The following is a 72089-nucleotide window of genomic DNA, read 5'->3' on the forward strand; positions in this document are numbered from 1 at the left end:
AATCACCCAATAACCGTGGGTAGGCCGTCGTCGTGCCCGCTTCCCCCAACCCATTACCGATCTTTTACATTCACCCATGCCTTCTTCCCCCTTCTACCCTACCCATGCGCCAGCCCTTGGCACCCCCAACTCGCCCACCCATGCACCCTTTCCCCAACTCTTCCTTCCCTACCCCACAACTCTCCTCCCCATAAGCCCACCCCCTAATTCCCATTCCCCTCCAATCTCAACTCCTCCCCCCCTTCCTTAACGCCGACCCCATCGGCCCCACCCCCTAACTCCTTCCCCCTGCCCCCTCTCCCTCCACCCCCTTCTACCCCCACAACCTGCACCCTACCCCCCTCCCTTCTGCCCCTACCCCTACCCCCCCTACACCCTAACCCCTACCCCCCCGCTGCCCCTACCCCTACCCCCCACCTACACCCTAACCGCTACCCCCCCTACTCCACCCCACCCCATCCCCCTACCCTACCCTACCCCCCCATTTCCCCCCCCCCCCACCCCCTACCCTACCCACCCTACCCCCCCCATTCCCCCCCCCGCCCCATCCCCATTCCCCCCCGGCCCCCTCCCCACCCCGCACACCCTCCCCCGCCCTTACCCCTAACCCCCACCTACACCCTAACCGCTACCCCCCCCTACCCTACCCTATCCCACCCCACCCCATCCTACCCTACCCCTTCCCCCCTACCCCCCCATTTCCCCCCCCCCTACCCTACCCTACCCCCCCATTTGCCCCCCCTACCCTACCCTACCCCATCATTTCCCCCCACTACCCTACCCTACCCCATCCCCCTACCCTACCCTACCCTACCTCCCCATTCCCCCCCCCCCACCCCCTACCCTACCCACCCTACCCCCCCCATTCCCCCCCCCCCGCCCCATCCCCATTTCCCCCCCCTCCCCCGGCCCCCTCCCCACCCCGCACACCCTCCGCCGCCCCTACCCGGCCCACTCGGCCCACCCCTCCCCCTCCCCCTCCCCCGCCCCTACCCGGCCCACCCCGCCCCCTCCTAGGCCCCTCCCCCTCCCCCGCCCCGTCCCCGGCCCCTCCGCCCACCCCTCCCCCTCCCCCTCCCCCGCCCCTCCCAGATCCCCTCCGCCCACCCCTCCGCCGCCCCTCCCCGGCCCCCTCCGCCCACCCCTCCCCGGCCCCTCCGCCCACCCCGCCCATCCCTCCCCCGCCCCCTCCCCGACCCCTCCGCCCCCTCCCCGGCCCCCTCCGCCCCCCCTCCGCCGCCCCCTCCCCGACCCCTCCGCCCACCCCGCCCCCTCCTCGGCCCCCTCCGCCCATGCAGGGCCACCCCCAGGCCGCCCCGCCCCGTCGGTCGGGCGGGGCGGGGCGGCCCGGGGGTGGCCCTGCGCGGGCGGAGGGGGCCGGGGTGGGCAGAGGGGTCGGGGAGGGGGCGGAGGAGTGGGAGCTGTGGGCGGAGGCGGCCAAGGAGGGGCGGGGGAGGGGGAGGGGGAGGGGCGGCGGAGGGGTGGGCGGAGGGGAGGGGGAGGGGTGGGCCGGGTAGGGGCGGGGGAGGGGGAGGGTGTGCGGGGTGGGGAATGGGGATGGGTAGGGGGCGGGGGGGGGGGGGAATGGGGGGGGGTAGGGGGATGGGGTAGGGTAGGGGGCGGGGAGGGGGAATGGGGTGGGTGGGTAGGGGTAGGGCGCGGGTGGGGGGAGGGGGTGGGGGGGTAAGGGTAGGGCGCGGGTAGGGTGTAGGGGGGGGGATAAGGGTTGGGGGGGTAAGGGGTAGGGGTAGGGGCAGAAGGTGGGGGGGATGGGGGAGGGGATAGGGCGCGGGGATGGGGCGGGGGATGGGGTAGGGCGCGGGGGTAGGGGGGGCGCGCGGTGTGGGGAGTGGTGGGCGCAGTGGGGAGGGGCGGCCGCAGGGAGGTGTTGGGGGGTGTAGGGGGTTTAGGGGCGGGGGATAGGGGGGAGGGGGTTTTGGGGGGCGGGGGGCGAGGGGGGATGGGGCGCGGGAGTGTGGGGGAACGGTAGGGGGTAGGGTGAGGGAAGGGGAGGGGGGGAAGCTTAGGGGGTTGTGGGGGGCGCGTGGGTAGGGGCTCGTCCATACTTGCCTAAATGTCTACTTAGCCTCATTATCCCTCACCTGACCTCCCGCTCGCCCATCGACCCGCCTGCCCGTTAGAGGTGGCTGGGCAATTTTGATTATACAAATAAAAAATTTATGGTATATTTTTGTTATTAATTTAAGTTAATATGTTTTTTTATTTACTAATTTATGTGTTTTTTTTTATGAAAATGACATCAAGGAAAATTTCTGTGAATCTTTCTGGACCAAAGAGTCTTAAAGGTGTATCTTCAAAAAACATTGGTGAACGAACTCCACCTGAGCTCATGCGTACAAATATTTCAAGTGCTTCAAGTGATAAGAAGCTAATCTCAGATTGGAAAAGTTCAAAAGAGGTGAAATTTCCATCAAGAGTCTGGTATGTGAAAGAAAGAGAGAGCACAACTGTGAATATATATCTATACATTGATATACCCCATAATAATGAAAATTTGGAGGTGATGGGAAGAGTCATAGATATGTGTTCGGTACCAAACACTGAAGTTGTTTACGTATTTACAAAAGCTCCCAAGTCACATGAAAGGATTAAATACCGACTATCATATTCATTATATGACACGAGAGAGGTATCTACAAAGTTGTGTAAACAAATCGTAAATGAGATGACACAAAACATCATAAGTATTGTTATTTGTATTTTTATTTTGCGTTTTGAAAGTGTCTCGCTATATTTTTTTAACTTTGTTTATATTAACATATGATATTTTGTTTGGCAGAATTTTGTTGAAAGCTGTTCAATTAGGTTGGGAGGCATTCATTTCATAGAGCATGATATCATGAAAGTTGTCAGCCATTTTTACTCAGTGTCAGAAGAAGATATGGAAAACATGGAAAATGTAGTAATTGATGATGCTACAAAACTACATCCAAAGAATCAGAAAAAAAGGCCTCTGGTGGATAAATCTAGCAAGGGTAAACAAGTTACTTTTGAGGACGATGAAGTTGAAATTGACAATGAAGCATATGTTGCCATTACTGAAGATGACATTGGAACTGAAGAAGGTCGTAAAAGACCAAAAGTAACAATGCCCAAGAATAGATCTCTTGAGAATGTTATGACGAAAAAAAGTAGAGTTGAAGATCTTGAAGTAGTCATTACCAACAGTCAAGAACCTAGTGAAACTTCAAAAGAAAGCAGAGAAATCATTACACCAGGAGCTGATTTAGATGATGGCATAATCAAAACAAAACAAAATGCCATTCGACAGAATTTGACAAAGAGAAACTTAATTGATGGTGGTCGTACATTTCAGTTAAATGTCAGACAAACCTATAAGGCAAGTGAAGGACAATGCCAATATCAAATCAGAAAGCCACATCATCTGCATGTTCACAACTTGAAGACATTGATGAGGTACAATCCATATGCTCATGTGGTTAGTTATGTGCTTCTTGTTGATCCACTTCAAGTTCCCAACAAAGAAGCATTTGATAAGTCAAAATGTTTTGAATACAATTATTATGTGCTTGGGGGGAACCATTCTGTTGAAGCTCAAAGAAAATTGATGGAGGAATATCCTAATAACCCACGTTTTGAAACAATGAAATGTATCATTTATGCTGGTTTAAATGAAACAGAAGCAAAGTTAGTGGCATTGGATCATAATTCAGATAATGAATATAGGATGTCTATGACTTTGATCCAAAAGGTTAGATTTATTCATAGTGAATTCCTAGAAAAATGTGGTGGGGATAGGATAAATATTACTGCAGATTTCTGAAAGGAATGTTGTATGGAAATAGGCTATCAAATTGAAGAGAAAACCAATTCAAAAGGTGGAAAAGACAGCAGATATAGCGATTTATTAGAGGTGTTGATAACATTTTCCAATTGGCATTTAGAACTGGAGATATTTGGAATTTGATTGATGACATTTTTACCATGTGGGAAGACATTGGCATTAAAAACCAGAGGGTCAAAAAGTCTAAGCCATTGATATGTAGCAACAATAAATCAGCTCCTGAACTGAAGCAACTTCCAGACGATATGACCATCACGCCTTGGAGGGCGATGCAAGGAGTGAAAGATGAAAAAATTGTCAAAACAATATTATCTCGTGTGAGGTCAGGGGAATTATCATTGGAAGAAATGTCTGAAGAATTTCAAAAGTAAGTTTGCTGAATTATTTTTACTTATTTCCAGGATTATAATTATCTTTTAAATAAAACATGTTGTTATTGGTAGTATTTGTTATACATATCATTATATTAACTTTTTCTTACTTTATCTATGCAGTCACAAAGTTTACATGAAAATTCAGGAACAAATGGTTAAACTGTTGAATGAAGATAGTTGGGATGATGTTGTACGCAACTATCCAGATTCAAGTTCTACATCAACATTAAAAGCTTTTTATCTTGCATTTAAAAAGGTAACTTGATTTATACATTCAGTTTTAATCATCTGTGTACTATTTTTAATTTAAAACTTACACATACATTTGTTTGTTTGGTAAAAGATGAGGAAAGAAGATAATGGAGCACCAGACAGTTTCAAGACTTTTATTGAAAAAATAAAGATTGAAAGACTGAGAAAGCAACGTATTAAGAATGTTGAACTTGATCCAACTCTTAATCATTTCATTTGGAATGGGCTAGACACTATTCAATATCAAGTAATACAAGGCGACTGTGAAGACATTGCTAAACTCGTACCAAAAAGGGATTATGCCCTGGTTATTGCAGATATTCCCCATGGTTTCAATATTCCAAACATTTACTATGATAGTGACCCTTATACTTATCAAGCTTTTAATAAAGTGGTGGCGGGATTTATGGAAGTGACGTCATCACCATTATGGAGATTTGTGACATTTCATTCAGACACACAATTGGCAATGGTATTGTCAAGCTTCAAGGGGAAAACAAATTCAAGGATGCAGCTTACATGGTAAGATGTTTAAAGGTATATTTGATTAATGTTGAAAAATTCATTTATGTACAAGTTAATTGAACTTTTACTATTTTATGTTACAGGCAAAAGTGAAATCTTCTTAACAATGAAGATCAACAATTTATAAATGACTGTGAGTTCATTCATATTGATAGTTGGGCAAAAGATGATAGCCATATGTCTATGATTTTTAATCGGGTGGACAGAAAGAGTCATAGCCAAATACTGACTTATGATGCTGTTGTGAGAAAACTAACATATGAAGACAAAGAAACGAAAGGAGAGATAGTTAACATTTATCAGAAACCACAATTATTGATTAACTATCTTACAAACATATGTTCAAATGAAGGAGATTGGGTTTTGGATTTATTTTCTGGCTCAGGTAGGTTTTGCCACATGGAATTGAATTTCAATATGTTCTTTTTTTTAATTAATATGTCATTGTACTAATTTACTTCATTATTTTTTTGTGCTTGATAATTAGGTACAACACTAGCATGCTGCCTTCAAAAAAGAAGAAATTGCATTGCAATTGAGAAAGATCCATTACAATGCAATTTCATTCAGCAAAGAATTAATGCTCTTCAATTTCTTCCAGATGCAATGCAAGAAATTGGGTTGAAGAAAGGGGACTTTAGTGAATCACATGTGGCAAAAAAGGCAAAGGAACCCCAACCACCATTACATGGAATGTTTGGAAAAACATATATTGGGAGATTTGCAGACATCAAAGACCCATTAGAAGAGGAAATTGCGCAAAAGGAAGCAGAAAATATTGTGGAAGATGACAATGATGAAACTCTAGAGGACGAAGAGTTTGGATTACGTGACATTGTTGATTAAATTTAAGTTATACCTGGAAGTCAAGCTTTGCAATGTTTTGACTCTGACATTTCATGAAAAGAATAATCAATGAATTAAAGTTGTTATGTGTTCAATATTTGTAATTTGTGATTTTCGCATTGATTTTTAAGTTAATTATTATTTTTTGAAAAAAAAGTTGTTATTATTATTTTTTGACATGAAATTCATAAAAAAAACTATTATTTGACCATTTTTAGTTAATATTTTTGTATAAAAATTGTGATTTTGACATGTTAATTCTAGCAAAAAATTATCAAAACGTTTAGTTTCTTTTGTTATATTTATGTTAAAAATGGTTATTTTTATGTCCATTGTTAAAAAATGTTGTTTTTTAGAAACAATTATTTCATGTGGATTGAAAAATTAATTAAGGATGTATAAATATGTAGATTATCTAAAATTCAAACTATCGACTTTCTAATTTAAAAACGCAAAACAATAAAAACCCCACTAAAAAAAAAAAAATTAAGATAGAGAACAAGAAAATATGAATAAAATGACCACTTCAAAAACTATCAATTTTAGAAAATAATTTTTTACATTTCACACACTAGAAAATTTAAAGTCAAAAAATAGGTCTTTTAAAAAAAGGGTGTGATGCAGAATACTCACTTTTTAAAATCAGCATGAAAATCACTACCATTCTAAAACTTAATGCACATGAAAAAAATTAAAGTTCCAAAAACCATGTTCTAAAAAAAACATGTGTATTCTGCATCACCACTTTTGAAAATCAGGTCATTTTTTTGCTATCTCTACGAAACGGGTAACAGTATCAGTTCCCGTTTCAAAGTTTACATTGTTCAAATCTGTGGGTCTTCTTCCTCAACGATCTAGCAAACTGGTTTCCTGAGTTGCGTGGAGGCCAACTGAGATTCTTCAATATGAAGGATACAAGCTCCAAAATCAGTGTCGATAGCATATATGGGATGATTGGTGGGATTCTTTTCATCGCTGATTATATAAGCCAACTGCGCCTCTCTGTATAATCTCTTGCTCTCATCTTCGAAAACTGGGGCAGTAGCATAGGACAAATCATTTTGTAATGATCCACCTACTCTCTTGATCCAACCTCTAGAAAGTAACATGCTAAACTTGGGAGGTACATCTGCTACCACAATGTCCATCATCATGCTTTTCATAGGCAGCTGAGACAAAGTGATGGCTAGGTCCTTGATTAACCCTAGACATTTCACTTTTCTAGATTCAAAAGAAAACAGGTCTTGATAAGACTTAGTGATGTCGAGACCCAACTCATCCATGACAGCCTTGGGCATTAGATTATGGCTGGCTCCAGTGTCCAAAAGGCCGTTGTGAAGGATTTTATCATGAATAGTCAGAGAGACATAGAATGATGGGGAACTGTCTTCATAGTTTTCAATCATTGGGCTGAGCATAACAGCTGGCTTGTCATCTTACAGATTTACATAGTCAGTAGAGGCTTGGAAGGCTTTAGGTTCAAGGACCTCGAGGATGGATCTTTTGAAGGACTCATTCTTCACTAGTTCAATCAAAAGAATAGGTATTCTTAGCTTCTGAATTTATGATTGAACACTGAAAGGAGAAGGGGACTTGTCGAGGCCTCTTACCTCATGAGCTGGAGCTTTGAGGATGATGGGATCAATTGCCAGTTGTTTTTGCTTATTAGCTTGCGTACTATAGGGACAACAACTCTTTGAACAAGAGTTTCCTTGGCATTATTTATCTTTGACCTTAAATTATATCTTTGTTGATCTACAACTTGTAGAATAGCTTCACCATCCCATTCCTGGCTGATCTGGTCATTGCATAATGACTTTTCATATGCAGCTGAGGTCAAAAAGGAAGCATTGCCTTTGTCTTCTAGACAATGGATCTCATCATCTTCTTCGAACTGCTCTTCTTCCATGACTGCATTCTGAAAAGGAGCCTTCACCCTTTGGTCTTCATTTGCATTTTTGTTTCTTTGCAAAATCTGCAACTGCTCATTCGTTCTTCTATATGGATTTGGATTTGGATTTCTTGGGGCAAAGGTATTAGGCATTCTTCCTTTCCCCAGTTGCTGCTCAACCTTCAATTTAGAGATTTCAGAGGCTAATGACTCGATCATTTTGGTCATTTTATCTATCTTAGGATCAGAGGATGATGAAGACTCGCCCCTCTGTCTTCTTCTATCAACATTTCCCTTGAGTTTCTCTGCAGCCATGATGTTGGATTCCACTTCCAAGGCTGCATCCTGCATGTCAGCCAAAGTAGCACATCACCTCTCTCTCAACAGTAGGTAGAAGTTAGAATCAAAAGCACTGGCATAGGTGAGTTTAGCAGAGGTAGTAGTGGGTTTTACTTCAGCTGGTATCTTGTTGTACATATAGTTAAACCTCTTATTAAAATCAGACAACGACTCACCATTTTCTCTCTTTAAGTTTCCAAACTCAGTGTGGTAGTAGAGGAGATCCTTCTTATCCCCCCAATGCTTTAGGAATGCATCATCTAAAGCTTCAATGTCTGCTATAGATCTTGGGGTTAGTTCTCTGAACCATTTTCTAGCTCTCCATCTAGGATTTGGACAAAGACTCTCATCCACACATCATCTTCACTAATGTCCATATTATCATCATAGCTATAAAATGACTCAAGATGTTCTTTTGCAGTAACACCTTTAGTCCCAGTGAACTTAGGCCTATATTTCTGATATTCTCTAGTAGGCATGGCATTCAAAGGAGTGGGCAGTATTAGGGGTCCATACCTAGCAGCTATGATTCTTTCCATTTTGGTAGGTGCTTGTGGACCAACCATAGTTGTGGTGGCTAAAAGAGTACTGACAGTCTTAATGATAGAGGGTTGAGGAGTGACTAACAGGACTAAAGGAGTATGATGGATAGGAGGTGAGGTTTCCTTTGGGCTTAAAGCAAAAGGAGAACCTAAAGAACAAGGAGCTTTATGAATCTGTGAAAGTTTTTCTTCACTGCTAGTGTTAGATGTTATACTCTCAACATGTATTTGTTCTATTACAAGCCTTTCTTGATGAGATATAGGAGATTGTTTAGGTTTACCTGAACCTGATGTTGCTTTCTGCAATAACTTTCTTTCTTTGATGATCTTTTCAGGATCAGGCACTGGGTCAGCTTGTAGTTTTTGAGGATTTCTCTGAGTATGCCTCACAAACTGTGCCAAAACTATGAAGTGGAGTCACCAAGAGGTTCGACCTCTAGTAGAGTTGCTAGAAAGATGATTACAACCAAAAAAGTGCCTAGACTTTGTCTATCATCAAAGCTAGATCTATGTCGTTTCCCAGGGATGCTGAGCTTCAGTTTCCTCTTCCCGACAGCGACGCCAATTATGTTAGCACTCCAGGAAACTCTCCTAGGTTGTAGATCAGAGATGCCTGGTAACATGTAATCTTCAATATTGTTCTCTGAACTATTGGAATAAATGATGGTTTGGATCAAGTTAGATAACCATTTCAGCTCTATTCTCACTCAAGACATGCATGAACATCCTCAACAACACAAGGCTTTAGACCACAAATACTCAATAGTTTGTAGATTTAATGGATAGATGGAGAATACTGATAGTACCAACAGATTGCATACATGAACATATATGAATGGGTAGCTACAGGCAGCAAATAAACTTACTGACTATACTGGATGATGCATATATAATAACACATATAAATGGCTAGCTACAGGCAGCAAAGAAGCTTGCTAATCTAATATATCAAAGCAGAGATAAGATGACAGTTATCTGGCCTTACACACACAGAAAACCTGAACAAACTGTTCAAGTGCAAGCGTAGAACAACATAAAGGGAATGGACATTGAACATCTAATGACAAAAGAATCTTATATTTCTTAGAATGAAGATGAGAAGCTTGAATAAACAGAGGAGGAATAATCTCCAAAAGTTGAACCCTTGTTACATCTAGTTTTCTGCCTTTTATAGGCCCTTTACAATGCTCCTAAGCTCTCTAGAAGGCTCAGAGTCTTAGCCTTGTCTGATATGTCCCTTAACCATTTGATTCCCTCAATAGGTAGGCATGGCTCAGAGGTTTTTCTCTTTCTGATAGAGGAATAACCACATTCAGATATTTTAGGTGCGCTGGCAGGGAGCTCTCTCTTGACAAAGATGCCCACAATCTCTTCTGTTGATTTCGACTGTGTTGTGCTGTGCTGCTCCATGATGTATCTGATTCGGGCTATGTTGTGTTGTAGATGCCCATGATATTTCTGTTTCAGGCTAGTTGGGCATGCTTTGTTGCGCTGTACATGCCTCTCGGCCTTGGTTTCTCTCCAAACTGTTTAATAATGAGTGTTTTCTATTTTACACAGAAACCACTGTAGTGTTGTAAACTCTCGCCAATGTTTGTTCCTTTCGGACTTTAAAAGTCCTCAAAAATGATTTATTTACCTATCGATTCTACCCTTTGGGTCGCTGTCGCCTATCACAAATGGCTCGGTCCCTTTGTTCCCTTCGTATTTCACCTCTAAAACACATCAGGTCCAAACTTCATCGCTATCGGCGCTGCCAAGGTTCTTGCGTATTTCGTTACATAGCGAAATACACGGAAAATACATTAAAATGGCTTGTCGTGGATTTGAAAATATATCCATTTATCGCATATAATTACATCGGGTCCAACCCATTGGGTCGCACATATGCTCGGGACTAGGCATCGTCCCTAGGTTGTCGTCGATAGCAATATTGTGATGTGATAAATTGCAATCACGAGTCGCTCATTCCCCGGTCCTTTATACAACAGAACCTATGCTTCCCGCCGATCCGATCATCGGCGATCGCTGATCGACGGTGTCATGCGCCTGCCTTTCGACTGTCCCCTCTGTCCTGCCGATATGCGATTTTCCACTTAGATTTGGGCCGTTGATCGGCCAAATCTAACGGCTACTATGCAATGCCCAGTTTAAGCCTGCGGTAATGATTTTTCTATGGTTTTAGAGTGTTTTGAGCCTCCCGATAGTGTATTTCTGCCCTTCCAAGGGCTTTCCTCCCGCGACCATTTCGACTTTGAACGATCTTTGAGAGGATTTTGAAGAGTTTTGGGGCATACTTGGATCCTTTTTTGGACCGTTTTCCTACAAGACTAACAGGAGGGACTAGAACCCAGGATGGGAGAGATCTACACTATGGCAAATGTTTGAAATAAAATAAGATAGAGTGAGACTTTAGTTACCCCTGTAGGAAATTATGGGAGGAAACCAGAAGGTAACAAGGAATCACCTCAAGGAAGAAAAAGAACAGAGAAAAAAGAGAATCATGGAAACAAGAAACCTCTAGGGGAGGAATATAGCGCCAGCACCCTAAGGGAAGACGTAGCCAAACCAGAGAGACCCTGGGAAGTGAGGAATAGAAAACCAACCTTACCTGGGGAAGAAACCATGAGGATGCCCAGGACAGGCAGGTCACATGCCAATTGTTGCCATGAGGGAAAAATGGCAAGAGAATCAAGAAAGTAAAGACCCATAAAATTGAGAGTACTGATGACATTACGAAAGAAATTTCGAACGAAACAAATTTTGGCAATGGAAGGGATAACGAAATGGACATAGGTAAAAGAGAAATTGTTTTGTTTTACTATTATAAAACTGATAACTGTAATGACTATGTGATAGGTCTCACCTCACACTACGCCCAACATAGTGAGGAAGACAGAGAACAACGAGAAGAAGACAGTAACAGGTAGGCAGGGAGTAACATGGCGCCCAAGAGAGGCAAGCAAGATAAAAAGATGGCAGAAGGAACGAGCAGCTCGAACAAAGAACAAAGGAAAAGAGGGAGAAAGTCGGGTAGTGAACATATGAAAACCCTTATTGACACCTATATGGCAGGGAACCCACCGGACATCAGAGCCCAAATTGCTGGTTGGGAGAGAGAACTTAATGATAGTATCAAGAACCAAGACATCCCCATGGAGGAGTGGGAAAGTATGGTTCCCGATCCAGGGAATTCTCGAGGTCGCCACTCCCTCTTCAGACAAATAATACAGCAGTATTGGGTAATGAATAATGCGGTGGCACGGGCCATGACCCTTAATTGAGAATAAGCAGCGTGTGGCGAAACAGAGGCAAAGGAGAATACCAAGGAAAAGGATCCAATGAGGGCTGAACTACTCGGGGAAATAACAATAGTTCAGATACAGACCTACAAAAACAACTTGGCCTTGGGAAGAATTGAACAGACACTATAAGATTTGAAGAGGAGAGAGATGCTTGGCTCCAGTGCCAAAGCGCCAGCCCTAGTAATATCCTCGGACAAGGATTGAAGCAGCGGTCCAGTACAAATCTGATAAAATTTTGATGAAATTCTTTTACTTGTTTAATTTGTTTAATCTGAACAGTAGAATAGACAATAAAGACAATGTCGCTAGATGGATAGAAAAAAAACCTTTTCAAATTTTGGATAGGTTTTAACGCAGACAGGTGGCTATCTGGTTTCCTTCGGGCAGGTAATCCACTTGGAGCAAATGGAAGTTTCTGACTTTGGAAAATTAATATAAATAGAGGAAGCACCACCAAGTTTACAAAAGAAAAATGTTAATAGACATGCATATTTTTGAATAGGACTTCTAGAATGTTAATTTAATTATAAATAATTATATGGTGGAGAGTAAGGATTTAACCTCCAAAATAGTTATGTCATTTTTGTCATTTTAATTAAATTGATTAATAAAAAATATGTCGATGTGATTTATTTAGTAGAGTTCTACTTAAATCATGAATCACGACAATCTGAGATTTTTTATTATTATCATAAAAACAAGTGCCATGTGAAGGAAGTTATGGTTTTTGGGCATCTCGTATTGATAAGCCATAATATTGGTCCATGGTATTGTAAAAAAAAACTATTTACAAATTAAGAATATTCATGGTAAACTGGGAGTAAATCTCCATGGTTGAAAGTATTTTCCCATGTTTTTCTAAACGTATAAATATTTAACTTATATTAATTATTTTTATCATTAATAAAAACACAGTGAGCAGATGGTGAGTTAAGGCACTCCGAGGTGTAAAGGTCACTGATTTGAAACTAAGTGGGAAGGTGATTTCTATTGGTTAAATAACTTAAACTAAAAATTTTAAACAACTTTGCTGGATTTTGCATAAAAAATAGTTAGCAGATGGTGAGTTAAGGCACTCCGAGGTGTTAAGGTCACTGATTTTAAACTTAGTGGAAAAGTGATTTCTATTGGTTAAACAACTTAAACTAAAAAATTTAAAAAACTTTGCTAGATTTTGCTTAAAATTAACTAAAAAAAATCGTGAAACATGTCTTTTCGTCTATATAAGTTAGACTACGTCAATTTAAAATAATGATTTTTTTATTTTATTTTATTTTTATTTTTTTTAAATCTAAAAAAAATGGTTGTAAGGAAAAAAAATCAACATAAAAATATTATCAACATCAAATTAAATGGTTTGTAAGTGTTGAGAGAGATCAAAACAATTAGTCATTGCCATATACCATATACCTCACACTACCAAAATTATAAAAATTTACTACATTATAACTTTATTTTAAATTATTATTAATAATTATGTTAATAGACGTGAATATTTTGAATAGGAATTCCAAAATGTTAATTTAATTATCAATAATTATATGGTGGAGAGTAAGGATTTAACCTCCAAAATAGTTATGTCATTTTTGTCCTTTTAATTAAATTAATTAATAAAAAAATATATCGATGTGATTTTCCAAAAGAGTTATACTTAAATCCTGAGTCACGCAAGCGTCCAATTTTAGAAAAAAAATATCATATAAACAAGTGTCATGTAAAGGAAGTTAAGGCTTTTGGGCATCTGGTACTGATAAGCCATAATATTGGTCCATGGTATTGCAACAAAGTCTATTTACAAATTAAGAATATTCATAGTAAAGTGGGGATAAATCTCTATGGTTAAAAATATTTTCCCATGTTTTTCTAAACATAAAAATATTTAACATATGTATTGATTCTTTTTATCATTAATAAAAACACAGTGAGCAGATGGTGAGTTAAGGTACTCCATGGTGTAAAGGTCATTGATTTGAAACTCAGTGGAAAAGTGAATTCTACTAATTAAACAACTTAAACTAAAAATTTTAGACAACTCTGCCAAATTTTGCTTAAAATTAACTAGAAAAATATCGTGAAAATGTATTTTAGTCTATATAAGTTAGACTATGACAATTTAAAACAATAAATTTATTTTTTTCAATCTAAAAAATGGTTGTAAGAAAAAAATTCTCCCATCAAATTAAATGGTTTGTAAATGTTGAAAAACATCAAAACACTTAGTCTTCATCATATATCATATATCTGACACTGCCAACATTATAAAAATCTATAAATTATAACTTTATTTTAAATTATTATTATTACTATTAATTGTGTTAATATACATGTATATTTTGGAATAGGACTTCCATAATGTCAATTTAAATTATCAATAATTATATGGTGGAGAGTAAGGATTTAACCTCCAAATTAGTTATGTCATTTTTGTCCTTTTAATTAAATTGATTAATAAAAAAATATATCTATGTGATTTATCCACAAGAGTTCTACTTAAATCATGAATCACATTCTTATCAGTAATTATATGGTGAAGATTAAGGATTTAACCTCAAGAATAGTTATGTCAGTTTTGTCTTTTTAATTAAATTGATTAATAAAAAATATGCCGATGTCATTTATCTGGAAGAGTTCTACTTAAATCATGAATCACATTCTTATCAATAATTATATGGAGGAGATTAAGGATTTAACCTCGAAAATGATTATGTCATTTTTCTCTTTTTAATTAAATTGATTAATAAAAAAATATGCCAATGTGATTTATCCGAAAGAGTTCTACTTAAATCATGAATCACATAAGCGTCCAATCTGAGAAAAAAAATATGTCTTATAAATGAGTGTCATGTGAAGGAAGTTATGGTTGTCTTATAAACAAGTGTCATGTGAAGGAAGTTATGGTTACTTTTGGACCATGGCACTATAACAAAGCCTATTTACAAATTAATAATATTCATGGTAAAGTGGGAGTAAATCTCCATGCTTAAAAATATTTTCCCATGTTTTTCTAAACATATAAATATTTAACTTATTAATTATTTTTATCATTAATAAAAAACACAGTGAGTAGATGGTGAGTTAAGGCAATTTATTTTTTTTAAATCTAAAATATGGTTGTAAGAAAAAAATCCTCAACATCAAATTAAATGGTTTGTAATTGTTGAAAGACATCAAAACACTTAGTCGTCGTCATATATCATATATCTGACACAACCAAAATTATAAAAAATTACTACACTATAACTTTATTTTAAATTATTATTATTATTGGATGACATTGTGAGTATTGCCATAAGAAGGCAATGCACTCTGTTAGGGTTTCAACCTACAAATTCTAAATCACTTTCTCAAGTGTCCTTTGTCTACGGTGTAATGATTTTCCCCTCTGTGGATTTTGACGGAGGGTATGAGCACACACGTGGGGAGGGGAGAGGTCCCCTCCTACTGAAATATGGTGACAAGGGATTCAAGCTCGCAAGGTGCGACCACGACAGGAAGCGGATCAGGAGGAGGAGCCAAAGGAACCCCAATGTTGGGGCCATAATGGCAAGCAAGAATACGAGGACAATGTCTACCAAGAGCAGTAAAAAACCCAGATTTGTAATCCCCAACAACAAACTGGAGACATATCGAAAATTCATGAAAGATCATGCACTGATTTGTAAGTTCATCGATATCTAGCCATCAGAATGAGATCTGGTCAAATGGATCCAATTAAAATGGCAGCCAAAAGGGCACATAGATCTGAAGCTAGGGGCTCGAGGTTTCTTCACAATGATTTTTACCAGTCTCAAAGATAAGGAAAGGGTTTTTGAGAATGGGCCCTATTTTTACTACAATGTTGGACTCTTCATGCGCCATTGGGAGGAATGCTATAATCCAAATCAAGAGAAATTCATGGCCGCTCCGATATGGGTCTGATTATTTGGACTCCAGGTTGATTTTTGGGATCCATTATTATTGGAAGGGATAGGGAACTTTATCGAGAGTTTTTTCAAAGTCGCAGATTCAACAAGGCGAGGAAGGTATACTTCATATGTTTGAATCTATGTGTATATGAACATAAATGAGCCCCTCTCGGAATTTATAGAGCTAGAGTATCAAGACGAGGCATGGAAACAACCGTTGAACTACATCAACACATCCCATTCTACTGTAGGCGATGCCATGAATACAATCATATATACAAGGAATTCCCTCTAAATCAAACAAAAGCTACGAAGTCTCAGATTTCCAAAGATTCTACCAAAATCTCGGGAAGACATAGAGGGTTTTCAGGAAGTTCAAAAAAAGAAAAGGAATGCGGAAGCCCCCTCTGCTTCTGCACATCCACAACCAAAGAAAGGGATGAACTGCACCAACCACTTTGAAATCTTGACGACGGAAGACAAGAGCGCCAATGAATCTAGCGACCCGACTAGCGAGGAAAACCTTAAGACACAGCGAAAGGGTGGACAAAATCCTAAGTGAAAAGCTGAGGATGAACCCCAGGAAAAACAAGTACAGGTAACATAGGTGGAACAAGCCAATATATAAATCGATGGCACAAAGGAAGAACTCAACACAAAAGAACAAGTTATGAGAAGACTGTTGAATGAATGGCGACACCTGGATGAACGATTCATCCCTGAAGACCAAAAGCAACTATATCGAGAGACCTTCCAACAGTTCCAAGGTAAGCAAGGGTCGATATCGATGGATCAACCAGATCACTTGGGATTTCAACAAGGACAAGGAGTGGAATCGACTATATCCGGTAAAGGAGGTAAGAAAAGGGGTCGAAAGAATTTGGAAGAATCCATAGAGATGGTGGGATATTTGTTTTTCAACTCGGGAAGGGTGGTGTCATTGTTGGCGATTTTCCACCAATTCAATAAACCTTCCAATGATTATTACATCCTGGAATGTAAGAGGCCTAAAAAGTAGTCACAAGCAGTTGTATTTGAAACACTGGATTTGAAAAGATAAATCGAGTATTATGATTATCCATGAAACCAAAATCTCGGGAAATAGATTAAAAGAAATTGTCAGGAGTTTAAAACTTGAGTACGAGGTGATAGCCCAGGATTTCAATGGAAGTGCAGGCAGGCTAGCTATCATATGGAATCCGATAGAGATTATATTTGAAGATTGGGTCAGTCTTCCTCAGATTCTCTGAGATTAATTTCGCCACATTTGTACCCGAGATTGGCCTCTACTGACTCGAGTATATGGGTCTCACATTCCAAGAGAAAAAGGGGTTTTCCTTCAAAATACAAGAAAACTCAGAAATTTATATGTGGAGGAATTTTGGATTCTTGGCAGGGATTTCAATTTAATCTCATTGCTAGATGAGAAAAAGGGAGGCCTCCATCGTGTGGATGTAGATATGGAAGCGTTCTGAGACATAATCACAGAATTGCAACTAGTAGATATGCAAACAAACAATGGAGTATACACTTGGAATAACAGGCGTGGGGGTCCTCATCAGGTAGCATCGCGTCTTGATAGATTTATGGTTTTTGAACAAGTAATAAACTGAGATATTTTTCTAGAAGCATCCATACTCTCGCCCATGGGATCAGACCACTGGCCAATCAGGATGGATATTGATATGAAAATGGGTCCCAAAAACCGACCCTTCTGCTTTGAATCTTCTGGTTAAGGGACTCATTGTTTATGCAGAAAGTTGAAAGTTAGTGGAAAGGGAGCACTATGCAAGGCATGAATAACATGCACACTTTCTAGCTAAAGCTAAAAGAAATTAATACCCATATTAAGCGATGGAACCAGGAAGAGTTTGGTAACATCTGGAAATATAGAAAACCAACTCCAAGACAAAATGCAAGAAGTCCAATAAAAAATCATCTTGGAGGGAGGATTTGAAAGACTGGTGGAGGCTAAAGGACGATTGGTGAACCAGCTGGAAGAAAGATGGAAATAAGAAGAAATTATGTGGAAACATAAATCTAGAATATAATGGCTTAAAGAGGACGAGAGAAACATATGGTTTTTCCACAAATCCATGATCCAACACTGGCAGCACAACCAAATTTTCTCCCTTAAGGATGGTTCGAGGAACAAATTGGTTCAACGTGAAGAGATGGAAAATATGGTTCTTAATCACTTTCAGACCCTTCTCTCTGAACCCCCCCCCCCAAGAATATATCATAAGCTATCTCGAGAATCACTTGACACATCCCACGACTTATTTCTTGTGACCAAAACATGGCCATCATGCACGTTGTGACTTTGGAGGAAATAAAGGATGTTGTCAAGGGCATGGCCAAAAACAAAGCTCCACGACTAGACATGTTCACGACATAATTTTATCAAGCTGCATGGAGATTTATTAGAAGGGACATACTTGAAGTGGTGGAGGAATCTAGGCATAACCAGAAGGTATGTTCGAGTCTCAATTCAACTTTCATTGCTTTAATTTCCAAAACTGCCAAATCTGAGGATCCTAAAGGTTTTAGACCCATTGCCTTAGGTAATTTTATTTATAAGATAATTTCTACTGTTATTGTAAAGCGTCTTAAGCCTCTCCTTCCGACCCTCATCTCTCTTGAGTAACTTGGTTTCGTTGAAGGTCACCAAATCCTTGACGGAATAATTACCTCTCAAGAAATGGTTCATTCCTTGAAGCATCTTAAAACCCCTGGCATGATGATAAAGTTGGACTTATTTGAAGATTATGATCGCCTAGGCCGTTCTTATCTAGTTAGTATTCTCAACTCCTTTGGTTTTGACCAACATTGGGTGAGTTGGATCTTCTCCCTTATCTCATCTCTTATTTGCTCTATCTTGCTTAATGGATCTCCCTCTAAAACCTTCAATCCCTCTCGAGGCTTAAGATAAGGAGATCCGATCTCCCCTTTTCTTTTCATCCTGGTTACTGAAGGATTGGATAAATATATGAAATCGATAGTTCTTTCTTATGAAATTAAGGGCCTTCGCCCATGGGGCAATGACCTATCCATTAATCACCAACAATTCGTGGATGACATCATGTTATTATGTCAAGTCTCCCTGAGAGAAGATAGAAGGATCAAAAAATTTCTGAAGGATTTTATGATGGTCTCGGACACCTTGGTTAATAATGAGAAATCTAGCATCTTATTTTTCAATACCCCTGGAAATATCCAAACCTTCCTCACCAAGCTGCTTTGGTATTGGTTCTTTACTTATGAAATATTTGGGCATGCCTTTAATGTTTAATTCTTTAAAGACTTATTGTTGGAAATGCCTTCTCCAAAAAATCCAATTGAAACTCAGTAGCTGGGCATTTAGAGCCCTTAACTTGGTGGGTAAAACTGTCCTTCTAAAAGTTGTCCTTCAGTCAATCCCTATTTATCAGCTCTCCGGTATGACTGCTCCCAAAACCTCTTGTTCAAAAATGGTAGACATATTCAAGAAATTCCTGTGGGGAGGAGCTCAACAATTAAATAAATGGGCTTTGGTATATTGGAACAATCTTACTCAACCTAAGATGGCTGTGGGAAGTCTTCGAGATCCCTTCACTTTGAATCAAGTTATGGGCGCTAAACTTTGGTGATGATAGTTAAAGGGGGAACAATATTTATAGAAGAAGATTTGGACCAGAAAATATGGTATGTCAACTCAGATAGAAGACATCCTTAGATACAGGGATCCCCACAAGGTGTCCTCAATATGGAACTTGGCTATAGGGAACCAGGACCTCATAAATTAACATTTCTTTTTAGAGAATTGAAATGGCCGAATGACTCTCTTTTGGAAATATTCTTAGCAGCAGAGAGAGAAATGTTCTGTAGACAAGACCTGAGAGACATATTCCTATTCACAATAGCAAGAATTATTATATAGTGGATCAATTCTAGAAGCCCCCCTAATCGAACTCTGGATGGAGAAAGTGGAAGGAACTACAGGGCTGGACAAACCCTCCCCCTTTCGAACAATGGAAGCAAATGGATAATGAATTACAGTCAAGGAAAATAACACTGTAGGGGGGACCCGATATTCTTCGTTGGGGATATTCTACCCAAGGTACATTCAACATTAAGGAATCATATAGGCTTAGAGCAGAAGAGACTCAAAACCAACAATGACATCTATGGAAGAAGATATGGACAAGTAGATTATGGCCAAAAATAACATATTTCTTATGGTTGGTATGCCGAGGGTAAATCCTCACTTGGGATCAGCTCCAAAAGCGTGGCTTCCAGGGTCCTTCATTTTTTTCTTATGCGGCTAGCATAATGAGAACTTGGAACATATTTTGAACTAGTGCCCATTTGCAGGCCAAAAATGGAGACAGTTAGGGGACCTATTTGGCCACCTGGACAAAGATCAATAGAGCATCAAGGAATCAATCCTCTTATGGCACAAAGGTATATTCTCAAGTTTGGTCCTAAATCGTGCATGGGAACTGGCTTTGGGCTTCCTTTTGTGGGCCATTTGGAAGGAAAGGAACACCATGATATTTAAAGACATGCATACACCTTCGGAAGTAATATGGATTAGCATAACCTAGAATATTCATGAGACCATTCTAGCAGAAAAATGGCATCCAGATGATTGGCAGGTAGGTCCTCATGAAGCAAGAATTTTAAATCTGCTAAACTTGTCCCCCAACATGATAGCTCCAAGCTCCTAGAAACTTTTAATATCCCCTACCACGTCACCACGACACTTCTCTACTCCCCGGGAAGGCTTCATTAAGTTAAGCTTTGATGGAGCATCTAAAGGTAACCCAAGGAATGTTGGTTTTGGAGGTCTCTTTTGAGATTCACAAAATAGAACTAGACTTGTATTCGCTGCAGTCTGTGGTTTTGCTAGTATTAATGAGGTATATTTCACTGCGGTCAAGCAAGGCCTCATCATTGTCATTAGAACTGGTTATGAAAAGATAATGATTGAAGGGGATTCAAAACTGGTGATTGCCATTGTCAAGAAGATAAGCTAAGGAACAAGATGGGAAAAGCATAGCCACAGTTGGTGGATTGCACACCTGGTGCAAGAAGTGGGAGAGCTCCTCCCTACTTTTGACTATATCCTTACTTCACATGATTAGAGAGAAGGCAACAAAGTTGTTGATTTCCTATCAAATTGGAGTTGTTCCCATTTGGGCATATCAATGGAGATGGCTTGACCATCCCAATCCTTGAGGGAGGAATTGATTACCTTAAAAGGTATCCTAGAATAAGATAATATAGATAGGCAACAACATGATGAGGATAGAAATCAACATCCCCAGTTATGGTGTGAGCTAGATCCCATGGGTGCGCCCTTGTCCATCGTTTAACATGCAAATCCCAAGACAATATTGTGCCACCCTCCACATGCACGAAGTACACGGAGAGATGGCGGTGTGCATGCAGGGTTTTAATGCTGACTCAGAAGGTGGCAGAGCCATTAACAAGGTGGAAACTTTTAGTTTATCCCTTGTCAAGTTTGGTAAGGTTTTTTATGTGCTTCGCTTGTTGTGGATCTAGTCTGAGCTGCTCATCGTCCTGGGGAAGGCATCCATCAAGAAGGTTCACTGGGTGCTGGCTCAGTCTCCTCTAGTTCAAGGTTCCTATCACAGGTATGTTTCCAATCCAAATTTTGTTATCCCTGCTTCTATGGATCGTCATCTTTGTCTGTTGGTTTATGGGGTGAATGGAAATGTGTTATTTTGGTGGGTATGGAAGGAGATATCTCCAGAATTATTCATGGTTGGGTCGTAATTGTGTGTAGAGTCTCGTGTTTACTGTGTTCTTGTGTCAATAGTCTATGGAATTTGGTTATCACGCATGGGATTGTGTGGGGTCTGGCTTATGGGTGGTTTAGGGTTTTTTTCTCTCACTGCCTCCACTGCATAGGATTTTTGCTTGAAATGAATATATGTGGGATCTACTTGGAACTTTCAAGGTTTTGGTCAGTGGAAAATTATGTTTGTAATTACAGACCCAACCATTATGGGAACAGTTTCATGGTTGGGTTAGTATTGTGTGAAGAGTCTCGTGTGTATTGTGTTTCTGTGTCAATGGTCTATGGAATTTGGTTATTGCACATGGGTTTGTGTGGGGTCTGGCCTATGCGCAACTTAGGGTTTTGTTACTCTCTCTACCTCTAATGCATAAGATGTTTGTTTGAAATGAATATATGTGGGATTGGCCTAGAACCTTCATGGTTTTCGTTAGTGGAAAATTATGTTTGTAATTACATGCCTGACCTTCATTGGCACAGTTGGAATAATGGATGGATTAGGGCCTTAGTTCTCTGCTGGCCACCTGTTGACAAAAATCACTTGAATTGGCTCTTAATTTTCTTGACCTCTTATGTAATTTCGTTGGCAGGTGCCTAGGTCTAGAGCGACCCCCGACAACCTCTTTCTTTTGAGTATAGACTTTTTTTGGGCCTACTTCTAGACATACATATAGTCAATCATTTGCCTTGCAGGTTCATAAAAAAATGGCTTGTGCTGCCTCTAGTAAAGGAAAGAATATTCGGGAAACCCACGGTCGTGGGAAACAAAAGAAATCACCCCATGTTCATCCCAGTCAACTAGTTCATTGGGGGGATGGTGTGTGGATGTAAGTCAGCATCCCAGATCATTAATGAAGTAGCCCTGGCTTACCATTAAGGTAGTTCTACCCCGGTCAGACAACTCATTACAGAATGGGAAGAGGAGATCAAACAGAAAGAGGAAATTCTAGAAATCGATTTGGACGAGTGGCAAACTTTGGTACCAGACCTTGGACATACTCGAGGAAGATCCACCCAATACAAGCAAACAATTCACTTATATTGGATGATGAAGAGCCTTCTGGCTAAATCTTTGGAGTAGTTCCCAACAGGCATGCCTATGTCATCCCATGGGTACCTGGATTATAACAAGGAGTTTCAAAAGATCCAATTTCAATTGCAACAACAAAATGGCCGCCTCAGTCGCATCGAGCAACATATCCCATGTATCCCTCACACTGAGCTTTCAAGCTCCACTATGAAGGACCATGCTCCTGTTGATTCAGTTGAAGATGAATAGAATGATGGTGCACACATTGTTGTAGTTTTTGTATGCAACACTCTCAAACTTTTAGGAATGTTGTGAGGTATGTTTATAATTATTTAGATTGTAGGAAGTACAAGGACACTCAGAAGTATTTAGCTTGGTTAGCAAGACTCGTTACCTTTTGTTTTTGGATGGCTTATCATGATGTTAGGTGACCAACATACATGGTTTCCCAATGGGCAGGTTGAGGTCACCTAATCATATGAAATGTGGATGTAACATGCTTCCTTATGACATAAAATTAATAGAAAGGACCTACCATGCTTCCAAACAAAAATATTATTATTAATTATGTTAATATACATGTATATTTTGGAATATGACTCCCAAAATGTTAATTTAATTATCAATAATTATATGGTGGAGAGTAAGGATTTAACCTCCAAAATAGATATGTCATTTGTGTCCTTTTAATTAAATGATTAATAAAAAAATATATCGATGTGATTTATCGAGAAGAGTTCTACTTAAATCATGAATCACAAAAGCGTTCAATTTGAGAAACAAAATATATCATATAAACAAGTGTCATGTGAAGGAAGTTATGTATATCATATAAAAAAGCGTCATGTGAAGGAAATTATGTTTTTTTTGGGCATCTAGTATTAATAAGCCATAATATTGGTTCATGGTATTGTAACAAAGCCTATTTACAAATTAAGAATATTCATGCTAAAGTGGGAGTAAATCTCCATGGTTAAAAATATTTTCCCATGTTTTTCTAAATGTATAAATATTTAACTTATATATTAATTCTTTTTATGATTAATAAAAACACTGTGAGAATATGGTGAGTTAAGGCAGTCTGTGGTGTAAAGGTCACTGATTTGAAATTGATTTATAGTTATTTTTTTTTTTAGCAACATGAGATGTATCACGTAGTAAGTGTTTTGATGCTTGTTGTGGATCTATGGACATTTATTGGTCATTTAATTTATATGGATGTGTTAGTTATAAAATTTAAAAAAATGTATGAATTCAACATATATATATTTGTGATATTCACTCTCACTTTACTGTGGAAAATTATAACCTATAATTAAGCTTTGTAACAATACCATGGGTCGATATGATGGATTACTAATACCAGATGCCCAAAAAACCATAGCTCATATTCACCACATTTTTGTAATTAATCAATTTAATTAAAAGCATAAAAAAATATAACTACCTTTAAAAAAAACTCAACATTTAATATGTGATTATTACTAAGAATATTTTAGAATTTCTATAGAGGTTAAATATCTACCATCTATTAATAATTATTGATAATTAAATTAAAATTTTAGAAATCCTATTACAAAATAAACATGTCTCTTGACATAATAATATTATCAAACCCTTGATATAAAGTATAAATAAAAAACTTATTCTACTTGAATACCAAAATAATAATAATAACAATTAATTCTTAACATTAAAATAAAATAGTGTTACCAAATTCTTAAATTCTATGTTGTTGTTGTTATATTTTTTTATTTTAATTGTTTTTTATTTTTTTTATGTGGTTCATGGACCCAGAGATTGGCGAACACTATGTTCACGGAAAATTTGCACTAGGAAGATCCACCAAAAATGATCACTTCTTGTTGGTTCGACCACTGAGCCTGACTCCAAGAGTGTCAAGAGAATTGAAGATATGACCTCTCAATAACAAAGGTACTTTAAGGATGAGGACCTGACTATTTAAGGTAACCCTTGGGACTATCTTAAATTTCATGTTAAAATTATCTTGAGTGGCAGGGATGGTGGTTTTCCATCCCATCCACCCAGGTTTAAATCCCTCGAGACATGGCCTGTCATAGTAAGGTTGAAAGGATAAGCGTCTCGTTGGAATCTAGGATCCCAGCTCCAGTTCAAGTGGTCTCGGAATGTCTTGGTCCTAAGCTGAACTATGAGTTTCTCATATATGTGGCTTGTGGGTTGTTGCATATATCACATATATCTGGGGAGGTTGCTAGTTCCCTATCAAAAAAGAAATTACTTATTCATTATTATTACCTTATTCATATATGTTTTTAAATGTTCGATATTTTTCTTGTTTTTGTGTATTTTTCCTTTAAATTTTTATTAAAAAATTATATTAAATAAATACATAAAAGAAAAAAGAAAATATTAATTATATATAAAATGTAATGTCCTCGTTTATAATTTTTCCTAATTTTCTCGTGAAATTGCTTAAAATTTTCTACCATAAAATTCTCTAAAGCAATTGTAGAACAAGAACCATGAAATTGTGACAAAAATAAAATAACATTTCCAAATAAACCCAGAAATGCCACAATTGCAAATAACACAAGAAATGGAGAATTGAACAAATTTATTTATTTATTAGAGAAATTACATACAAAGATCTTGATAAAAACAGTTGCAGTGATGGCCACATAAGATCTACTGTAATAATAAATGGGGCCTCCAATGTAACGCTCTCCTCCCACATTTACCCAAGTTACCGGCCTACTGGAGTAAACATGTGATGAAGAGTTACTATGATATGATTCAACCTCCTAGATCACCTTAATGAAGTGGAATCGACAAACCAAACACCTTAATGACTTCCCTATCAGGTGCTATAGGACCCCCAAGGGCTAAACCACCATTCCAAGTTCCCAAACCCTGAGTTAAACCTCTTTTCTTAGTGCCTTGATATCCAAGACGCTAGCACAACACTGTAAGGTTTTGACTGAAACCCTCCAGTCACACGCATGATGCCTACAAGGGAGCGACTGCAGTCTTTTTCACCCAATTTTGTGCCTGCGACCATGGGATTTAAGCCACTTTTTTAGGCTAGGATCCAGACCTCTACCCATAACTTAATGAAACTTTCCAGAACCATGAATGACACAAGGAAAAATCCTTCCATACAAATCTTAGATAATAACTTGACCTAACAAGGCCTATCCATGACATTCATTTCGTCAAACATATCATGAACATGAAATCTACAGGTCATAAATACACATATGAACATAGGGGTCTCATACTTATCTGAGAATCATCAAGAAGGTCTAATTCCCTCTCATATTAGCTGCAATAACATCTATTAGGTCATGCATTCGATAACCAATCACATATTCATCAAACATGTCAAGAGCCATAAATAATATACATCATATAACCAACATATAAACCAACAATAACCAACATATAAACCATGGAAACTCAACCATAATGTCACCATCATAATCAATACATATGCTCATAGATCACAATAGAAAATACCTCTTATTAATATATGAAAATTCCAACTAAGTCGGGGAATTCTACGTACCAGCCGACCATAAACTAGGTTGAACGAAATATTTCTTTCATCCAGACACCCTTGTGCCATATTCCAAGCATGAATGTGGGATCTCATGGAATAAACCAAGCGAAACCAAACTAGGGCTTCTAGAAGCCAAACCACCTCAAGCCTCAACCAGTGATTCCACCTCACGGTCAGACATCACTAACCATCACCAGATCGGTCTCTACCCAAGCTGTTAAAGGCTCAAGAGCGTTTGTTCCAACCAAGGCTTCCAAGACTAGTAACTCAACCCACAATTGTTATCGGGCTCCAGAGAATTTTTACAACTAGGGCTTCAAGGACTAGTAAATCAACCCACCAAGGGATCCAAAACATTTTTCTAACCAAGGCTTCCAAAACTAGTAACTAAACCCTAGCTGTTACAGGGCTTCCAGAGCATTTTTCCAACCAAGGCTCGAGGAAATAGTAACTCAACCCATAGCCAAAGGAACATGAGAACCCACCAATAAAAAAAGATAAAACCCACAACACCATGGCTATTTAGGAAATGGCGAGAACCATTGTCAATCTAGGAAATCCTCCATGCCAGTAACAACTCATAACCAAGAAACCACTTGCATGTGTATGCATGCCAATGCTAGCAAGGAAACCATACATGCAACTCGATACCTACAAGTAATCCCACTATAGCTGCTAATATTGTTGTCCCCTTGTGATTTCCTACTTTTTCTTTGCCTTCTTGCTCCAAATCCCAAGTATGCTGCTCCAAGAAAACTATAAGTTTCCAAGAGAATGAGAGAGAGAGAGAGAGTAGCAAATGAGAGCTCCAAAACTGATCTGACAAAAAGCTAACACTGATAAAAGCTACCAATTGATCCTCATAAACCTTTTTATCATTAAGGTCTCTATTTTCTTCAATTTCCATTATTTTTCCTTCATTTTCCTCCTCACATACAACCTGTGACATTTCACCTTCCTTTTCTCCTAATTTCCATTATTTTCATAAATAAATGCCAAATAATGTCTCTGACCTTTTCAAAGCCTTTCCATTGCCTTTGCCAATTACCTTAGCCATTAATAAACCAAATGAACATCCACTATGATGTTTTCCCACCCTTCATCTTGGAATACGTGTCCCATGACCTTGGTCTTAATTTTTTTTTACATAAATTTTTAACTGGTGATGTTACAAAACCCTCCCCTATTGGGGGAACACCGTCCTCGGTGTTCAATGACACCTATAAAGAAATAACAACTGAAAACAAAACATATTGCCTATGGAGATTTATAACACAACTCGTTGCAGTATTTACAATGACCACTGCTGAATTTATGACAATCATACAATTTAATGGAGCTTTATAACATGACTCATTACAATATTTACAATAATAACCACATATACAATTGGACACATTTGCTTCAACCAACAAATAACCATACTGTCTATGGAGCTTTATAAATCCAACTCGATATAGTATTTACAATAATATACACATATATACATATGCACATTTTCTTAACCAACAAATAAAAGGATGTGATACCTGCATCCGCAATAAGGGAATCTAGATGCTCACACCTCCACCCTCAAAGTAATACGGGATTCACCTCCTTCCCAGGAAGTCTAGAATCCTCTGCCAAAGTCAAAGCTGCATCCAATGTCCATCACTACAATCCTGCACCACTTGTCCTCTTAGTGAACGATATCGGCTTATTGTTCCAGGGCACACTCCCAACGTGCATCTGATTCCATCTGGCAATGCTAATGATAAAAAAAATCCATCCTTGACCTTCCCTTCTCCTCTACATAGTACCTCGGGCAATCCGATCACCCCCTTCTATGCAAGCACACACCTTCCAAGTTCTGCGGGCATCCCCTTCTCTACTACATAGTCCCTCAAGCGACTCCTCCCTTGGCAAGGCTTCCTCACATCGGAAGTCCAAAAGCAAGGCACCTCCCTACCTCAAAACCATCATACCAATCATAGCATGCTCATGGCAATCAATGGACACTATTGGGTACCAGTGTCCCACAATGGCCTTGCTCCTGAAGTGCTTTACCAACATACTGTTGCATGTTCCAATTCTTTTCACTTACGCTACTAATTCTTGCAGTCGGTTTCAACCACCCAACCGGGCATTTTCATGCTTTCTTGTACCAAGCACATAATTTCCATTAGATTTAAAATAATTTGAAATAAATCCACATCATACCTCATTAGTAGCTCGTCAATAAGGTACACTTTCAATTCTATTCACTTCCTGTCACAATAAGTCAAACTAGCTCTTGATCAAATCATCATGTATTAACATATCACATCCGGTTAGCTCAAAAGACAACCATCATAGATCAAAATCATGAATTGTATGCAATCATCATAAACCAAAATCATAAATGACATGTAACCATCATAAATCACATGCATAATAAAATTGAAATAAAATACTAATACTTATCCTTTAATCATTCATTTGATTCTACCTTTGTCCTTTGTCCTTTTGTACACACACCACATTGGTTGCCACACCTGACAAGCACCTAATGCCTTTTTATTTTCTTCAACCATGTACACATACACATAGTGTGCATCACACATATACAACCACACACATCGTACAACACCACACAATACATACACCTACACCCGATGTACCACACAACACCTACACCTACACCTGGTGTACAACACAACACAATACATACACCTACACTTGATGTAAAACACAATACATATACATACACAAATTACAACACAATGAATACACATGTCACGATACCAAAACTACGCAATGCACATACACAATACCCCACGTACACAAAACAACATGTTCAACATGCACACAATACCACATGTACACAACACAATATGTACGACATGAACACAATACCACATGAACACAATACCACATGGACAACAATACCATATGTACAACATGTACATAGTACCAACTGTACACAACACCACCTGCACAACATGTACACAACACCACATGTATATAGCACCACCTACACAACATGTACACAACACCACCTGCGAAATGTGTACACATCACCACATGTAACAACAACACATGCACGACGTGTACATAACACTACATGCATGACATGTACACAACACTACTTGCATGCACCACCCCATGTAGAACATGTACACGACACCACATGCACACAACACCACATTTACATAGCACCATATGTACCACATGCACACCGCGCCATACGTACACAACACCACATATGCAACATTCAAAAAGTACCATATGTACACAACACTGCATATCCAACATTCGCACAACACCATATGTACACAATGCTGCATAAACAACATGTACACAACACCATCTATACACAACATTGCATAAACAACATGTACAGAACACCATATATACACAACACCACATACACACAATATCACAGGTGCAACATGTACAACAATAGTACTGCACATCCATAGAACACACACTGACTCGACCAAGCAACCTTTCTTCTAGTGTCTTATCCATGCTTGTCCTAGTATGTCGCAAAGCACACTACTTTCATTTCACTGATGTATCCCTTAGTGTAGCCTATCCATAACGACATACATATATACATATACATAAGGATTAGCATAAAAACAATCATGATCCTCGACGACCATGTTAGACAACGACACATACACACACACACACACATATATACACGTAAACATTAGCATAATCATAATCACAACATAATTACCATATATCATAAGATCTAGGTTAAGATAACTCCTTTTACCCGTGCATAACATGTACAACATTGAGAACAACAGTTCCCAACATAGCCAAGGCATCTAACACCTTAGATCCATTTAATTTAGCTTTCCTACTACTCTTCTCATGACTATCATGCCACTGTCCATTTATCCCAATGGACCCAACCAACTCAACCGGTTGTCATACTCTTGCCTTCATCTGCTCTTATACATGAACTGAGCTTCATCTAGGTCTTACAGTACTTGTCGGGTTTCATTCATCTCTCCCCGAGCTCCATTAAATTTCCTCCTTCCCCAACCAATTCCCAAGGCTCTAAAAACATAAAAGGCAAGAACAAAAGAAAACAACAAGAAGAAAACCCTAGAAAACCAATAAAAATATGACACCGCAAACAAAGTGGCATGATCATGCACCAGACATAAACAAAACTGTAAATCAAGCACAAAAAAATCACACAACACTGAAATGCACAAGACTAGCAATAAACACCAGGACTCAATCCCCATGGTTCACAGTGCTTCTAAAGGAAAGCTCAACCTGAGCCTTCTCCAAGATTTCATGGTAGTCCCTTTTCCATGCTATTCTTTGTATCATACTGCCATAAACACATAACTGTAATTGTATAAACAAATATAAGAATATACTAGTTATCTTACCTTGTTGTGCCAATCATGTTGCCTTGTAACTGAACACACATGTCAGCCACATGTTCCAAAGATCAAGACAACATATCTTTTAATTTCAAATCAAATTTTACCAAGAATAGCTAACATATCATAATCAACTCACAATCATCATTAATAATACTACAATTAGCACCCACTTACAATGAAGTACATATCAAATGTTCTCAGCGCATATGTGTTAGTGCAACCATCTCAAAACAAGATCATTCCTTCAGGCAATCTTATAGATACAAACTCATATCATGCAACTAGTCAAACATTCGAACAACAGATAGATGACATCATCAAACATTCAAGCACCAAGTAGACAACATAAGGAAACTCATACCTTAATGTATCTTAGGGGAGGTTATCTTGTTTGCACAATCAATCTATATTAGCACAATATAACTTCACAACATATCAACTCAAACCTAAATGATCAGGAGCTCAGGACCAAGTGTCGTAAAATGGTCAAAAATGAAAGTGCTTAGAACTGATTTGAACCTAAACTACCGGATAGAGCTTGTCTTCCTGATTCCTCCGCCACAAACGGTTCAGAAAACGGTCGCCGTATGAGAAAGTTATGCCAAAAAGAAAAATGGCCCAATAACATTGAAATTTTGAATTTTTTCAAAAAAAATATAAAATAGAATATTCTGCAGAATAGAATATTCTTTTTGGGCAGGCCAATCAGCCACCACGTGGCAGGCTCAGAGGCCGCCACGTGGCAAGGTGACGTCAGCACATATATGTGGCACATTTCAAAATTTTGTGGGCGGATGGAGGATTGAACACACGACCTCCCATGTATTAGCACTCCATCTTACTGTTGGGTCACAACAACAGTTCTTGTTATATGAGTGCACTGAACTGTAGTTAAGGTTTAAAACTCATTTGGGGCGGGAAAAGAAGGGGGCCAACCCCCTTATCATGTGTCCTCACGCCCAGGACCGTGGGTTCCTCCCTTAACCGCCGGCACGAACTCCAACGCAAACCACCAGCCGAGATTCCTGATCACATGCGCGCTGAATGCGGAGTTAACTAACAGTCAAGTTGGCGGAATTTTGGCGGAGCGCCAAATTTGGGCGGTCCCGCCATAATTGGCGGACCTATCTGGACCTCCACTACAGTTAGCTGGAGTGATTTTAGGCCAAATTGGGGGAAATCTTTAATGAGCCATAACTTTGGCTAGGAAAGTCCTTTTTGGATGAATTTTATTTTTGATTTTGGGTCTCTTAGACCTTCTGAAGCCATTGGCATAGGTTTCACAGCCATATGAGATCGTTTGCAGGTGTTTTTGTTTCATGGAAGTTCCAGGAGCCACTAGGGCCTAATCAGTTTGGGAGCTGCATTGGGAATTGTGCAGCCAGTGAATGTGGAACGAAGGTCATTCCTGAAGGTTTTTAACATTTTGAACCCATTTCTACAGCTCGTTTTGCCTGTTGAGGCATTATTCTCACTGTTTAGCTTGAGGGAAGCTTTAAGGGCCACTAGGGCCATTTCAGTGCTTGAGCTGTTTGGGGGCTATGTTCATCCATTTTTGGTGATTCAAAAGCCTATGTCTGCTATTTTCAACCTTCTGAGTCTAATGGCAGAGGTTTCAGAACCAATTGAGGTCATCTTCACCTCGAAATTCTCCATGCAAGTTTAAAGGGCCACTAGGGCCAATTGGGGAAAGTACTGTATAAGGTACAATTACACTGTTTAGTGTTTGGGAAAGAGCATGTTTAGCTAGTTCCTATCTTCTGATTCTGTATTTATAGTCAGATCTGTCTTTCGAGACACTCATATTCTTGTATTAGCCTTTATAGAATTTTTAATACAAGAGGATCAACCTAGTTTGAGAGGCTTGGTCCAGCAGATGTAGCCCAGGAGGGGTGAACTGCGTTATCATTTTGATGTCTTTATTTGCTGAAGATGATATGCTAAACAAAGCTGATATAAAGTGTTAAACAACAAATATACATAACTTGCATACACACATAATCACCTGTTCAGCTGCATAAAGTTATCTGTCTTATTCCGCAAGACATCAAACTTCAAGTATGTGTATGTCAAAGACTTCTAAGTGTTTACTTCGTTATTTCTTTAGGCAGAACCTGTAGAGGGCCAGGTAGCCTCTGGAACTCATCCTCTCTTTAGAGGTGACATGTCCAGTGAATGCCCTTACAGTCTATCTCTGTATAAGAAATAAGAAGTTTTCACATTTTCAGAGGTCACTTGGAGTGTATAGCTCACATTTGCAATTATGGGAAATGGATACCTTGCACCCTTAAACAAGTACATTCCATTTTCAGATCAGATGGTATCAGAGCACTAGGTTTGCTTGAATGACATCACTAGCTTGATTGTGTAGCTTGAAAGGTGTCTTAAGCAGTGTTGAAGATTGACTGCTTTATTATTCTACAAACTACTTGTTGTTTGAGTTTGCTGAAGCTCTTTTGTTCATTTTTATAATGACAACTTCCATAAGTGAGTTCTCAAAATCGTCCTCCTTCACAAGATTTTTTGATGAAGGCTTGAAGCAAGAATTTTTCATCATGATGAATATGGTGAGAGAAATGTATGAGGATGAAAGAAAGAGCTCTAGACTTCAAGAGCAGTTGAATTCCATGAGGGAAGAGAAGCAGTTGCTTTCTGACCAATTGCAGGAAATGGAAGGCCAACTTCATATTGCAAACATGAATCTGGAAAGGATGCATGAGTTGGAGACACAACTCCTTGTTTCCAAAGAAGCCTTAGCCAAGTATCAGCTTGAAGAAGAGGTAAACAATTCTAGTTTGTCTTCAAATTCTTATAAGAATGTTTATGTTGGTTCTTTTGAGAAACATACTAGAGGCATAGGGTCCAAGTTGATGTCCAAAATGGGATATGAAGGAAAAGGATTGGTCAAACATGCAGAGGGTATAGTTGAGCCAATAATGGTTGAGGTAAGGCCTAAGAATTTGGGTCTTGGCTATGGACAATCTTATGGAGAAAGTTCCAAAGCAGCCATGAAGGAAGAAGGTGTGCATCAGCATGCACTTGAACAAGGGAGTGGTGAAAGCTCTAAAACCATTGATGGGATTGATAGTGTTCCAAAGGGAGCTTCTTCTTCTTTCGATTCACCACCTTATGAAGGTAATGAAGGTGAAAGAGAAAGGTATAAATCTGATTTCCATCACCCTTCCTTTGATCATGTAAAGCATGGAAAATTTCCACATAAGCATTGGAAAAGAATTGCATGTTCTTTTTGTGGTTTGGTTAACCATAGTGTTTCTAGATGTTGGAAAAGAATGGCAACATACAGGAAACTTTTGAAGGAAAGGAGGCAAGAAGCCAAAGTTCCATTGAACAATGCAAATCATGCTGTCAAGAAGATGAACATGTGTTGCACTTATTGCCATAAGCATGGACATACTGCTGAAAGGTGTTGACTCTAAATCCAACAATGCTTCCACGAAAGTTGAAGAAATGGGAGAAAGAGTATGGCAAGAATGGGAAGGAAGTTTCCATCATTGATATGTGTCAGGATGATACACATGTTGATATTGATGTGCAGTTAAAGGAAGCGCCTTTGAAATGGATTGGTAAGAAATGGTTAGAATTCTTATCCAATTAAAGTTGCATGTCTTTCGATTGAATGCATTTCTTTGTTAAGGGAATGCAAGTTTCAGGATGGAAAAACTGAGTATAAGACTCACACTATTTCAACTCTTGTCACCCATATGTTTTTTTATTGGGTTGATGTACCTGTTGGTCTTAGAAAAGAAGAGTTGAAGTTGCACCTGTACATATATGTTGTAGGTGTGTTTATCGAGCTGTATATAGTTCATTGTTTTTTATACATACATGTGTTTGTAAATGTATCTTGTTGTTGGTCGACTTGTGTCGATTGTGGTGCAAATGTTTTGTCGACTTGTGTCAGTTGTGTACACACTTGTTATGTTGATGGTTGAGTCCATTGTTCAACATATTTCAGGACAAATTGTTGTTGATGATTGTCTTGTTGCACAAGATACCTTTGGTGTCATTTGGTGCAGGGAAAGAATTTGGTGCAACGCTGTGCACAATTCTATGAGCTGGAAAAGCATGCAAGCAAAGAGGGCTCAAATTTCAGCATGGTTCTCTATTTCTTTTAAGAAGTTTTTGCAGCAAGTATCCCAAGAGTTTGGGATGAGCATTTGCAATACCTTCAGCATGCTACTGCCGGTAAAAGCCTTCTCATTTGGGAGGCAGCTCTTCTTCTGGAGCGGAGGTGCCATGGATGGGCATCGTGATAGCTGGCAAGCCCACATGTTCAGGGGAATATTTCAGCTCATATATCAACAAGTTTCATTGCTGGTTTCTGCAAACTTTCAGTTTGTCTGGCGAACAAGCTTGGTCGGGATTCGACGAGTACTTGGTTTATGCAGCAACATTCGCCATGACGACAATTGATAAGGCAGGACATTTTGGCATCAGTATGCTCTTTTGGCTGAATGGAAGGGGATATGTCTGTTCCTCAAGTGCTGTACAGTTCAGTTCAGAGATTCAGTAAGCTTTTGGGGACCAAAAGCCTTCTCATTTGGGAGGTGTGATCAGGACCTCAGGACCAAGTGTCGTAAAATGGTCAAAAATTAAAGTGATCAGAACTTATTTGAACCTAAACGACTGGATAGATCTCGTCTTCCTGATTCCGGTGCCACAAACGGTTCGGAAAACGGTCGCCGTATGAGAAAGTTATGCCAAAAAGAAAAATGGCCCAATAACATTGAAATTTTGAATTTTTTCAAATTTTTTTTAAAATATAGAATATTCTTGGGAAAATTATTTTTGGGCAGGCCAATCAGAAGCCACCACGTGGCAGGATCAGAGGCCGCCACGTGGCAAGGTGACGTCAGCACATATATGTGGCGGATTTCAAAATTTTGTGGGCGGATGGAGGATTGAACACACAACCTCCCATGTATTAGCACTCCATCTTACTGTTGGGTCACAACAACAATTTTTGTTATATGAGCGCACTGAACTGTAGTTAAGGTTTAAAACTCATTTGGGGCGGGAAAAGAAGGGGGCCAGCCCCTAAGGGCCAACCCCCTTATCATGTGTCCTCACGCCCGGGACCGTGGGTTCCTCCCTTAACCGCTGGCATGAACTCCAACACAAACCACCAGCCGAGATTCCCGATCACATGCGCGCTGAATGCAGAGTTAACTAACAGTCAAGTTGGCGGAATTTTGGTGGAGCGCCAAATTTGGGCGGTCCCGCCATAATTGGCGGACCTATCTGGACCTCCACTACAGTTAGCTGGAGTGATTTTAGGCCAAATTGGAGGAAATCTTTAATGAGCCATAACTTTGGCTAGGAAAGTCCTTTTTGGACGATTTTTTTTTTTGATTTTGGGTCTCTTCAACCTTTTGAAGCCATTGGAATAGGTTTCACAGCCATCCGAGGTCGTTTGCAGGTGTTTTTTCTTTGTGGAAGTTCCAGGAGCCACCATGGCCTAATCAGTTTGGGAGCTGCATTGGGAATTGTGCAGCCAGTGAATGTGGAACGAAGGACATTCCTGAAGGTTTTCAGCATTTTGAACCCATTTCTACAGCTCTTTTTTCCTGTTGAGGCATTATTCTCACTGTTTAGCTTCAGGGAAGCTTTAAGGGCCACTAGGGCCATTTCAGTGCTTGAGCTGTTTGGGGGCTATGTTCATCCATTTTTGGTGATTCAAAAGCCTATGTCTGCTATTTTCGACCTTCTGAGTCTAATGGAAGAGGTTTCAGAACCAATTGAGGTCATATTCACCTCAAAATTCTCCATGCAAGTTTAAAGGGCCACTAGGGCCAATTGGGGAAAGTACTGTATAAGGTACAATTACACTGTTTAGTGTTTGGGAAAGAGCATGTTTAGCTAATTCCTATCTTCTGATTCTATATTTACACTCAGATATATCTTTCGAGACACTCATATTCTTGTATTAGCCTTTATAACATTTTTAATACAAGAGGATCAGCCTAGTTTGAGAGGCTTGGTCCAGCAGATGTAGCCCAGGAGGGGTGAACGGTGTTATCATTTTGATGTCTTTATTTGCTGAAGATGATATGCTAAAAACAACTGATATAAAGTGTTAAACAACAAATATACATAACTTGCATACACACATAATCACCTGTTCAGCTGCAGAAAGTTATCTGTCTTATTCCGCAAGACATCAAACTTCAAGTATGTGTATGGCAAAGACTTCTAAGTGTTTACTTCGTTATTTCTTTAGGCAGAGCCTGTAGAGGGCCAGGTAGCCTCTGGAACTCATCCTCTCTTTAGAGGTGACATGTCTAGTGAATGCCCTTACAGTCTATCTCTGTATAAGAAATAAGAAGTTTTCACATTTTCAGAGGTCACTTGGAGTGTATAGCTCACATTTGCAATTATGGGAAATGGATACCTTGCACCCTTAAACAAGTACATTCCATTTTCAAATCACTGAATAAGGTCACGATGTCCATAACAATAACTCGCTAAGATGTTCACATCATAAAATCATAAATAATTTTCATTCATGCAGAACAATCATATATGCATAGTCAATCTAGATTAGTACAACGCAATATCACAAATAGGTCGACTCATACCTGAATGTCATAGCCCTAACCATCTACATAGGCCAATCCAAATTAGCATGATACATATAACATCAAGATCTTTGTTGCAATGACCATAACCATCATGCATATAATCACAATGCATATAACAACAAGTTACTATCCTTCATGACTAACCGATGCATGTACATATGATCGCATTGATTAACTAACATCTATCATACATGTAATCACAACAACCATAGATTAACAAACATGTACATAACCGTAATGGTTATAACAACCATTGGCCGACATACATGCACACCCACCATACAAACTTGTATGATGATCTTCTCTTACCCCGAGGTTTAGTGTTGCAACCTCGCCTTGATGATCTGTGTCTCTTAATCTATCTCAGCCCATATGTCAACATCATAACATACCAAGAGTGTCATGATGACATAACTACATACAATGACCTCATGGACAATAACCTTAACCATGCCAATGCTTGCATAACAACATATAGATACTGGCATGCACAACAAATGCATATACAACTATCATGCATTCATGATAAACACATCCCAACAACAACATCATCAACTCCTACATGGAAACACAATTGTAACAATGACTACCACCATGCATTCATAACAAGCACATATACACCATACAACCATGCATGACAAACACATTCCTCCCATCTAGTCCAATGGGTGAACCATGCTCCGATACCACTCTGTAACACCCTCCTCCCACATTTATCTAAGTTACTGACCTACTGGGGTAAACATGTGATGAAGAGTTACTATGATATGATTAAATGTCCTATATGACCTTAAGGAAGTGGAATCGACAAACCAAACACCTTAATGACTTCCCTATCAGGTGCTATAGGACCCCTAAGGGCTAAACCACCATTCTAGGTGTCAAAACCCTGAGTTAAACCTCCTTTTTAGTGCCTTGATCTCCTAGACGTTGGCACAAAATTTCCTGATTTCGACTGAAACCCTCCATTTTCACGCATGATGTCTACAAGGGAGCGATTGCAGTGTTTTTCACCCAATTTTATGCCTGCGACCACAAGATTTAAGCCACTTTTTTAGGTTAGGATCCAAACCTCTACGCAGAACTTAATGAAACTTTCCATAACCATGAATGACATAAGGACAAAGTCTTCCATACAAATATTAGACAAGAACTTGACCTAACAAGGCCTAGCCATGTCATACATTTCGTCAAACATATCATGAACATGAAATCTATGGGTCATAAATACACATATGAACATATGGGCCTCATAATTATCTAAGAAACATCAAGAAGGTCTAATGCCCTCCCATATTAGTTGGAATAACATTTATTAGGTCATGCATTCGATAACCAATCACACATTCATCAAACATGTCAAGAGCCATAAACAATATACATCATATAAACATCATATAAACCAACAATAACCAACGTATAAACCATGAAAACTCAACCATAATGTCACCATCATAATCAATACATATTCTCATAGATCACAATAGAAAATACCTCTTATTAATATATGAAAATGCCAACCAAGTCAGGGACTTCCATGTACCACCTGACCATAGACTAGGTTGAACCAAATCTTTCTTTCAACCAGTCATCCATGTGCCATATTCCAAGCATGAATGTGGGATCTCATGGAATAAACCAATCAAAACCATACTAGGACTTCCAGAGGCCAAACCACCTCAACCCTCAACCAGGGATTCCACCTCACGGTCGGACATCATTAATGTAAAACTCTCCTCCCACATATACCCAAGTTAACCAGTTTCGTGGGGTAAACATGAGACGAGAGGCTACTATGATCTGATTCAAATCCCCATGTATAATTAAGGAAGTCGAACTGACACAACACAACCAATCTAACCTTCTACACATGTTACAAAACCCTCAGGAGCCAACCAACCCTTCCAGGTGACCAACCCTGAAAACCTAACATCTTATTGACCTAAAGCCTCAGTCGCTCCCATGACATGGGATTGCATGCGACTGTGATCCTATAGTTGCTATCACAATAAGGGCATGCAAGTGACTGGGGTCTTTTTTAGCTAGTTCAGAGCCAACGACCCCGGATTTTGTGCCACTTTTTCACGACCATGTCTTAGGCCACTACCTAGAACTTCATGAAACTTCTAGAAATGAAAAGTAACATTGAAAAATAACACAAATGAAAATACTTTAACAAAGGCTTGACTGGACCCCTACTAGCCATGACAGACATTTCGTCAAACATGTCACAAATATGCATTCTATAGGTCATAAAAACATATCTGAGCATAGGGGTCTCATACTTATCTAAGAATCACTAAGATGCATTGATGCCTTATCACATTAGCTACATTCTCATGTATTATGTCATATATTCATTATTCATTCATTTACGAATCAAAACATGATGAGATCCATACATCATCGCTGTCATAAAACATACTCATAACCAACATATAAACACCCGAAATAATAAGGATACAAAAACAATAGAATCCATATATAAACCAATACATTTACACATGAAATACCAAGGAGAAGGAACTCTTATTAATGAATTCAAAATCTAAACGGGTTTGGGACTTCCAAGAACCACCCGACCATAGATTGGCTGAACCAAATCTTTCTTTTAGCCAATCACCCTCGTGCCATGTTCCAAGCATGAATGTGGGACTCATAACCAAAAAAAAAACCAAATAAGCATGGATGCCACCGAATTTCTCCACCTACACTGTGTGGAAATTAATTGTCTCCTAGTCTCTAGGCTTTACAACAATCCCAGTCTGATTTAGGAATAACTAGTTCATAATCGAAACACCACCCTCTAGGCTTTACCATATATCATGTCATCCACCAGCCAAGAATTCCTAGGCCTGATCAATGGTTCCCACCTCTATGATTTATCATATATCTTGCCATTCACCAGTTGAGGAATCTTAGACCCACCGAGGCAACACAAAATTCGACTTTACCGCAACCTACAATCTAGTTCAGGGGTTACTGGGCCAAGGCTTTACTACAATCCATAATCTAGTTTAGGGATCAGTAGGCCATGTGTTCTTCCTTTTAGAGATCCACCTCACTCAGTTTCGAATCCATCCAACAATCCAGCTCCAGCAAAACATGAGAACCCCATCACACCAAGGCTATCCGAAAATGGCAAGGCTAGGCTGAAAAACACTGTAACACCTAGAAAGACCCATGCCAATGACATGAAGAGAACCAAGAACACACATGCATAACTATGCATGCTAAATCTAGCAAGGAAATCACACATAAAAATCATTACCTGCAAATAATCCCGTTGTAGCTACTAAATCTTGCTCTTCCTTGCTTGATCCTTGCTTTGCTTTGCCTTCTTTTCTTTTATTGATCCAATGTTGAAGTGCTCCAAGAAAACTCTAAGTGTCCCAAAGTGAGAGGGAGAGAGAGAGAGAGAGAATAAGGAGAAAGCTCCAAAACTAAACTGACAAAGGGTACCAACTGATCCTCATAAGCCTTTTTATTAATGAGGCCTATATTTTCCTTATTTTCCATTATTTTCCTCCTCACATGAAATGTGTGACCTTTCACCTTCCTTTTCTCCTAATTTCCTTTATTTTCATAAATAAAATGTCAATTAATGCCTCATGCCTTTCCAAATCCTTTGTCATTGCCTTTGCCAATTTCCTTAGTCATAATAAACCAAATGAACACCCACACTAAGATGTCTTGCCCAACATTCTGCTTGGAATAAGTGTCCCATAACCGTGGCTATTATTTTGCCTTTATTAACTTTTATTCCATGGAATTTTCACCAGGGTTGTTATAGAACCCTCCCCCTTGGGGGAACATTGTCCTTAGTGTTCAATGACACCTATAACCAACAAGATTGTTGGAAGCAAAACATACTACCCATGGAGCTTTAAAACTTAGCTCGATGTAGTATTTACAATGATCATCCTTCTGAAAAGAAAACCAACATGACAACATAACAATATGAATACCATAATGACATGACACCCATATCGTTTATTGGAGCTTTATAACACAACTCATGGCTTATTTACACCCATATACATATGTACATAAACCAAAACATCACACCAAAACATATACCAAAAACATTCACTCAACTAGCAAATAAGGAAGGATCCTGCACCTGATCTGCCATCTCCAATGTAGCTTCATTGGGTCCAAAGTGCTTCCATTGTACCTTAACATGCTTGATTGCTCGGTCGGGAGAATGATCATCTTTTTATGCAATATACATTGTGGTTCCATTTGGAATTCTCCATCTGGCTCCACTTGTAATATAGACCAGTTAATGACAAGATCAACATCTTTAACATACTTCTTAAGCAATGACACATGGAAAACCTCATGGACTTTCACCGTCGAAGGTAGTGCAATTCGATAGGATACTGGTCCTATCCTTTCAAGAATCTTGAAAGGTCCAAAAAACCGAGGTGCCAGTTTGGCATATGATCCAAATTGCAAGGAGCTCTTCTTGGAATTGATGTGAAAATACACCTATTCCCCAAACAAAAATTCCTTAAACAACCTGTTCTGATCTACATAGCTTTTCTTCTTGTCTTATGTTACCTTTAGATTCATCTTGATTACCTACATTTCCTATTCCATTTCTACCAACATATCCGGTCCAATCAGCACCTTGTTTACTAGATCACTCCAGTTGATGAGAGTATTACAACTCCGACCATACAATGCCGCGAACGAAATCATCCTCAAAGATTCTTGGTACCCATTTTTGTAAGTGAACTCAACTAGTGGAAGATAATCTTTCCACTTCCACTACTGATGCATCACATACATCCTCAACATGTCCTACAATATCCTGTTGGCCCTCTTTGTCTGTCCATCTATCTGTAGATGATAAGTTGTACTGAAGGCCAACTTTATCCCTAATCCTACAAACAACTCCTTCCAAAACTTGGAAGTGAATTTAGCATCCTTGTCTGACACAATCTTCTTTGGAACAACATGAAATTTGACCACATATTTGATGAAGACCTTTGCTACATCACTAGCTGAATAAGTAGACTTCACTAGAATGAAGTGCACTACCTTTGCCAACCTGTTCACCACAACCATGATGGAATCATGTTGTCTAGATGTCCTTGACAAAATTATGATGAAATCCTTGGAAATGACCTCCCATTTCCACTCTAGAATCGCAATCGACTGTAGTAGTCCACATGGATGCTTACAATATGCCTTTACCTTCTGCTAGCCCAAGCATCTAGCCACAAACTCTGCCATGTCCTTCTTCAAAATTGGCCAATAATAAAAATTCTTCACCATTGTTAATGTCTTTTGATACCCTGGGTGACCTGAATATGGTTTCACATGAAACTATCTCAAGATAGTCTTCTTGAGCTCACTGCTACCTGACACATATCTCATGTTCCTAAATCTGATCAAGCCATCTGCTGTAAGACGATAGTCCACATCCTGGTCACCTGTACCCTGCTGTAACCCATGCATAAGCTCCATGTACATATCATCCTGTTGTCCTGCATGTAAGATATGATCCTGTAAGTCTATCCCATAAGAACTCATAATTGCTATGTGATTCACCTATATCCTTCTGCTAAGAGAATCTGCAACCCTGTTCTCCTTACCCTTGATGTACTCGCTATCAAAGTAAAACTCATTAGTTGTGGCAAACCATATAGCTTACTTGGCATTCAAGTTCATCTGATCGAATAAGTATCTCAACCCACTGTGATCACTCATCAATACAAACCTCCTGCCAAGAAGATAGTGCCTCCACATCTTCAATGCATGGATGATTGTTGCCAGCTCAAGATAATGTGTTGGATAATTATGATCGTGCTCATTCAGTTTCCATGACTCATATCACACTACATGTCATTCGTACATAAGGACTCCATGAAGTCCCCTCTTGCAAGCATCTATGCATACCACAAATTCTTTGTCTGGATCTGCAATCTTTAACATTGGAGCATTTGTAAAAAACTGCTTCAATTGCTCAAAACTAGCTGCACATTCCTCTGTCCATTCAAATTTCTTACCTTTCCTCTGTAATGATGTAATAGGATGTGCAATGTGATATAAGTTCCCGATGAGCCTCCTATAGTAACCTGCTAACCCCATAAATGACCTTACCTCATCCACATTTCTGAGAGCTGGCCATTCCATGATAGCTCTTATCTTCTCTGGATCCACTGGTATACCTTCCTTGGAAACAACATGTCCCAAGTAATCTACCTATGTTTGAAAAAAATTGCATTTTCTAATATTGGCATACAACTAATGCTCTCTCAGTAATTTCAACACTACTGCTAAGCGCTCGATATGCTCTTCCTCATTTTTAGAATATATGAAGATGTCATCAATGAATATAATAACAAACTTGTCTAGATAAGGATGCAACACACTATTCATTAAGCACATAAAGGTATTGGGAGCATTAGTCAAACCAAATGGAACTACAAAAAACTCATAATGCCCATACGTGGTTAGAAAATTTGTCTTGTAAATGTCCTCTTCTTTAATGCATACCTAATGATATCCCGATCTCAGATCAATCTTCGAGAACACTGCTGCTCCCTTCAACTGATTGAACAAGTTGTCAATCCTTGGCAACATAAACCTATTCTTGATGGTTACCTTGTTCAACTGTTTGTAAGCAATGCATAGCCTAAGAGTACCATCCTTCTTCTTCACAAACAATACCGGTGCACCCTAAGGTAATACACTTGGCCTAATGTATCCCTTGTCAATAATCTTCTTCAACTGCAACATAAATTCCACTAACTTTGGTGTGCTCATCTTGTAAGGTTCCTTTGATGTTGGTGTTTCCTGTGTAGAAATTTTGAATAATATGACACTTATTGACAGAGATGATCCTGATTATACACTATTGCGGAATGCATGCATAATACATAACCTCCTCTACGTTGATCATCAATTTTGCGGAATTAAAAACAATGAAACATCAATCGCATGCGCACATTAACACAATATGTAACCGGGGAAAGCATACAACTGAAAACCCCCAACTATCTGTATATTATATTGATTGAGAACATGTAACAATACATAGTACAATACTCCTCACAAGTACTCAGTACTATCTCCACCTGTTACACACAAACTAGCTCAGATATGAATCAATCACAGGTTCAAATCTCCTCTGCTGCTTGCTTGCCTCCACTGCGCAATCCTTACACAATGGCAGAATGAAAGATCACTCTCAAGAAATCTCCATCGCAATCATTATTTATAATATTATGATTTGTAGATGCCATAGGATTGTGATGACAGGGGAACGAAGGGTGAGGTAAGGAAGGAGTGCAACAAGGTTTATCATGGTGATGGTCACATTGGAGAGGGAAGGTTATGGAGTGATAATAATTCTGAGGGTGTGTTAAGGGAGATAAAGTATATTTGATGAGGGTTTCTTCCTTGACACCATACTCAGAAGGGGGAAGGGCTCATGGTCACTTGAGGTCATATGAAAAGGGGCGAGGGAATCACTTGTGGAAGAATTAAGATGATAAACAAGAGGAAAAGACAAAGGGGACCCAACGGTGACTCATCACCTGCTTATAACTTATATCATCAAGGTTGTCTCCCATCTCTTCAAAGAGACCTTCCTTTAGGGATTTATAATAGTTAATGGAAGGAGGGATCTCTTGAAAAATTAAAGGGGAACTTTAGGCTTCACCCTTTAATACATATTCCTCCTCAAGATCCTTTTTAAAATTACTCATCCCATTGGCTAGCTCATGCACAACGGAGTCTCTAAGAGCCTCCCATTCTTCATGAGGTATTCCACCCCATCTTTCTTAAAAAATACCTTCAAAAATATCATAATCAATGGAAATATCATGAGGGAGCCTATCATACCAATCTTTAACTTGAACTTCATGTGATAAAGCCAACAACCTCATAATAGTGTCACCATTGTTGATTCTTACTAGGGTTAAGGCCCAAAAGAAGTCATCAAGCTGGAAATTGGGATCTTGATCAGGACTTCGTTTGAAATTAGGCATCCGACTTCTTATCTATCCCTTGATTTCCGGATGCTCTAGAACTTCTTCAGGATCAAGGTTATTATAGGAAGAAGGAGGGAAACCATGTTTCTCGAGATAGTCCATTTTTTTAATGATTTTACACATTAGGATTAAAAATGAAGTCACCACGGTGAATGTAGATGCCTAAATAGGTGCTTTCTTCACTCTAGAGACGATGCCAAAAATGTTACCGCTCAAACTAGAAAGGGTCCTAGGAGGAGATCCTAAAAGGTGTTGGGAATCGTGATTGTTGTTAGGCAAAAACCTGTAGGTGTTAGTCAATGATTGCATTTCCAAAGGTAAGGATCCATGAGAGGCGGTTAGTCCATGTCAAAAAACACATGGGGAGCGTTGGTTTATCCAATGTCCAATAATCTTGCCCCCCAAGGCAAGCCGGGTGTGTATCGAACTCGTGATTTACGCTTTGATACCACTTGTTTGGAATTACAATTTTTGTTAGACCAAAACCCACAAGTGTTAGTCAATGGTTACATCACGAGAGATAAGGATCCATGAGAGGCAGTTAGTCCATGTCATGAAACACACATGGAACGTTGGTTTATCCAATTTCCAACAAAAGGGAAGTTGTTAAGTCAAGGGAAAAAATGGAGTGATAGCCCATTGCCACCTCAGCTAAGGCTCCTTACTATTTACAAACTTTCAACGATGGGAGGAGACCTAGTATGAAGGGAATCACTAGATGAATTAGTCAATGAAACGATGAGGAGTGATTCCTAAGGCATATTCACAAGAGAGACTTAATTGTATGGTTTGCTTGCTTGAGAAGCAAGGTATAAGGCTCCCTAGGAAGGGCCAAGGGGATTTCAAGGGCTAAGGTTTGAGGATAAGACTTGTAAGGAAGATAACCAGTCCTATAAATCCTTGTGAAAACTTGGTTTCCAAGTGGTCTTTATGAAATTAATTTCAATAGGTTGTGGGACCACACAAGACCAAGTAGACCCAAATTTAGGTCAAGGGGATGGAATTGATCAACCAAGGGTGTGATTGATATAATTAAGGGGGAGAAGTGGATAAAAGGAAAAAAAATTCTTTGATTTTTATGTAATGATCCAAATGAAGTCAGTAGCCACAAAAAACCTAGGGCAAGAAACAACACTAGGGCTAAGGATTGCTATATCTCGAGATCCCACCCTTTGATTGGCTTCAAATTTGGAGGGGCTCTAAAGAAAACATCAATGTAGTTGTGGACCAAAATTGAAGTGTTTGGATGGCTAGATTGTGAGATAATGGATTCCCTAGGTCACATATGGAGGATAGGCCTACAAAGAAAGGGAGAAGGTGAGAAAGATATGATTTTAGGTGATCACCTATGGATAATTAGTGCCTAATCCTTTGGAAGAAATGGATTCAAGGATATTTCAATGCTTGGAATGAATTCAAATAGTCAAGGAGGCCTCTAGAACAATTTCGCACGTCAATTAGGGCATGGGATAATTGCTTCAAGGTCTTTACACTTCAATATGCAATATATGATGACTTATCAAGGTAAAATTTCAACAAAATATATCTAGGAACATTCATTCATTCAGACATGGTGCATGACATGATGCAACTCTATAAAAAGACAAATTTCCACAATTTCACATAAGAAAAGCAGTAAATTGAGCCTAGCATAACGAAAATCCCAAACAACATGCATGTGACAACAAGAAAATAAAAAAATAGCATCAAAAGAGTACTTGCATGTAATAAAGAGTATATACACTCATCATTATATGCCAATAGTGAAGCTCCAAGAAAAAAATGAAGAGATCCAAACATCAAAATTCATCCATTCATCTAATTTCGTCCTCCAAAAAGAATGTTGAAAATATCACAAGAGAGAATGATCCAATCTAAGTGATGATGATCAAAATTATTCATCTCACTTGTATTTACACAGTTCTTAATGAATTCGATTTAGCTAATTAGGTCTAATTTATCCCCTAAAATAAAATAATATGCATAATAACAAAACATTGGTGATGAACCCACCAAATTGCTCAATAATGTAAAGATAAGCCTCTCAAAAGGGTTGAATGATCAAAAAAGTGAGTCTTTGGGCCTTTGAGTAGGCCTGATGAAGTCCAAGGGGTTCCATGATGAAGAAATGGAATCCAAACATAGTGGACAAGGGGTTAGCCCCTTGTTATCCAATCAAGAGCTTGTGGTGCTCTCAAGTGGGTGTGGGGGCACAAGGACATCCTCATGGGTCTCCAAATGGATCAAATATGCTTGTAGACCATCTGTAAGGGTTGAAGTGATGACATAAACCACCCATCTGCAACGAGAGGCATCCCGAAACATCTTCTAAGTGTATGGTGCAACTGTGGAGCTGACTGGGCATGGTGGACCAAGTGCATCATCCTTATCCAAAAGGTGGAATATGGGCAATAAATGAATGTTGGTGGGGATCTTTGAAGTAATAACTGCTATGGTGGAGGCCCATGGCTCTCAACGCTCACCCTATAAGTGCCAATGTGTCCCTTTGGAGGGCTAGGACCCCATATACGGAGACCAATCCCTACATGAAGACCCACCTGCAATCCTACATAAGATCCAATGTGTCCCCTTGCCCTCTAATGCAAAAAATCATTAGAATAATCAAGAAATAATGCTTGCAAATCATGGGGTAAATGGGGCATTTCATGGTGGCATGCCCTTCCATAGTGGGCTTTGGCATGTACAAGTGTATCCAAGATCAATAGGGGGTTAACCAAGGACACTATTAGGTAGTTTTAACCTCTAAAGGGGGTGGCATGTCCATAGTAGATCCTTTAAGAGGTAGGTGGAAAATGATATAATAATGGGATGGAGTGGGGGATTAAGGGAATCATCTAGACCACATGTCAAGGTGCATGGGTAGCTATAATAAGGGAAGCCCGCATGTGGGTATATGAGTGTAGGAGGGAGAAAATAGTGGTACATGAGTTACCTTGGCCTTTGTTTTTCCACCCTTCTTCATATGCCTTTTGCCTTTTATTGATTTTTATTCATAGCTTCTCGGGGCTCCAGGAGATGAAGAGTATGATAATACATAGTATTGGATATCCCCTTGAGGTGGGGTAGTTCATCACCCACCAAGGGTTGGGACAATTGTGGATTCCTTAATGATGGAGGGGGCTCATCTAGGGCCCATAGGAACCAGGGCGATGGCCATGAATAAGGGGTAGAGCTCATGTTTGGATTTTTCCCACGTGTTAAATTTGTGTGTCCTGACCATCTTTTGCATTTTATGGTACATTTCTTATTGAGAGTGGCCAAAGTATGATTTTTACTTTCTTTTTAGCTACATCAACCTTCGAGGCATCATTCTAGGCCTGATCCAAGGTGTGGACAAGGGGAGGGGGAGGCTAACCCTATGTGGACCCAATGTACAAATGTAGACTTGGATGGGAAAAGAGATGAATGGGGCTCAAATAAGTGGAGAGGGAGTAATGTAGGTGGTGTTAGGAAGCGAGACTACACAACCAAAATCTAGATTTCCCATGTAGTTCTAACCCTAGATCCAATGGCCGGTAGAGGAGATCCCACTAGACTAGGTGTTACACAGTAATTTGTCACCATTTGTCACCGTCCTTGTTACCCCACTCCCGCACTTTGGAGGACTCATTCCGGGACCTGTGAGAAGTGACATAACTTGAAAACACTTACATTATGTTCCCCTAAGTATGGACTTCATATGCCCTGAAGACATCTCTTGCAGAATATCCTTAAAAAGTTCCCTTTTCCATTAGCGCGGATCCACAGTGTATTACTCGCGCCAATGGGGGAAATCCTCCAAAGAGGGCGCTCCAGTTGGCGCTCTGTCTCAGAGCTATACTCGCGCAAACCGAGTTTGGGAAAGCTTTTTAACAAATGCATGCGTGAAGGTTCTTTCCTTTCGACTCATGAAGCTTTTTAAGGATAATGCCAATCCCATGGATGTCGTGATTAATCTTATCTCCCTTTCCTCTATCCATAATAGCTTTTTGAGGATAAACCCAATCCCATAGATGGTGTGATTGATCTTATCTCCTTCTCCTCCATCTATAAAAGCTTGTTCTGTTGCATTTGACAAGCTAGTTCGAGCATCGGGAGAATTATACTTTCAGAAGTCTAAGAGATTGCTATAAGAGTCTTCTTTGCATTCATAATCAAAGAGAGAGAGGCTTCTTCCCAATCCCGACAAGCTTTGCAAGGCATATGTAGTTGATCACCCAGCCAAAGGAGGATTTGACGTCAGAACTATGGTTGTATTCTTCTTTGTTGTTTATCAATAATAGATGACTATCATTATGGTTCCACTCTTGTTGTTCATTGTAATGATGTTTGAGTTATATCTTTTTTGACCGATATATAATTGCATCTATTGGATTTTATGCTTGTATTTGTGTCGTTCTTTGCATGTGCAGGTGTCCATTCACGGAGATCGTGAGGATCGTGACCGGCCGGAGCAAAGGAACGGGAGTGTCGACTCTTCTACAACACTAGCGTTGGAATCCAAGTAGGCTCTCATCATTTACCTTTAATTTGTAATTAGGAACCTGCGTGTTAGCATTGTTTGATTGTTGCTAGACCCATTCTGGGCTAGTGGGGATCGCCTCTGTCCGCAGAGGGGATTTACCTCGCCAATAATTTGGCGACTCCACTGGGGATTTTATTTGTTGTTTGATTTGTAAACTTTGTCTGTTGGAATCCAGGCTGCAATTTTGTGGATTATTGTGATTATTACATGACTCATTCACTGGATGGCTGCGACCATGCCTGAGTCTATTCATCGATCCTCACCGGATGGCTGCGCCCATACCTTGGATCTAGATTATTAGGTACTCTGTCATGGATGGCTGCGCCCATACCACATATATCATGTACTTGAGATATCAGTTGTACCTCTCTATGCAGATTCTCCGGCGGCAACATTTTCAGTTACATGTGTTCTTGTAAAGCATTTCACCCCTCTCTCTCTCGGGCCTCATGCTTTAGGGGGCATCTGTTACACAGTAATTTGTCACCATTTGTCACTGTCCCTGTTACCCCACTCCCGCACTTTGGAGGACTCATTCCGGGACTTGTGAGAAGTGACATAACTTGAAAACACTTGCATTATGTTCCCCTACGTATGGACTTCATATGCCCTGAAGACATCTCCTGCAAAATATCCTTAAAAAGTTCCCTTTTTCCATTAGCGCGGATCCACAGTGTATTACTCGCGCCAATGGGGGAAATCCTCCAAAGAGGGGGCACCAGTTGGCGCCTTGTCTCAGAGCTATACTCGCGCCAACCGAGTTTGGGAAAGCTTTTTAACAAACGCACGCGCGAAGGTTCTTTCCTTTTGACTCATGAAGCTTTTTAAGGATAATGCCAATCCCATGGATGTCGTGATTAATCTTATCTCCCTTTCCTCTATCCATAATAGCTTTTTGAGGATAAACCCAATCCCATAGATGGTGTGATTGATCTTATCTCCTTCTCCTCCATCTATAAAAGCTTGTTTTGTTGCATTTGACATGCTAGTTCGAGCATAGGGAGAATTAAAGTTTCAGAAGTCTAAGAGATTGCTGTAAGAGTCTTCTTTGCATTCATAATCAAAGAGAGAGAGGCTTGTTCCCAATCCCGACAAGCTTTGCAAGGCATATGTAGTTGATCACCCAGCCAAAGGAGGATTTGACGTCAGAACTATGGTTGTATTCTTCTTTGTTGTTTATCAATAATAGATGACTATCATTATGGTTCCACTCTTGTTGTTCATTGTAATGATGTTTGAGTTATATCTTTTCTGACCGATATATAATTGCATCTATTGGATTTTATGCTTGTATTTGTGTCGTTCTTTGCATGTGCAGGTGTCCATTCACGGAGATCGTGAGGATCGTGACCGGCCGGAGCAAAGGAACGGGAGTGTCGACTTTTCTACAACACTAGCGTTGGAATCCAAGTAGGCTCTCATCATTTACCTTTAATTTTTAATTAGGAACCTACGTGTTAGCATTGTTTGATTGTTGCTAGACCCATTCTAGGCTAGTGGGGATCGCCTCTGTCCACGGAGGGGATTTACCTCGCCAACACTAGGATATAAGGGTAACCACGAAATCAGGCAATGGAGACAAGAATACAAACCTAACCCACTCTTTTTTCCGAATCTCCCCACCAATTCATGCTTGAAAGTTCCCGTGATTAGTAAGGAAACAACTCAATTATACCAATGAAAAGTCATACCTTTGGGGTCGAGAGGCCCACCTTCAAACATACATTCATAACAGATGGGTGAGGAACCACATGGGAGGCTTAGGTGGCAGAGAAAATGGCACATCGTGTTATCAGGGGGCTGTCGGCTGTTGACTGAGGACCCTATAAGAGAAAACATTTCTCCCATATACACTACCCATAGGTGGTGGATAATAGTTAAGATGGATCTAGGCTGGTTTTTATATACACATACTATATCTAGGTTAGATGTTAAGGTCCCACCCTAACCCCCTTATTTATGTCATGGGATCACGTCATAGTCAAGAGTCAATAAAGCCCATATTAATAATTGTAAGTGGTTAACCCACAATTAATGACGGGACCACAGTTAGTTGCAAATGGGCCGTAGTATTAGATAGATGTTATTAATAAAACCCACGGTATTGGCCCATGGTATTGCATGTATGAGTCATATATAAAGGATAGAGACTCCCTGCGAGGAGCATTGTGTCTTGTTTTTGTAATCGAGCTCTGCTCTATTGGAGGTTGCCCCCTCGAAGAGGCATGTGAACATTGCTCTCTGAATAATAAAATCATTGCTATTCTGTGTTCTGGGTATCTTTTCTTCGCATATTCTGTATTTGGGTATTATTTTGTAGGTTAAGAGCATAACAAGTGGTATCAGAGCACTTTCCAGGGCTCGGTGGGATCTCCAATTTTTAGCAATTTTTTTTTTGGCTAGAGACGTGTTTCGGTGTCTTTAAACCACGGGATCTGTCGTTACACGCATAAACCTGCGGATTTGGGGAGGCATGCACGCAGGAAATACAAGAGGTGGTCACGTCTGTTGGACTCCCTTGTAACCCCTATGGTTACCCCTTCGAGTAGTAGCGCATTAGACAGAACCGCGCATGGACTGTCTTCCACGTACCCTCTGGGTATATAGGAAGCCCCCTAGGCTCCCTTGAAACCTCGCCATAGATAAACCTTCGGCCGTCTTGTTGCTACAGTACACCGAGAATAGCACTCGGAGAGATTACTCCCCCGTACGATAGGGTAGTCGGGTTGTACGGCTAAGGGTACGGTCGATCCTCCTTAGTTAGAGCCCTGAAACATTGGGCTGAGTACTACTGTCAGACCCTTATGTATATTGCGATCTGTAGCACCTGACACTCCTCTAGACCATAGTTCCCTTTTCTATCGGGGGATCACACATCATCTATTCCAGATCCGCGTGTGCAAAGACGTGCCGCAGCAGCAGACATCAGTCCCGCAGCTCCATCAGATCCGCAGTAGCAGTTGTTCCACCATTCAGATCTCTCAAATCCACCAGATCAGAGTTGTTGTGAAGGGTTCCTATACCGGGGTCTACTTTTCGCAGGACTTTTGGCAGCATAGACATTTTGAGGATTTGGCAACTGCAGTATTGATCAAGAAGGAGTAAAACTCCGTTAGGAGTTTTCCAAAAAAAAAAAGAAAAAAAAAAGGTCTGAGATCTTCCGAGGCGCTTATTTGTGATCTAGCCCATCAGCATCAGGATGACAACCTGAGCAAGGTGGTACCATTCAATTTATTAGAAAAAAAAATAAAAATTTAGGCGGTCCCAAATTTTTCATCAAGTTGGTGTATGGTCGAAACTAGAGCTCAAGCGATGGCCAATGAAAGGCTAGACAAACTTGAAGCACATATGAGCTCCCTCCAACGTGAGATTAACAGACTAAGTCTCCAGGTACAGGAAGCACTCTTGAAGGGCAAGGAACCAGCCCACGAGGAGGCGTATAATGGCCATGAATACCATGAGGGTGAGTCGAGCCACTCTCATCACGTCTGGCACACCCATCCACCACCCAGTCAGCAACCTCCCAAGTTGGATATGCATAAATTTGATGGTTCTCACACGTCAGCATGGCTAGCACAAATGGAGCAGTATTTCAAATTGAATCATATCCTAGATGATTGGACTAAGCTTATGGTGGGGACCATGTACTTGGACAATGAACGATGGCAATGGGGGGAATGGCATCAACGTTGCAATGGACCTTTTCAGACTTGGGACCAATTTACCAAAGCTCTTCGAAATCGCTTTGAACAGGAAGACTCTTTTTTGGGGCGTCTCACTAAGCTCCGACAGACGGGTACAGTGGATGAATATATTACCGCTTTTGAAGCCTTAGCCTTCCGCACTAAGGGTCTCACAGATGAGTTCTACACGGAATGTTTTATCAACGGTCTTAAAGAAGCCATCAAAGCTCAAGTTCTACTCCACCACCCTCCCACGTGGACAGAGGCTTGCCAGGTAGCTCGTAAGGTGGAACGTGCATTAGCAGCCCAATACAGCCGCCCCAATTTCCCCGCTAAAGGTCGTCCCCCACAGGCTCCCAACACGACTCAGACACTTAAGATTCAAAAGGTGTCACCTGCGGAAATGGCCGAAAGAAGGAAGCAAGGACTATGTTACTACTGTGATGAAAAATATTCCCCGGGTCATAAATGCAAGGAGCCCAAGTTTTTTCAAATAGATGCCACTGACTACAGCTCCACCGAGGAAGATCCACCACTTGAGGAACCGGAGGCGATCGAAGAAGACAACCAAAAGGAGATTATATCTGACGAACCAATTATTTCGCTAAATGCATTGGCAGGAATTTCTTCCCCTCAAACTCTCAAAATCAGGGGTTTTATTAAACATCGCCCAGTAGTAGTCTTGATTGATAGTGGAAGTACCCATAATTTCATCCATCAAAAAATCGCAGAAGCAGTGCATTGTTTTGTATGGGCAGTCTCTAAATTCCAAGTCCAAATTGCAGATGGGGGCACAATGAAATGTGAAGGCCGCTGTGAAAATGTCAAACTTCAAATGGGGGATTATCAGTTGAAAACCCACATGTTTTCCATACACATGGGGGGTTGCGACATTGTCCTAGGCGCTGAATGGCTCCGCACTCTTGGGCCAATCACAATGGATTTCCAGGAGTTATATATGAGTTTTAAGCAGAACAACTCCACACATACCCTCCGTGGACTCTAGGCGGGAGCCCCCTGAATCATCAGCTCGCATAGGATGGAAAAATTGTTAAAAAAGGGCCATCATGGAGTGGTCGCTCAATTTAATGCCATCCAGGTAGTCGAAACCCTGTCTCTGCCAATTCATCCTGAGATGCAACAGATTTTAAATAACCATAGGACGGTCTTTGACAAGCCTCATGAGCTTCCACCCTCGCGAGGGGAACATGATCATAGCATCACCTTGGTTCCAGGGGCCCAACCCCCAAATGTGCGGCCATACAGATATCCGTTCACCCAAAAGAATGAAATAGAAAAAATCATCAAGGAATTGTTGGAAGCAGGTGTCATTCGTCCCAGCATTAGTCCTTATTCATCCCCAGTGGTCATGGTCCTCAAGAAAGATGGGGAGTGGCGGATGTGTCCCGACTTCAGAGCCCTCAATAAGTTGACAGTCAAAGATATATTTCCCATCCCGGTGGTTGACGATTTGCTAGACCAACTCAATGGGGCTCAATTCTTCACTAAGTTGGATCTTCGCTCAGGCTACCACCAAATTCACATGAAGGAAATCGACATTCCCAAGACGGCTTTCAGAACTCATGAAGGCCATTATGAGTTCCTGGTCATGCCATTTGGTCTCTGTAATGTCCCCTCTACTTTTCAGAGCCTTATGAATCACATTCTCAAACCATATCTCAGAAAATTTGTCCTTGTCTTCTTTGACGACATCCTCATCTATAATGGCACTTGGGTGGCACATCTTCAGCATGTAGATCTACTCTTGCAACTGCTCCGCAAGCATAAATTATTTGTCAAGATGTCTAAGTGTTCGTTTGGCATGGAAGAAGTTGAGTATTTGGGCCACATTGTGGGGCGTGAAGGTGCCAAGGTGGACCCCAAAAAGATCCAGGCAATGCAAGAATGGCCTCAACCTAAGACCTTGAAGAGCTTGAGAGGATTTTTGGGTCTCATAGGCTATTATCGTAAATTTGTCCGCAACTATGGCCGCATAGCGAAGCCCCTCACTCAACTCCTCAAGAAAAATTCCTTCTTCTGGAACGAGGAAGCACAACAGGCATTTACTGCTCTCAAAAACGCCATGTGTTCCACTCCAGTCTTAGCACTACCTGACTTCACCAAATCCTTTGTCATTGAATGTGATGCTTCGGGTACAGGTATTGAGGCGATCTTAATGCAGGAAGGGCGACCATTGGCCTTCACAAGCCAACGACTCAGTGGGAGGAATCTGGGCCAATCTACCTATGAGAAGGAAATGATGGCCATCTTACATGCAGTCGAGACCTGGCGACCTTACTTATTGGGGCGACGTTTCCAAATCCGCACAGATCATCACAGTCTTAAATATTTTTTGGAGCAACGCCTATCCTCCCCACAACAAAATAAATGGTTAGCCAAAATGCTGGGATATGATTATGAGATCATTTACAAGAAAGGGAAAGACAACAGTGTAGCAGATGCATTATCTCGCAAATTTGAGGAGGAAAGTACTCTGCTCGCAATTTCCCTCCCCATTCCAGATTGGATTGAAGAGGCTCGCAGGGAATGGTTTTCACACCCCGGGCTCTCCCAACTCATTTCTCAATTGCAGGTCGATCCTAATTCCAGCAAGGGCTACTCGTGGCAGAATGATATTCTTCGCTACAAGGACAGAGTTGTAATATCACCAACATCCACCCTCAAAACTCGCATCTTGGCAGAATTGCACTCATCCCCCATTGCAGGACATTCCGGCTTTCAGAAGACGTATGCTCGCACCAGAAGATCATTTTTTTGGACAGGCATGAAACAGGACATCCTTACTTTCGTAGCAGAATGTGATGTCTGTCAACGCCACAAAGGGGAAACCGTCAACACACCAGGCTCATTACAACCATTGCCCATTCCGGCATCAATTTGGACGGAGGTTTCTATGGATTTCATTACAGGTCTTCCAAAGTCAGGGAACAAGTCAGTCATCATGGTGGTTGTGGACCGACTGTCGAAGTATGCTCATTTCTGCGCCCTACCCCACCCGTTTACACCAACTTTGGTTGCTCAATCTTTCATGGATCAGATCTTCAAATTGCATGGCATGCCCACTTCTATTGTGTCCGACCGCGACCCGATCTTCACCAGTAATTTTTGGCAGGAACTCTTCAGAATACAAGGCACTCAACTCAAACTCAGTACTTCATATCATCCGCAAACAGATGGTCAAACTGAAGCCGTCAACAAATGTCTAGAAACCTACCTTAGGTGTTTCACTTCAGAAAAGCAACACCTTTGGGTACAGTGGTTACCTCTGGCTGAATGGTGGTATAACACCAACTATCATGCCACCACCAAAATGACTCCCTATGAAGCAGTCTATGGTCAACTTCCGCCTTCCCCTACTTCTTATCTCAAGGGGTGCTCCAAAGTACAAGCAGTGGATCAACTCCTACAACACTGCGCAACCATGCTCGCCCATCTTAGAGAGAATCTTCATCAAGCTCAGAACCGTATGAAGCAACAGGCCGACCAACATCGCTCAAAGCGCCAATTTCAAGAAGGGGATCAGGTCTTTTTGAGGCTGCAACCATATAAGCAAACATCACTCAAAGACAAGGGTTGTCAAAAGCTCTCTCCAAAATTCTACGGACCATTCCAAGTACTTCAGCGCATTGGAGAAGTGGCTTACAAGTTGGCTTTGCCACCTACGGCAAAAATCCATCCAGTTTTCCATGTATCGTGCCTCAAGAAAGTGATTGGGAACAATTGCTGAGTCCAAACCAGTCTACCTGAATTGGACGAAGAAGGGTCAATCTGGCTTAAACCCGAACAGGTTCTAGATACACGAGACAAGCACCTGCGCGGCCGCATGATTAAGGAAGTCCTCGTCAAATGGAAAGACACCTCTCCGGAAGATGCAACTTGGGAACCAGCCACTATTCTTCAGCAGTTTCCGCAGCTTCAGCCTTGAGGACAAGGCTAGTCTTAAGGGGGAGGGCATGTTAGGGTCCCACCCTAACCCCCTTATTTATGTCATGGGATCACGTCATAGTCAAGAGTCAATAAAGCCCATATTAATAATTGTAAGTGGTTAACCCGCAATTAATGACGGGACCACAGTTAGTTGCAAATGGGCCGTAGTATTAGATAGATGGTATTAATAAAACCCACGGTATTGGCCCGTGGTATTGCATGTATGAGTCATATATAAAGGATAGAGACTCCCTGCGAGGAGCATTGTGTCTTGTTTTTGTAATCGAGCTCTGCTCTATTGGAGGTTGCCCCCTCGAAGAGGCATGTGAACATTGCTCTCTGAATAATAAAATCATTGCTATTCTGTGTTCTGGGTATCTTTTCTTCGCATATTCTGTATTTGGGTATTATTTTGCAGGTTAAGAGCATAACATTAGATCCATCTCTCCTCTCTCTCTCTCTCTCTCTCTCTTCCCTCCTCTACCCTCCCCATCTGTGTCTCCTTCTCTCTCTCAATTCCTCTCTCTCTTCCTTGCTCTCTCCCTTTCTCTCCCTCTCTCTCACCTCTCCTCTCTATCTTCCCTCCTATCCTCTCTCCCTCTCTCTCCATATCTACCTTGTCACCATGTCTCTCTACCTATATCTCTCTATGTCTGGGATACTCTTAAAAAAATATCATTACTAGGGCCCAGTCACTATCCCTTTGCCTTCATGATGCTAAAACAATTCCTCATATCTTTAGACACTACCCTTTCACCAAAATTGTTTGAAAGGAAATTCATAAAATAGGAGGAGTTGAATACATATGGATAGAAAACTCTATGGAGGATTGACTTAAATATTGATTGAATAGAAAACCAAAAGAAATCATAAAAAAGCCTTCCCTTGGTGGCTTTCTAGGGAATCTATCTTGAAAGGAAGATTGTTATTTTCGAAGACCAGGGAAATTCTTATATCAGAGTGATCTATAACAACCTTGCCTTGTAGGACTCCTTGTTAAGGAAATTATAAAATGAATCTCATCACCATCCCTCTGAGACAATAATATAAAAGGATAAGTTGTGGGCTTATTTTGATGGAGTGGAAAACTTGAATCCTTCCTTGGGGCAGCTAAAGGGCTCATATATTTTTCATATTCATATGCCTATTCTTTCTTGTGCCTCATTAGAATCACTACAAATAACTATGTTGAATTGTTTGCTCTAAAACTTCTCCTCCAACTGGTGAAATATCTTCAAATTACTAACATAAACATTTATGGGGACTCAATGACACTGATAAAATGGATGAATGGGAAATCAAAATTAAGGAATCATACTCGTCTTCCTCTTTATCAAAATATATCCAACATAATAAGAAATTTCTCTCAGATAACTTAATTACATATATACAAGGAAAAGAACCAAGAAGTTGATCTCCTTTCAAAAAGAGGATTGACAATGACTTAAGGTCAATGGGAAATAAAAAAGAACAAGGAAGGCTTGCTCAACATTCTCTAGCTATGCCCCCGGGCATAATTAACTCATCTCTGAATACTTATATATTACATAGTTTTTTTACAACTCTTAGATTTGACATATAAACCCATTTTTGAAGAGGTTTCCAACTCAAGTTTTTGAGGATATGGATCCTCTATAGGAAGGATAAGGGCACAACTCTCATATACTATTATATTCCCTTAATGATGGGGACATCGATCTTGATTAAGCTCCTATAGGTGACGTTTCTGCTATAGCAGATCAACTTTTCTTTCTTGTATTCTCAGAATGCATATTTTTCTGCGAACAAGAATTATTGAACATATGTTTTTGTTGGGAAATGATAACAAGATTGAGCAAAAACAAGATGATATTTTTTGGTCCTTTACTAGTTTTTTTTCTCCTTATAAGAGGCATGACATGACTGAATAATGTATTGAGTAGATCAACACTTTGAGGCATGTTTTTTTGGACAAAATTAATATGTATATCAAATAGGAAAAATTTATCTATGCTTTAGGCTTATAAATGCTATATGATGATGATTATTATTATAATTAACATCTACTAAGACCAATGTGGTCTATGTATGATATATACATCTATGCTATTATATTTTATTTTGACTATAAATGAAATGCATAATTTTTTCTTTGGAAAAAAAATATAAATATCAATTGAAGTCTTTCATGTTTTTCTTATTTTATTTTATAATTTGTTTTCCTTATATTATTTTATATTTTTTTTATGTAAATTTTCTAATATATATATATATATATATATATATATATATATGTTTCAAACCTCCTTATTTTTATTTTATAATTTGTTTTTTCTTACATTATTTAATAATTTTTTATTTGATTTTTTTAATATATACTAAATTATAGTAAAACAATTAAAGGAGGTTAATTTTCATATATATGTAGGCAAAACACTTTACGTGTTCGAACATTGGAAATTTTTTTTTTTTTTGAATGATGATGATTATTAACGTCTACTAAGACCAATGTGGTTTATGAGACCTTAAGAAAGTAAGATATTAATTGTGTTTCTTTAATATTTTATTTTGATGATAAAAAAGAAGGGAAAAAACACTCAATCACTATAGTTTTGTTGACTTAACAAGTCAAGAAGGCTGGTAATGTGGCAAATGTTTTGGAAATGAGAGTGGATGTGAGTAAGAGTCAGTAATCCAAGAGAAAATGTTTTTCATCTTCAACCCTCTTAGTATCACAAAGGTGACAATTTTTTCCGTCGCAGGATGTTTTGGGAATAGACCAATGCCTACTTTCACTTCAAAGATAATGAGAATTAATTCCTATCTTTGCAATGTTCTTAGGTATCACGTAGATGTATAAAAGTGAATTGTTTAAATTTTAAAATTATATTTTAAAATTCCAGTAAATGTGAAAAATGCTCTATGCAAAAAAAATAAAGCAAGTAAAGTTTTTAGTTTAGTTTTGTTAAGCTTGACATGACCATTCCATTTTCTATTAAACAAAAGCAAGTTTACACCACAAAGATTGACCAGGTGGCCTCAACTTGCCCCGAAGGGAAACCAAGTCTGTTAGCCACCTGTCTGCATTGTAAGCCATCCAAAAATAGTAAAGTCTTAATCTCTCTAGCCAAGCTAGATATGTCTCTGTTTCATGTCCATACACTACATAACTATCTAAACTGATATTTGCATCACAAAAATTAAAAGCTATCCACATAAAACAAAAATATGCATAGGTAAGAGTCTATTCCTTCTGCTCCTTCGAGGCAGATTCAACAGGTGCCGAATCCTTGGCGGATGCCCCAGGCATGTCATTCAGTTCCAGTATGCAAGGGATGTGGCGGTCAATTCTATCCAATCTGATGTCTTGTTTATGCAGCTGAAAGAGGATTTTCTGCAAATCCTGCTTGTAACTCGGCATACCTTAGAGTGTCACTGTCATTCCCACAGAAATCTGTTCCATTGCCTTGCCTAATAAACTCTTCATTAACCAATAAAGGTACAAAGTTTTCTTAAACTGCGTAATTCTTCCTCGGGTGTTACCCGGATCCGGGACTAAGGTCCTCCAATTATCCATTTCTTCCTCTAACTCACTTCCTTGTTTTATTTCCTCCTCCCACTTTTCTACCAGTTTCCTGATTCTTGCATCCGTCCCCTCACGGTAAGTCTCCTTCGCTTAAGTGATGAGGTGTTCTATCGACTTCCTGCCCCTGCACGGTTTCTACATGCTTGACTCCTTGTCTTTCCTAGGTGTCGGGCCTCTCCTACCATGACCACTTCCCCTCGCAGCACGAGCCATGCCTTGCTTGCCAGAGCCCTAGTGACAACAACAATTAGTTAAACCAAAACACAACATTGCAGCTTGGTGACTCCTTTCTGAATTGTTTTTCCAGCATCATGCACCACCCCCTACTTCTCCTCTCCACCTGCTCTCATGGTTTCAGAGCTGAGGTGGTCCTTAGACCTCGGCTTGCAATGGGGAGGTCCATAGACCAAGCCCACTGTCACACCCCTTTTCCAATTCCCATTACTATCGTTCACATGTAGGTCAGTCGACCCAGCTTTCCTAAGCCATTCTTGTAGTCCCCTCTTTCTTCTTACAGTTTGCCTGGAGTAATTCGGGTCCCTTTCCCCCTCTACCCACAAATTAGTGGCACTTCCCCTTAGTTCCACCCAATTGGCTTTCCAATCGGATTCTGTGGCCTTGCCATTGGTTCGAGAGGAATTCCGGTTAACCCAGCACTTGCTTTGCATGCATCGGTAATGGTTGCGCCCCATGCATCCTACCAATTGCTTTCCCCTGCCCCCTTCTTCCATCTCCTGCCCCTCATTCATTCGCTTGCAACAGTGAGCCTCACCCCAAGCACAATTTAAGGAGCGTGGTGCATCAAAACCCAACAACATGCAATTATCCCCCCAACGGTCATAGGCACTACCTGTCTGGCAGAGGGTATGGATACAAAACCAGGCAATTGCCTTCCCCATTGCCACCAATAGTTCTCTACCCCCTAGGCCTTCTTCCTCTTTACCCTCCTCTTCCCCCAACAAAACCCCAACCATAACGTAATTACAGTGGTAGAGCGAAGCCGAATAACATACCCGGGATAAAAAGGCGTTTGTCGTCGAGCTTGGCGTCTCTGGTTCCGTCTTCCTCCTGCACCACTGCGATACCACCTTTCTCCACAAGCTGACACTCCAACACTGAATGCTTCCCTCCCTTGCCTGCCTATATTCCTCACCTTACCTCCTGTATCGCCACCTTCACACCTCCCCAGCATGCATTCATGCCAAGGGTCGCCACACCCATTTCCTTGAGTATATGGGGGGTGGCAGTACTAATTGCGAAAGTACTGATCATTACTACAACCAGCCTGTCCCAACAGTGAGCCCACATCCTGATCAATATAATCTCTTTATTCTTAAAATAAACTTTACTTTAAGACTATAATCTCTTTATTTTTAAAGTAAATTTTATTTTAAGAATAAAAAGATTATATTGAAAACTTTAAGTAAAAGGAAAATAAATTTCAATTAAAATTTTAGAAATGATTTTGTTGATAAGAGGATTGAACATGTTTTGGGAATAAATGAATGTTCGGCTCGAAGTTCATGAGAATCAACTTTTATCTTTGCAACGTTCTTAAGTATTCACGTCACTTGGATGTATAAAAGTGAATTTTTTGAATTTTAAAATTATATTTTAATATTCTATTCAATGTGAAAAATGCTTTATTCAAAAAATAAAGAAAGGAGGTAAAGGCCATTTTAAAGAGAAATCAAGAGATTATATTGTAAAATTTTAGTAAAAGGAAAATAATTTTCAATTTTAGAATTTGTTTATAAGAGGATTGTGGAGAAACAATATGATATTTTTTTTTTTTTTTTTTGTTATTTATTGGTTTTTTTCACGGGAGATATGAATATGACAGAATGATGTATTGAATAGATTAGCACATTGAGGCATGGTTTTTGGAAAAAATTGATATGTATATTAGATAGGAAAAAATTATCTGTCTCAAGCTTATAAATACTATTTGATGATAATGATTAATGTCCACTAAGATTAATATGGTCTATACATGTTCTATACTATTTTATAAATATACATATTTCATATTTTTCTTATTTTATTTTATAATTTATTTTCCTTAATTTTATTTCAAACTTTTAATATATATTAAATAATAATTATAAACTATATATATATATATATATATAAATTATTATTTTTCTATATTTCTTGCTCTCCTGGTTTTATTTTATAATTTGTTTTTTATTATATTATTTAATAAATTTTTATTTGATTTTTTTTAATATATATTAAACCATAATTTTCTAGAGATGCTCTATGTTATTATATTTTATTTTGACTATATAATTTGTCCTTAAGATACATACATATATAAATATTTATGCTTTTTTATTTTATTTATAATTAGTTTTCTTTATGTTATTTTATAGTTTTTTTTTTCAAAATTTTAATATATATTAAATAATAATTAAAAATTATATATATATATATATATATATATATATATATATATATTAAATGTTGATGTTCTCCTTATTTTATTTATTTTATTTTTTGATTTGTTTTGATTTATTTATATTATTTAATAAATATTTATTTGATTTTTTTAATATATATTAAATCATAGTGGAAGAATACAATAAAAGGAGGAGATTTTTCATATATTTGTAGACAAAATGCTTTATGAATGTGGTGGTGGTGGTGATGAAGAATTTGTAGGCAAATCACTTTATGAGCGTGGACATTGGAAAAGTGATGATGATGTTGATGATGCACTAAGACCAAGGTGGTCTACCAAACCTTATTAAAGTAAGAGATTAATTGTGATTACTTGTAACTCTTTAATGCTTTACTTCTACGATGAAAAAGAAGGGAAAGAAGCGCTCCTAGATCACTATAGTTTTGTTGACTTAACAAGTCAAGAAGGCTGGTAGCGTGGCAAATGTTTTGGAAATGAGAGCGGGTGTGAGTAAAAGCAAGACAATCCAAGAGATTTTCTTTTCATCTTCAACTCTCTTAATATCACGAAGGTGATAGATTCTTTCATCCTAAGGTGTTTTGGAAATAGACCAACGCCTAGTTTCACTTCAAAGCTTATGAAAATTAGTTCTCATCTTTACAATGTTTTTAAGTATTCACATGGATATATAAAAGTGAAATTGTTTAAATTTTAAAATTATATTTTAATATTCCATTAAATGTGAAAAATACTTTATGGAAAAAAAGAAAGTAAAGTTTATTTTAAGAATAAGTAAATAGATTATAATGCAAACTTTAAGTAAAAGGGAAAAAGAAATTAAATTAAATTTTTAGAAATGATATTGTTGATTTTGGAAAAGAAAAAAAGTAGCATTGTTTTAGGTAATATTCTTTAATATTGTAAATGTTATAAAATTATGTTTTAAATAATGTTAAATTCAAGGGTGTTATGTGTTGGAGGTTTTACTAAATCACGAGGAAATCCAGATACATCATTTGTTTACAAAGTTGGAAAGGTTATAAATAATCAAGTAGAAGATTTTGCTTTTTATCAAGGTATACTTTTATTAAAAGAAGACAACAAATTTTTTTATTTGTGATAGGAGTTTCAAGTATAATTATGAATTTAATGGTCTTGGAATCAACTCCAATTGGTAATAATTTGGTCATGATCATAACCAAAATTCAAAAAGAAATTTGTAGTATGGATAAGGTCTCATTTTATTAGGTATTACATGACTTAAATCAATAGATCAATTCTTTGGCTACTAAAGGGGCTATATTCAATCTTGTTGTCCTCCAAAGAAATGAGGGGTGGAGCTACCACCCAATTCCTTAATAATATAAGGTTTGGAAATGAAGGATTGTAACATTGTAATATATGGCCACATGTCTTTTAATTGCTGCCAATGTATTACAAACAAGGAGCCTAGGCTTGAAATTAGAAGTCTTTCCCTCATTCGCATAATCAATGTTAATACGATTATGGGATTTGAACTCTTAAGGGAAGGGTTGAATAGGCAAGCCAAGATAACAAAATGTCATACAGGAAAAGATAGTTGTATTGAAGGGAGGAAGACAAGTCGGCTCATAGATAACCTACTTCGCTCTTACTAATATTTTTGAATTTGTGTCCTCTTGAGTTGGTTTCAAGGTGCCAACCAAATGTATTTGTGTTTTGTGTTTGTATTTGGAGAGAAAGTGTGTCTTGTGTATGCTTTTCCAACCTAGTTATGTATGGTTCTCTAGCCTTTGGAGAGCAAGAAAAAAACTATGCATGTTTCCTTATGACATTTGTGTATCTTAGAAAACTATCTAGTTTTCCAAGTTTTGTTGACATCATGATACATTTCTTTTGAATCACTGCTCCCTAAGTCAATTTGGAACTTGTCACAAATTTCTTCCATTCTGAGTTTAAATTGTTGCGGTCCTTTGGCTCCTTGTTATGTTAGTATAACCTAATGATAAAGCGGTCTCTCATTTTATTGTACATGCAAAAATTTATTTGGGTCATTTTCTCTATGCATTTGGTTGGCCCTTGGAATGCCCTCAACTAGAATGACATTGCATTTTTCTTTAATTTGTGGGTCACAAGGATTACAAGGGAGCACAAGAGTTTAGAAGGGTGTTGAGAAGATGTGAAGAATCAATATAGTGTAACAGGTCCTCTCTAGTTTCACTGACCTCAAAGGTGCATGAAAATGAACATTAGTACAAAATTCTATAATCATGAGTACACCAATGTGGAAAAGGAAAAATAATTGAGGTACTGGAAGTAGAATGTAGCACATTAAGGGACATGTTTATAAACCTAAGCAAACATTCATAGTTTGTAACTTCTAATCATCGAATGTCAACAAACCCTATCCAAGTAGATTTAAAGGAAGAAGACATAGTTCATCAAATGCTACAAGGCATTGATCTTGAGAATTAGAATACTCATCCTAGAAATCTTGGGTAGGAGGAAGCTAATAGTCTTTATGTCTTTCAATAATTTCTATGTTTGTTAAAGCAAATAGAATATTAGGAGTATTTTTAAAGTTATATACTTGCAAGTTAGGCTACAAGAATCATTGGGATGTAATAATTATGAACTTTTGAAAATTTTGTGTTGTAGTCTTTGAGAGCTACCATTTATACTTAAAAAACTGGGATAGTTGTTTTTGTACTTTATTTTTTAGATTCATGTTACAAATTTTATAGCATAAAATCTCCCAATTGTTTTAACAATGTTAAATCCAAATTTTAATAGCAAACTAAATATAGTAGCCAAAATAGTATTGGAATAGTTTACAACTCAAGTTTCTAGAACTTAAATGATAAAAGGACAATTTAGTTTTTTGGGAGGAGTCTAGATATATTAAAGTATATTAGCTTGTGTATGTTTTTTTGGTAAGATTAATATAAATATATTACTATCAAAAGCATTAACATACATCGATGCTTGTTGTTATTGGTCTGCCACATGAGAAACCATACTAGTAGCATAAGCACACATTCTTTTGATTATTCATATTGTTCTCCACTTGAGAGTTTGATAACCAAAAAATTAAAAAAAACATTGCATAGAAAAGTAGAGATTGGACAACATAAAAATAATACTAAAAATTAAAATGTTGTTGCACAAAAGTGCCTTGTTGATTTTCATTCTGCAGGGTTATACTCTTGGCTAGGTAGTTATGGCTCTTTGTCAAAGTCAGAAAAAGAAAGGTCCATGTTTGTTGGGCTCTTGGCTGATAGTGTGATCTTTTTGTTAAGTTTGTCCACCTTCTCAAGAAGCTCTTTCATGCATGTGATTAATTATTTTTGTGTGTCTGCCCTATCTATGCGGACTCTTTCCATTAAATTTTTTAGATGCCAGTATAAGTTGACAATTTGCATGTACGGGGTGGCTTTGGCTCTAGTACAATTCCCAATCATTATAATCCATGTTCTTGTATCTTTCTCCCTGTACATGTCATGAATAAATCTCTGGGATTGCCTAACTTGTTCTCCCACATCAAAGATGGCTCTCTGAACAATTATAATGATTATACCCCTGTATCGTTACATTGTTTCTCTAACAACTTTTTAAGCTCAAGTGCCACGAATGGAAGGAGAACTAAAGTTAAAAGGGAGGGATAGACCAGGTCATCCTAGCTTGCCTCTAAGGAGTGAACTAGATGGTTTGCATCTAACCATGATGAGGGGAGAGAAAACAAGGGGCAAGACAAAATAAGAGAGCCACTCAGGAGAATAGAGAAGAAAGGGAGATCGGAAAAGGGGAAGGTGAGATGGGAACAAGGAAAACCAACATAGGGAGGGAGAGATAATTGATGCAGTGAGAGGGAGGAAGAGTGACAAGGGAAGAGAAGGACAAGGAGACGAGAGGGAGAGAAACTAGAGGGATGGAGGAAAAGGATGGAGAGGGCATGAGAAGGGTAAACAATAAGAGAAACTAGGAGAAAAATTTAAAATAGAATAAGACCCCCCAAAATGATTATACCTAGAGAAGGAAGGGAAACCAAATGCCTACACAGCCTAAGATGGAATGTAAACTAATGTTAAAAGAATTCAAAATTGAAAAATAATTCCAAAAGGGTGTAGCCAATAATTCAAACCTGCAAGTGTTGGGTGCTCTACGAGATGGCTCCAAAGATGGAGATAGATGCCTTAAAAAATCACCACCCAAGATAAAGGCTAGACCCCTGAAACTCAATTATTCCATGGATTAACTTTGCCAATCCAAGAGTTTCAATTCTTTTTTCCACCCACCATGGTTGGTTGCTTAAATGCATGTAGAGGCACTCTCTCCTTACCATATAATCTACTTCTTGACTTCCCTTAGCATTATTTGTTCAGCTCTACCCAGAACCTCTCATAATGAGAAACCACCGTCCTTCATTGTATAAAAACTAGGGTGAGTGTAGCTTCCTAAACTCCACATGAACCAAATATGTTTCAATGCAAAATCTTCCAACTTACCACGCTCCCATCTATTCATGAAACAAGATAATATGCATGCAAACTGCCAAGTGGAGGGTAACATACCCTCCCTTATATTCGTGATGGCTATCATCTCAAGCTTGAGTGACATGCCCTATCTCCACACCCTCCATGGGGAATATTGGTTTATGTTTATTTTTAAGTTAAAAACTATTCAATATTCACAAAGGATTGATTCCTTGTGAACATCAGGTGACATAAGGCAATCAAAAACCAAGACAAGAAAAAACTAAATAGAAAAAACAAATAAATGTTAATATCTTATTTTAAAAATTTCAAATCTGTAGAAAAATTAACATAAAATTGACATGTTATAAATTTACATGAACATAAATTGAAGGATAATGTAAATTTTAGCATTATATAGTAGGAGTGGAAGTCTATCCCCTTATGAACCACCGATGGACTATTTTACGTGGCTAGATATTGTCTATAAAAAAATGGTGTTGTTGCACATTGAGATTGTGTCAACAAAGGCTAAGCCAATAGTCCTCAATATTTAAATATTAAAGGTTTTGTTGATATCTAATTTTCTAAATAAACATAAATTCTAGTAAATATGGATTTTTCAAAATTATTTAAACCAATATTTATAATAGAGTCCTCATTGTCCCCCATGATGGGTGCACATAAAAGGAGCCGCTCTCCTCAACTTGGGATGAGTGTTGTGGAAATAAATGACTAAGGTGATATATGTTTTAACCCTGTACATAAATTACTTGCAAATAGATTCTTCAGACAGAAAAATAAACAATGGGGAGAACGAAAAACAAATATGCATAAAGACTTTCCCCTTGATCCCAAAATCGGGACAACCATATTATTTTTCATTATGTTCCTTTCAACGTTACAATACGTATATATACATGTCGAAGCATTCATAAACCCCAATCCATTAACCTTGGATAAAAACATAACCATAGTTCCCTTGACTGCATCTACAAAATACCATGGGTAGAAAACCATCATGCTCAAAACCATGTGCAAAACCCATGCAAAAAACCATGGGTAGGTCTTCCCAGGATGGACCACATATTTTTTTTTCTTGGGGAAGCGGCGTACCGACCCCTTGCAAACCCCCCGATATAGGGAGGCTAGCGCCCCCTCTATGACCCCCCCACTGCGCTTGATGTAACGTGCAATGACCTACGTAACGCACAATGCTTGATTCTAGTCGTGGAAAGAATATAACACACACCCAACAAGTGAGCTACCTTCCAAATGGTATCTTGCATGGGCTCCTAAACATAGCCCTCCAAAAATAATGGAAACATGTATATGGGTCTTACAAAGCATCTATAATCGATAGTGTGGAACTTGGGTGCAGTACCATTGGTGAGGTCCAGTATTGCAGCAATAATGTTGCAACTCTTGGGACTCCCTTCTTTACTTTTATCAACCCGGTAGTTCGTAACAAACTTGGAAGCGACGGTGCTGTATGCACAAGTACTAGCTCTTGCCGCAGCTGTCACTTGGTCAGCTGGCACAAGTCCGCTAGGGGCTTAAGCCAACTTCTATGAGCTCTGAGAAGAAGCTTTTTAACTGATGGATGAAAGCTAACTTAAAGAAGGCTGATCTACTTACAGAAAGAAACTGAAGAGCTGAAAGGAAATGTAAACCCTAACAAACCCTAATTTTACCAGCTATCCCTATCGATGTAAGAAAGAGGATGCAAGCTACTGAAAGAGATGCCATTGACTTCCAGGAAGGTAAATACATGTATCTAAGCTACTTCTACAGTAACATCTGTAAAAAAAAAAAAAAAAAAAAAAAAAAAAAAAAAAAAAACATCTTTTTGTATTTTTGAATAAGTTGTCAGAATTATCATGCATGCAATTTGACTGTGTAGAGGTGGATTGGCGAGAGGAAATGCTTGGATGAGGTCGGGAAGGTTTAGAGAGGGCCTAAGGGGTCCCTAACACCCTTCCAGAGAGTTTCACAGAGTTTGGCTATCAAGAAACCTCATTCGTGAGCTTCTACAGGAAGTCTGCAGGGGTTCTACAAGATGTTTGTGATTTTCTACAGGATGTTCTGTAACTTTCTACAGGATGTTCAAAAATGGGATTTTGGAGGATGGATGGATGGAGAAAGATGAAGGAGTGGGTACGGAGGTAGGATAAGGGTTGGAGGTGGTCCAGGACTTGGTGGATGGAGTTGAGGACAGAGGTAGATGGCTGGATTTGTTCAAGGAGGACTGAAGCAATGATGCACAAAAAACTAGGGTTATGTGAGCAAATGGCAAACGTAAGGCTAGAAGCTGAGCTGAGGGATGGAGCAAACGGGTGTGATGAAGTATGGGAAGGTAGAGGAGTGGTAGAGGTGCTCTACAAGTCGTTTTTCCAACTGGACTGATGAAGACTTGTAAAATCAAAAACCTAGTTACGTTGACCTAATCTGATCTAACTGTTAGTAAAAAGAATGAACAGAAGTTGAACTGCAATGAAACCATGTATACTAACTTATGCAACTAAGCAAGCAAAAGTCTAAACTTGTAACCAACTTCCGCATATGAAAATCAAACACTAGTGATTGCATGGCAAAGCAAAATCAGTGTTTTTGTGGCCAGCAAGGTGTCCCTGATCCAACTCCTGATCCCACTGAGGGAGAGGTGAAACCAGAGATGTTTGATGGCCCTTTTTTGAAGCTTTTCCCTGTTAACAACCTATCAACTAAATTTGAGCATCAAAAAGTCTTTCTAACCATTAACAGTGACCTAGCTAATCAGCAAGATTTAATCTACTTAACAGAAATAATTTTGCAAATGCATGAAGAACAAATAACAATACATAAAGGAGACCTTAGCACTCGGGTTGGGCCCAACCCCAAGAGCTGCAAGCTCCTATAAAGAACTCACATGATGCCAAGTAAAGCTGCTTCCCATTACTAAAAAATAATCATCACAAGAAAGTTTGTACAACAGTAGCTAAGAAAAACGAGCTGAAAAAGGATAGCACTATAGTGAAAATACCAACAGTTCCAAAAAAAGTAAACTACGAAGGCTGAGGCCTCCTTATTTATACAATATGAGGGGGCTAACAACCCTCCTAGATTCAAGGGACTCGACTGTTCCAACTGCAGTAAACAGTCACTCTTTCTAAAGCTGCTTGGCTACCTTTAGAACTCGTTTTGGTGGCCTGTTGAGCTCGGAGTTGAGGGTGGAGATTTCGAGGAAGGACCATTTAATGCCATAGAAAACCTCCCTACGAATCCTCACCTCAAGCTTGGCTGTCACCTGGGCCATAATTGCTTGGTTTGGCTCCAAAATTTGTCCAAAAAATCTGAAATGACCATGTATTAGCCTCCTAGGTAGAGTGACCACCCTTATTCGTTCAAATAACATAAACATACTAGGAAAACATGCATAATCTATGAAAAATGGAGGATTGAACAAGGACAATTAGGCAAAATGAGCCCAATAAGTTACCCAATTCGGGGCTCATCATCACCCCCCTGCTAAATGGGTTGCTCATCCTCTGAGCAACTAGTCCAGCTCATCATCCTTTATGGCTTTGATCGCCTCCCTCATGTCCCAAGCCTCTGCTGTGATATCCTCTTCCCGGTCGTGGAATCCTACCTTCCTTTCCACCTCCTCCCATTGTCTACCTTCCTCCTCTTCCTTCACTCCTTCTAGAAATCCCAAAAGTAAAGGAGGACTGAATTTCAAGCCAATCCAATTGGCCTGCAAGTTCTGCATCAACTGTTTGTAGAGTGGTACCCTTGCCAAGGCTTCCCACATCCTCGTGGGAGAGTGGTATTCTTTTATCTTCAGGCTGTGAGGCAGTGTGTTCCACCGCCTTGTGCAAGCATGCATGCAGTATTCTCCCAACATTCTCTCCATGTCCTCAAAGTGGGCAATGGCTTGAGCTTGTTGCTCAATGTACTCCGGTAGATCCTGAGGACTGTTGGCCAAGTGCTAGTGGGCGCTTATCACTACTGATGGGTCATCTGGCTCTGCTGTGATCATGAGAGGCTCACTGAGCTCTCTGCCTATGATACTGCGGACCTGTGCTACTCTCTTCTCCTCCTGGCTCATCCAAGAGGCCATGGCCATAAGCTGGACATCTCCTATCACGTGTTAGGATCCCATGCGTTCATGTCCGGAAGGGAAAAGTTGTGCAAGTAGAACTCTGATAATTTGGCCCTATCCTCAGATGAACTACTGCCACATAGAGCTGCAAACTGATGATAATTTTGGAATGGGGTGATACCCCTTTGAGCCAAGGTATTGATCTGAAACTGTAACCACTGGTCCTTGAGGTATAGGGTATAGGATTTTGCAGGCTGCCTACACTG

This window comes from Pinus tabuliformis, chromosome Q, assembly GCF_031772625.1.
Source record: "Pinus tabuliformis cultivar Carrire ecotype Pingquan chromosome Q, CPIR1, whole genome shotgun sequence".
Classification (NCBI taxonomy): Eukaryota; Viridiplantae; Streptophyta; class Pinopsida; order Pinales; family Pinaceae; genus Pinus; species Pinus tabuliformis.